A 72,089-nucleotide genomic window follows, 5' to 3' on the forward strand; every position below is an offset into this window, starting at 1 on the left:
TATGTGTATTTGGTTTCACATATATGTATATATATTGTTTTCAGTTAGAGGCCATATACTTTACATTGCCTAGACATTTCTCAGCCTTTGTAGTCCACTGAAAATTTTGTCTGAAATGCATAATTTGTCTGAGCCATATACATAAAGGAACAGAAAATCTAAATAGAATAATTGTCATGAAAGTATGAAAATGGTATTAAAGCATTGCCTCTGTCTTTCTTTCCTTACAAATAGAATGGAATGAGATAAATAAATCAGGCCCAGATGATTAAAAAGGGAATAATACTAGACTTCAAAAGTAATGCCAATGATATAAGAACAAATCCCAGACTTAAAGAGAGAAGGAAATCCTCTAAATTATTTTACGAATGCTATAATGGTTAAAAGTGAAGGCTTTGAAATAAGGCTGTATGCATGTGTATTCAGTCATGTCTGACTCTTTGCAACCCCATGAACTGTAGCTGGCTAGGCTCCTCTGTCCATGGGACTTCCCAGGCAAGAATTCTGGAGTGGGTTGCCATTCCTTTCTCCAGGAATTTCTCAAACCAGTGATGGAATCTGCGTCTCCTATGTCTCCTGCATTGGCACACAAATTCTTTACCACTGAGCCAATCAAGACACCTGGATTCAAATTCTGGCCTCATCATTTATTAGACCCACAATATTAAACAAGTTATTTAACCTCTTTGGCATCAGTTTCTTTCTATTACAAAAGGGATAAAGACAGTGCTTACGAGTTGTTGCTTTAAGGTATAAGTGAGCTCTTTGAATGCTTGGTATACAGTGTGTAAGAGATACATGCCATTGTTATTGTTGTTGCTATTATTATTATTACCATTACAATTACAAACTGAAAAAAATTAAAATAACTGTACATATTAATCTCACTTATAAATAATTGGATCAATATTCGAATTCCAGTTAGCAAATAGAATCCAGAAACGTTACAAAATAAGATACATAATACCAAGTAAGTCTTGTTCACTATTAGAAAATCTACTATCTTCTCCATGGATATAGAAAATGCATTTAATAAAAACATACACCCATTTATGGCTAAAATTTTTAATAAAGAAGGTATAGATAGATGCTTCTATTGTATAGTAAAAATACATCCCTCAAATAAGAAACCATGTCATTTTTAATGGCAAAAAAACAAAAATATTTTCACTAAAGCTCAGAAAAGATACTCACCACTTTACTATGATACTATATCCACTTTAATTCACATTTTTATATCTGTTCAAATTAATGAGATGTAATAAGAGCAAAAAGACTTTAACAAATTGAGAAAGTGGGTGCCAGCTTGTTTGCAAATGATAAAATATCAAACCTGAAAAGTCAATGTAATCAACTGAGAACCAGAAAGTAAAATTATTCCATTATTTGGTTATGAGATTAATATTAAAAGGTCAATGTTTTAAAAGCTTTTTATCAATATAAATGATTGAGATCAATATCAATTATCAATAAATTTTTATATGTACAATTTGGAGTTGGTTGGATAGTATCATCAACTCAATGGACACGAGTTTGAGCAAATTCCAGGAGATAGTGAAGGACAGGGAAGCCTGGCGTCCTGCAGTCCATGGGGTTGCAAAGAGTCAAACACAACTAAGTGACTGAACAACAACAACAATGTACAAATAGTATGTGGTCAGTAAATACAATAGAAAAGATGATTTCATATGCAGTGGCAACTAGAAAGAGGTAACAAATTGGATTAGATTTAAAAACCAATGTATACATGATCTCAAAAAAATTCTAAAGTCTTTGTGTGGTGCATAAAAGACTTGAAAAGCTGAGAGGATGCATTTTATTGAGGAAGCTTTATTTCTATAAAGAAATATATTGTTTATACATTTAAATATATTCAAGTCAATCTCAGTAAATATAACTTTCTGTTTAGAATTAGTCAAGGTGATATACTCAGAAAAATACATGTATGAATAGTCAAGATAATTTTAAAATAGAAGATATGAGCTTGTACTATTCTTTTAAGACACACAAAAATAAAAGGAACTTCATATTTAAAAAGATTTTCGTTCTGGTTTATAAATAGGAAGACTTAAAAGTCCATAAAAGGAAGTCATATTAACTCTGTCTATGATTAAAATGTTATTTAAATCAGTGACAAAAACATAGTAATAAAAACTACATAGCTGTAAGAAAATAATATTTTTTCTTTCCCTTATTTATTTTATGAAAATAATTTGTGGAAGGGTACAATTTCAAACAAGTAAAAAATTGATAAATGTACTAGAAGAAAATGAAATCTGTTATTATTACTCTTATTGATGGTATTATTACTGATATAGAGAATGCCGTTCTAAGCGAGAAACAGCCATACTCCAGAATGAAAAAATTCTGTACATGTGACTACATAAAATTCATTTCTTTAAGTTAATAAATGCTTTATACAAAGTCAAAAAAAATATATGAACTGTAAAATAAGTATCTGCAAACTTTATGTGAGACAGAGTTCTTAACATGTGAAAGGTCTTACAAATAAATAATTTTAAAAAACCAATTCAATAGAAAAAGAAACAAATGGCACCCACAGTCAGCAGAGAGATTGGTGGTGGTTGGTGGCTTAGTCACTCAGTTGTGTCCGACTCTTGCAACTGCATGGACTGCAGCACGCTGGGCTTCTCTGTCCATGAGATTTCCCAGACAAGAGTACTGGAGAGAGTTGCACTTTCCTACTTCCTGGATCTTCCTGACACAGGGGTCAAGGATGCATCTCCTGTGTCTCCTGCATTAGCAGGCAGATTCTTCACCACTGAGCTACCTGGGAAGCCCCATTTTTGCCATAAAAAAATTTTTAATTTATTTAAAATCAAATATGTCAATATTTTCCTTAATTATTGCCTAATTTAGGTTTTATTACAAGGTATTTCTCACTGAAATAGTATAAGCTACTGAAAATATTTGTCAATTCTACGGGATTTTTCTACATTTGGATTTTTATTTTATGCAAATTTCTAACAAATATTTTTCTAAATGATATATATCATTTTTTCCAGTCAGATTTGTTGAACATTGCTCCTTTCTGTACTTACCTAAAATTCTACTTTATATCAAATTTCTGTTTTTGTTCTTTTTTTAATTGAAGTTTTTGATTTTTCTAATTTTTGCTTAATAGCCTTTTAGTTGCAGGTGCTCTATAAATAAGTGTGAAAAGCAAAAGTATTAGTTGCTCAGGTTTGTCCAAGTCTTTGCAACACCATGGACAGTAGTCCACCAGTCTCCTTTGTCCATGGAATTCTCCAGGCAAGAATACTAGTGTGTGTAGCCATTCCCTTCTCCAGGAGATCTTCCTGAGCCCAGGATCAAACCCAGGTGCCTCATTGCAGATAGATTCTTTACCAGTCTGAGCCACAGGGAAGCCCCATAAACAATATAGCATAAAATGTGAGCAATCTTCTCAACATTTTTAACCTTTTGATCATCATTTAATGGATATTCTTATATAATTAAACTTTCAGATGATCATAATTATTTGGTCAAGTTCTCTTATGAATTCTGAATATAATTTTTAGCATCTTCTTCTAGCTGACCATGCACTTGTAGGAAACTACTTAAATATCTCTCTTTCTGTCTCTGATCTGAGCTCTCTTTTCGATGACTTTATATGCGGCTATGTGAATTTTTTTTTTTTTAGTAATTTTTGTTTGTCTGTCCTCCCTTTGTCACCCCTACTAAGGGTGCAATGCTCTTGTATTCATTTACATTCTGTTTGCAGTTGGCAGAACTCTTGGATTATAATTTGTGGTCAGGAGATAATTTCTGAATGAACTGATGATTTTTCTCTCTGTCCTTCACTAAACTGAAGTTTCTGCAACTGTACAGAGTGAGGGGTGGGATAACAGCAAGCAGTGTCTTCTTTAAAGGAAACAAATGGAATAACAAACTTAGTAGGCCTAGCAGAGGACTCTATGAAACAGAGTCCTTTTGCCTTTTGTTTTTTTGTTTTTGCCTTTTGTTTCTGTCTCCTTCCCTGTGACAGCATCATGGTAAGAAAAGAATGAGGATTTTTCAGCCAGACTTACTTAGCTTCGTTATTGAACCTCTCTGGTTAACCTCAATGGGTTAATGCAGATATATCCCTCATTTTATGGTCTATATCTTAGCCTATACTCAAACCAGGTTGTAATCCTGAAGATCAACTCTGGGCAGATAGGATCCCTTTTCTTCCATTTGTCATTTGAACTTCTCTGACCCTCTGGAAGGAAAAGAGCACTTAACTTGTTCTGTGCCTTTAAGGCTCTTCTTCACTAACTTGCACTTAATTTTGTTTCAGTTTGTGAATATGTCCTTGTTGTCCCTCTGTGCTGGGAGGATGCGGGAGTGGGACCAGACCAGATTTTGCCCTGCTTCTCATTTTCCCAAGTGAAACTATACCCTGACTTTGCAAGTAATGTTTTTTGTCTCAATCATTTAAATCATTTAATGGAGAAAATAACCATAGATTTGAAAAGAGTCTTACACAGATATTCACATTTCTGACTTGGCTTCTTATTTATTAATCATTGTAGATTTTCTGTTTTATTTTTCAATTTCTGGAAATAAGCTGACTTTTACTCTCAGTAGGACTTTTTGCTAGAGCAGAAAACACTTGTCTAAAATATAGCTTTAACTGAATAGATGTTTTACTCTGTTCTTTCCTTCCCAATTGAAAAAACCCAGACCATCTGTGAGAAGGAAACTTTGAAACATTGATTCAGTGACAGTTGCCTCCAAGTTAGAGTTTGGAAAGATAAAGGCTACAACATTTGAAAAGGTGAAGGTTACCTGTTTTATCTAAATATAAAATATAGAAACTGTGATATTTGAGTCACCAGTCTACTCATTTCCCTTTTGTAGTATTTGATGTCAGAAAGCTACAACAATGAGCTGTCTCCTGATTAAGTTCTCTGGATGTTCACCTGCCTCTCTTCCTCTATCGTCTCCTCCATCTTTTGCCAGGATATTGGGGAATAGGAGATTGTGTTGGGGAGAAGATAGAATTCACATTGCAGAATTCCAGGCTCCAGGCTTTTTGAGCAGGGGAGCACATTCTTCATTGTCTAGGTTGTCATCAAATTTCTGACTCAGCTGATTCTCTTGTGCAAGCTTGTGTAGGAGTAAATCTATTCATCTTCTATGAGCAGCTTGAGCCATGGCTCTTACCTTGCTCTGCTATTTCCATTATCAGTCTTCCAACCATTTTCAAAATCTCCTATCCCTTCACAGACCCTCTTCTGTTCTCACCATTATAAATTTACATTAAAGAGGTTTTTGTGTTTATTTTTTACTATCGTTTTAGCAGAAACTCGGAAGGGAAAGGGAATATGTATGTAAGTTCAATCTGCCATCTTTCCTTGGAACCCTATTGGCTATCAAACAACCTAACATCAGGAAGTCCCTGGCCATCCAGTGATTAGCATTTAGCACTTCCACTGCCAAGGGCCTGGGGTTCAATCCCTGGTTGGATATCTAAGGGAAGTAAGATCTCATAAGCCATACATCACAGCCTATATATATATATATATATATATATATATATATATATATAGTTGCTGTTGTTTAGTCACTAAGTCATGTCTGACTCTGTGTAACCCCATGAACTATAACCCACAAGACTCCTCTATCCTTGGGACTTCCCAAGCAAGAATACTGGAGTGGGTTGCTATTTCCTACTCCAGGGGATCTTCCCAACCCAGGGATCAAACCCATGTCTCCTGTTTTTCCTGCATTGGCAAGCAGATTCTTTACCACTGCCCCACCTGGAAAGCCCTATACATAAATATTCAGATATATGTATATATACATGCACACAGACACATGCACACACAGGCTAACATCTCTCTCTTTTTAAAAAATCTGTTCACCTGCCACTTCATATACTTTCATCTATTGCTCTGCCTTCATCCTTGACTTCTCAGAAACTTTGTGAAAGAATTATCTATGCTAATTATCTTTACTTTCTCACATTCTATTCTCTCCTTCCCACCCCTGGCTGATATGTGTCAGTGTACTTAAACAACTCTGGACAAGGCCATCAGTAGCTTTCATATTGCTCAAGAAAGCATTTTAAAAAAAGTTTTTGTAGTGTTCTCCTTATACTTAGGAACTGTTAAAAACAAAATTCAACCGAGTCGATTTTAAAGATCCCTTAGGTTTTATTCAGTGATTCATGTATGGATCAGAGTCTAATCTAGTAGACAAAAGGGATCTCTGAAGAGCTATACAGTGAAGTAATTTAAAGACAGAGGGGAAAAGAAACAAAGAAACTGAACTAGGCAAAAAAAAACAGATTGATTATTACAGTCACTTTCCTTGTACTGCTGCTACTGCTAAGTCACTTCAGTCGTGTCCAGCTCTGCGCGACCCCATAGATGGTAGCCCACCAGGCTCCCCCGTCCCTGGAATTCTCCAGGCAAGAACACTGGAGTGGGTTGCCATTTCCTTCTCCAATGCATGAAAGTGAAAAGTGAAAGTGAAGTCGTTCAGTCGTGTCTGACTCTTAGCGACCCCATGGACTGCAGCCTACCAGGCTCCTCCATCCATGGGATTTTCTAGGCAAGAGTATCGGAGTGGGGTACCATTGCCTTCTCCGCACTTTCCTTATAGGGAAAGGCAACGATTATCAGACAGATTGCCTAACCAATGCTGATCAGGCAATTCCTAATTGACTGGTATTAGACTAAGTTCTGGGAAAGCCAAAACTATAATTAAGCCTCAGTTTTCTATGTGAAGTTAACGTGACTGACTCAATTTGGGGCCTGTTGTTTGATTTCTAACAGAGCCTATGACGATGTTCCTGCTTCTTGAAAACATCACTGACTTTCATGACAGAGTACTTTTCTAGTTTTCCTCCTTTGCAAATCTGGCTGTACTTCTGTTGGTTTTGCAGACTCATCATACTCTGAATAGTTGCACGGCTATAATTCATTACTGTTTCTTTATAAGATCTTCCTCATCTACTCTGTACTCTCACTTTAAATGACCCCTTGGCTTCACTAGCCAAGCATGTGTAAATTATTTCGTGATTTATCCATCAAGTATTGTATCAGAGTTCTATACAAGAAACAGAACCGTTACGTTGATAATATGAAATGTAAGATTTGTTACACGGATTTGGTCTCATGTAATAATATGACTGTTCTGTGATTAGTTCTGGGCCTGAAGTCATCAGGACAGATATTTAGGGAGGCAAGAGGAACATGTATAGAGAAGCTCTACACAATCAGCAAAAACAAGACCAGGACCTGACTGTGGCTCAGATCATGAATTCCCTACTGCAAAATTCAGACTTAAATTGAAGAAAGTAGGGAAAACCAATAGATCATTCTGGTATGATCTAAATCAAATCCCTTATGATTATACAGTGGAAGTGACAAATAGTTTCAAGGGATTAGATCTGATAGATAGAGTGTCTGAAGAACTATGGACAGAGGTTTATGACATTGTATAGGAGGCAGGGATCAAGACCATGCCCAAGAAAAAGAAATGAAAAAGGCAAAATGGTTGTCTGAGGAGGCCTTACAAACAGCTGAAAAAGAAGAGAAGCTAAAGGCAAAGGAGAAAAGGAAAGATATACCCATTTGAATGCAGAATTCCAAAGAACAGCAAGGAGACAGAAGAAAGTCTTCCTCAGAGATCAATGCAAAGAAATAGAGGAAAACAATAGAATGGGAAAGACTAGAGATCTCTTCAAGAAAATTAAAGATATCAAGGGAACATTTCATGCAAAGATGGGCAAAATAAAGGACAGAAATGGTATGGGCCTAACAGAAGCAGGAGATACTAAGATGAGGTGGTAAGAATACACATAAGAACTATACAAAAAAGATCTTCATGACCCAGATAATCATGATGGTGTGATCACTCACCTAGAGCCAAGACATCCTGGAGTGCAAAGTCAAGTGGGCCTTAGGAAGCATCACTATGAACAAAGCTAGTAGAGGTGATGGAATTCCAGTTGAGCTCTTTCAAATCCTGAAAGATGATGCTGTGAAAGTGCTGCACTCAATATGCCAGAAAATTTGGAAAACTCAGCAGTGGCCACAAGGACTGGAAAAGGTCAATTTTCATTCCAATCCCAAAGAAAGGCAATGCCAAAGAATGTTCAAACTACCACACAATTGCACTCATCTCACACGCTAGCAAAGTAATGCTCAAAATTCTCCAAGTGAGGCTTCAAAAGTATGTGAATTGAGAACTTCCAGATGTTCAAGCTGGATTTAGAAAAGGGAGAGGAACAATAGATCAAATTTTCAACATCCACTGGATCATAAAAAAAGCAAAAGAATACCAGTAAAACATCTACTTCTGCTTTTTGATTACGCCAAAGCCTTTGACTATGTAGATCACAATAAACTGGAAAATTCTTCAAGAGATGGGAATACCAGACCACCTGACCTGCCTCCTGAGAAACCTGCATGCAGGTCAAGAAGCAACAGTTAGAACCAGACATGGAACAACAGACTAGTTCCAAATTGGGAAAAGGTATACATCAAGGCTGTATATTGTCACCCTGCTTATTTAACTTATATGCAGGCCACATCATGTGAGATGCTGGACTGGATGAAGCACAAGCTAGAATTAAGATTGCCTGGAGAAATATCAATAACCTCAGATATGCAGATGACACCACCCTTATGGAAGAAAGTGAAGATGAACTAAAGAGCCTCTTGATGAAAGTGAAAGAAGACAGTGAAAAAGCTGGTTTAAAACTCAACACTCAAAAAACTATCATGGCATCCAGTCCCATCACCTCATGGCAAATAGATGAGGAAACAATGGAAACAGTGAGAGACTTCATTTTCTTGGGCTCCAAAATCACTGCAGATGGTGACTTCAGCCATGAAATTAAAAGATACTTGCTCCTTGGAAGAAAAGCTAGGACCAACCTAGACAGCTTATTAAAAAGCAGAGACATTACTTTACTAACAAAGGTCCATCTAGGCAAAGCTATGGTTTTTCCAGTAGTCATGCATGGATGTGAGAGTTGGACCATAAAGAAAGCTGAGCACCGAAGAATTGATGCTTTTGACCTGTGGTGTTGGAGAAGACTCTTGAGAGTCCCTTGGACTGCAAGGAGATACAACCAGTCAATCCTAAAGGAAATCAGTTCTGAATATTCATTGGAAGGACTGATGCTGAAGCTGAAGCTCCAATACTTTGGTCACCTGATGCAAAGAACTGACTCATTTGAAAAGACTGAGATGCTGGGAAAGATTGAAGGCAGAGGAGAAGAGTCTAGACGACAGAGGATGAGATGGTTGGATGTCATCATGGATTTGATGGACATGAGATTGAGCAAGCTTCAGGAACTGGTGATGAACAGGGAAGCCTGGCGAGCTGCAGTCCATGGGGTCGCAAAGAGTTGGATACGACTGAGCAAATGAACTGAACTGAACTGAAGAGGAACATGACATGGAGGCGGATGATGATAAACTGGAATCCTCGAGGATGAGCTGAAGACTATGTTGGTCTCTCATGGCCTCTAATCATCCAATCATTTAACTTTGAAAATTTAAATGATATGCAAAAGAAGCTGATGTCTTTCATCATTAAACTCCCACCTAGTCCAATAATCAGAAAAGATGAAGGGGAGCTGATAGAGTTATTGATTCAACAGCTACACCACATCTACAAGGTCTGGGATCTATGTGCTTGTGGTCAGCATGCAGTTTACTTCTTCTACCTGGCGGTGGTTTCCATATCTGCAAAAGAGCTTAAGGTTATGTCTCAGAATATTATATATAAGTTTTGAAAGAATATTATATTTATAGGCTGTATAATATTATGGTCCAATTCTCACATCATACATGACTACTGGAAAAACCATAGCTTTGACTATGCAGATCTTTATTGGCAAGATGATGTCTCTGCTTTTGAATATATTGTCTTGGTTTGTCATAACTTTTCTTCCAAGAAGCAAGCGTCTTTTTTTAATATTTATTTTTATTGATTTGTTTGGCTGTGTCGGGTCTTAGTTGCAGCACGTAGGACCTTTTACTAGTGACATGTGGGATCTAGTTCCCTGACCAGGGTTGGTACCTGGGCCTCCTGCATTGGAAGCACAGAGTCTCAGCCACTGGACCACCAGGGAAGTACCAAAGGAGCACTCATCTTTTAATTTTGTGGCTGTAGTCACTGTCTGCAGTGATTTTGGAGCCTAAGAAAATAAAATTTGTCACTGCTGGTATATGATGCTTTTAATGAGTTGTTGGATTCTGTTTGCTAGCATTTTGTTGAGGATTTTTCTTTCTATGTACATCAGGAATATTGCCTTGTAATTTTCTTTTTTGTGATATCTTTGTCTGGTTTTGGTATCAGCATGATGGTGGCCTTGTAAAAGGAGTTTGGGAGTATGCTTCCCTCCGCAATTTTTTGGGAAGATTTTCAGAATGATAGGTGTTAGCTCTCCTATAAATGTTTGATAAAATTCAACTGTGAAGCCAACTGGTCCTAAACTTATGTTTGTTGGAAGAGTTTTAATTTCCATACTAGTGGTTTCAATTTCCATACTAATGAACAGTCTGTTCATATTTTCTACTTCTTCCTTGTTCATTCTTCAAAGGTTGTACCTTCTACAAATTTGTCCATTTCTTCCAGGTTGTCCATTTTATTGGTATATAGTTGACTGAAGTAGTCTTTTATGATCCTTTGTATTTTGTGGGTGTTAGTTGTAATTTATTGTTTTTTATTTCTAATTTTATTGATTTTAGTCCTCTCCACCTTTTTTCATGATGAGTCTGGCTAAAGGTTTATTAATTTTGCTTATCTTCTCGAAGAACCATCTTTTAGTTTTATTGATCTTTGCTATTGTTTTGTTTTTATTTTGCTTATTTCTGCTCTGATTTTTATGATTTCTTTCATGATTTCTTTCCTTCAATTTCTGATAGCTCAGTTGGTAGAGAATCAGCCTGCAATGCAGGAGACCCTGGTTTGATTCCTGGGTCTGGATGATCCACTGCGGAAGGGATAGACTAGTACTCTATTATTATTGGGCTTCCCTTTTGGCTCAGCTGGTAAAGAATCTGCCTACAATGCAGGAAACCTGGGTTCAATTCCTGGGTTGGGAAGATCCCTTGGAGAAGGGAAAGGCTACCCACTCCAGTATTCTGGCCTAGAGAATTCCACAGACTGTATAGTCCATGGGGTCACAAAGAGTTGGACATGACTGAGCAACTTTCACTTTTCTTCAACTAACTTTAGGGTTTCTTTTGTTTATTTTTCTCTCTGTAGTTGCTTTAGGTGTAAGGTTAATGTTTATTTGAGATTTTTCTTGTTTCTTGAAGTAGGATTGAATTGATATAAATTTCCCTCTTAGGACTGCTTTTACTGCATTTCATAGGTTTGGGGTCATTGTGTTTTCACTATCATTTGTTTCTAGGCATTTCTTTATTTCCTCCTTGATTTTTTCAGTGATCTCTTGCTTATTTAGTAGCATGTTGTTTAGTCTCCATGTATTTGTGCTTTTTATAATTTTTTTCCTCTGTAATTGATATCTTTCCTCATAGTGTTATGGTCAGAAAAGATGTTTGACATGATTTCAGTTTTCTTAACATTACCAAGACTTGATTTGTGACCCAAGATATGACCTATCCTGGAGAATGTTCCATGTGCACTTGAGAAGAAAATGTATTCTGCTGCTTTCAGATGGAACATCCTATCAATATCAATGACTTCTATCTAGTCTATTGTGACATTTAAAACTTTGATTTTGTTATTCATCTTTTCTCTGGATGATCTGTCCACTGGTGTAACTGGGATGTTGAAGTGCCTCACTACTATTGTGTTACTCTCAATTTCCCCTTTTATGAGTATTAACATTTGTCCCAACTCCACTTTTCTTCCCTCCCTCCCTCTCATGTCCTACATGTTCATGTGAGGTCTCCTCCCATCCCCTTAAGTGTCTGAGGACCCCCTCCAGCATCTAGTAGGCACGCTGAATGTGAGGAGATGTGAACTCTGCATCCTCTTCCTTTGCCATCTTGACCCCCACAAATCATTTTCATCAATCAGGCTGATAATTCTTACCTCCTTGGAGCACCATGAGTCTAATACTTAAATCTTTCCAAACTTTTTCTTAACAGTTTATTAGTAGACACTTAGTTCAGAGAGTTTTATTAGCAAAATGTAGATTGTTCCCACGTCCTTGTAGAAAGCACTAAAGGTAAATATTTCTAGCATTCTTTTTGGTTGGAAACTTTTTTTCCCTTTAATCACCATCATCATCTTTGTAATCACTATCATCATTGTCATTGCCGTCCTCCTCCTCATCATCACTTGATTTCTTCATCAGTTTCATCATCCTCATCCTCATCTTCATCTGTTTCATCATCATCCTCATCTGTTTCACCATCATCTTTCTTGTTCTTTCTATATTCACTTTTTTCTGGAAAATTAGACTTACAAAACATCTTATTTTATAACCCTTCTTAAATACTACCACTCTCATTGAGGAAGAAATAAGTTCAGGTGCAAAAGGGACATCTGTAATCCAAATACAGTAATCTCATAGCCTTGAACTTTGTGCCTGACCCTGATTCTTACCACCACTCTTAATGTAATCATAATCTATCACAAATTCATTCTTCTTTGGGCTCCTGTGTATGCCCTTCATTTTGTCTCTACATGTCTCTGCATGATACCACCACATTTCCCAAACCATTTTTTATTCTGTATTTTCTTAAAGAGATATTCCTTAATTACTCTGCTGCTAAGTTGCTTCAGTCATGTCCAACTCTGTGCAATCCATAGACGGAAGCCCACCAGGCTTCCCGTCCCTGGGATTCTCCAGGCAAGAACACTGGAGTGGGTTGCCATTTCCTTCTCCAATGCATGAAAAGTGAAAAGTGAAAGTGAAGTCGCTCATTCGTGTCCGACTCTAGCGACCCCGTGGACTGCAGCCCACCAGGCTCTTCCATCCATGGGATTTTCTAGGCAAAAGTACTGGAGTGGGGTGCCATTGCCTTCTCCGTTAATTACTCTATTACTGATTAAATTACTAACAATGTGTAAAATTATAAATTTATTTAGAAACAAATTGTAATTATAGATACAGCCTTGAGGACAATTTACCATTTAAAATGGATGATATTGAAAAGTCTAGGCTAATATAATAAACATTTAATCAAAGTTTTTTTGTTTTGTTTTGTTTTGTTTTAGGCAGTCTTTGTTCTATGTGGGCTTCCCTTGTGGCTCAGCTGGTAAAGAATCTGCCTGCAATGTGGGAGACCTGGGTTCGATCTCTGGGTTGGGAAGATCCCCTGGAGAAGGGAAAGGCTACCCACTCCAGTATTGTGGCCTGGAGAATTCCATGGACTATAAAGTCCATGGGGTCACAAAGAGTCAGACACGACTGGGTGACTTTCACTTTCACTTTTGTTCTATGTGATGAGATATAAAAAGCTACAGTGCTTTGGTGAGTAGATGAAACTAAGTTAGGGGCAATTTAATGAGACAATAGCAAGAGTTGCAGAAAATCTGGGGCTCTGACTCACCTTTGAGGAATTCCTCTAAAAGCATCTCAGTCGTACATCTGAAATGAATATTTTTCAGGATTTTTGTGGTAACTTTTACAACATAATCTGGCACATAATGTTGGACTAGGATTTAAGAAAGATCTTCAGTATCAGCTTCCATAATTTTCCCCCTGGGAATATTCTTAAATTTTTTTTTTTCAAACCAACATAGGTGAGTTTATTCTTAAACCTCTTCAACTCTTCATCAAGAAGTTCTTGCAGAGAATTTTTCACTTGCTCACATGTCAACTTCTTTGAAGACATTGGGCTGAATCTATTAGTGATTTAAAAGCCAAGTAGGATAGGAAAGATTAGTGGCTGAAAGTTAGAAAAAGCTAGAAATTTTGTCTCAAATAATATTGAGACAATATTATTATATAAAGCAATGTACATAATATATAAAATTAAAATTATATATAAAATTGCTTTATATAATAATGATCAGGTAAAAATAAGAAATATTTAATGATTAGAATAATCCAAGAAATGGAGGCAACCAAATAAGAAACAGACTAACATTAGAAGACCCATGATTGAATCAAAAATTGCATCTGTAGTCCATGAATGGAACCAACACACACAAGAAAATTTCCAATAAGTGATCTATTCTATAGTATGATTAAGAAACATGTTAGGAATAAGAAGTAATATCTTTACATAGCATTGAGAAGTAGGAAACTTAAATTATAATAAAATACCATTATGAGTTTTTAGAAGTAAAAATTATTAGAATGATAAATATTAAAATTAAAATGTACTTTAAACAACTGATATTCTGAAACCTAAAACTGGAGAGGTCTGATTCCTACCTCAGTGGTCAGGATCCCCAGAATAAACTTGGTCTCCACATACATGGAGTAGAACTTTCTATACTCCTGGCCTCCATGCCTTCCTTCAGCTACAGGAGTAAAGAAGGAATACCAGAGCACCGTGTTATCTTGGAACTCTCTCTTTACCTCTCCTTAGCTTCCCAAATTCACATTGCCATCATTATCTGCCTTAAACATGAAAAGATTAATCTCAGTGTTCTTTATCTCTGCTAATACTTGTTACAACAAGAAGCACCTGAGTGCAGTTGAACACAATACCTCTGCACATCAACTCTCATACAATTGAAAAGCCTCCTTTTGACTCTATCTCTTATTGCTCTCCAACTTTGAATCCTTTTTGTCTTGCCCTGTGGAACATTAAGTCAGACAATAAAGTGAAATCAGGTTCTTCCCTAAAATTATTGCTTCCTCTACAAACATTTGGCATCTCTCCCAAGGGATTTTAGACTTGCTGTTAACTTTGTCTAGAATGTCCTTTATTTAGACAACTGAAAGACTCCCTCTTTCAACTGCTTTAGGTATTTCTTCAAATATAGCTTTCTTAGCAAGGTCTTTTTAATCATCTCATTAAAATTGCCAACTCGTGTTTGATATTACCTTTTTTTGCTTCCCTTTCTTAATTTTTTACCTTAGCACTTTTTACTACGTAATGTGATAGATAACATATTTATTTTGTTTGGAAGAAAAGATTCAATAAAGTGTAGTGTAATTTACTCGATGTTTAAATGCTCTTTTGATGAATTTGTGGGGAAAGATGGTAACAATAACCCTGTGTACGAGACAGCAAAAGAGACACTGATGTATAGAACAATCTTATGGACTCTGTGGGAGAGGGAGAGGGTGGGAAGATTTGGGAGAATGGCATTGAAACATGTAAAATATCATGTATGAAACGAGTTGCCAGTCCAGGTTCGATGCACGATACTGGATGCTTGGGGCTGGTGCACTGGGACGACCCAGAGGGATGGAATGGGGAGGGAGGAGGGAGGAGGGTTCAGGATGGGGAACACATGTAAACCTGTGGCGGATTCATTTTGATATTTGGCAAATCTAATACAGTTATGTAAAGTTTAAAAATAAAATTAAATTAAAAAAAAAATAAAAATAAAATCAAAAAAAAAAAAAAAAATAAAGTGTAGTGTAAAAATGATGAAAATACCTAACAAATAGCACATGGATTAATAAAAATAATAATTTCTGAAATTAGAAAGAATTTACTAGAAAACTATGCTTTCCAAATTAATCTTTTATTTTTACAATGTGTTTGTTAACCATTATATCAGATCCATTATATTCGATAAAGGCAGACATATATAATAGGTAAAAAACTTGTTTTAATCAAAGAATTGAGTCTCTTCTGTTACACGTAGAGGTGGCAGAAGTGTAGAATTCATAACAACATAGTTATAATATGGCAGATTTATCAAACATTATTGACTATTTGATGTTGCTTCAAATTCAAGTATCTAATTACTTACCATATTATTTTTCTAAATCTTATCCAACCTGGTGTTTCTACAAATATATGAATCCAATAAAATGACATGCTATCCAATTTGACAAATGAACCAAATCTAGGAAAGAAAGCTAAAACTGGATCACAAGATAAGATTTGAAGGAAAAGTTCCCTTTTTGGTAACGATGAGCAAAGACTAAAAGTATAAATTGAACCAATGTTTATTAAAATATCAAGTATATGATATATAGTAGATTACAGCTTTTTTGGTGTGATAGAATTTCTTTGTAAATATCCAGAGACATATAGGAACCACAATATGGATTTACACCCTGAAGCGTATGGCTAAAGAGATCTCTGGAATGCGTGTGTGTGTGTGTGTTCATATTGTGGTAAGAAAACATGAGATCTACTCTCTAACAAATTTTTATGTATATTGTGCAGCACTGTGAACTTCAGGCACAATGTTGAATGGCAGGTCTCTAGGACTTATTCATCTTGCCTAAGTGAAATCTTAAACTTGAACAGTAATTCTCCATTTTCTCTTCTCTTTCCCCTGAAAATCATTATTCTATTCTCTGTTTCTATGAGTTTGTCTATTTTAATTACATCATATATATGGGATCGTGCAACATTATTTGCAGTAGCAAAGATATGGAAGCAACCTAAATGTCCATCAACAGATAAATGGATAAAGAAGATATGGTATATGTATACAGTGGAATATTATTCAGCCTTAAAAATGTAGGAAACCTGCCAGAGGTGACAGCATGGATATTATGCTGAGTGAAAGAAGCCAGTCACAAAAGGACAAATGCTGTATGATCCCACTTTTGAGGTATTTAAAATGGAATGTGTTTTATAGGCAAAAGAAGAACACAGAGATGGAGGATATTAGGACAAGAACAAGGATGTTACTCACCAAAGAATGAGTCCTGGGAATTTATTTAGGTAGGAAAGTATTTCAGGTTAGGTGTTTATGATCAGAATTATTCTCAGAAAGCCAGATTTGGAGCAGCTCTCCAAATTACCTGTGGAGTTTGGGGCTGTTTATATAGCCACTTAAAAAAAATAGCTTGAACTCATATAACCTGTTAAATGCTGATGCTGAAAATTTGAGGTTCTGTATCCCAAAGAAATTAGATTAACAAATGTAATCAGAAGAAATAGAATAAAATGGAGTCAGTTTTGTCTAGAGGCTATAGAGATAACGAAGAAATCTAGCAACTGATACTCCTGATGGTAGAAAGATAAAGGTGGGTAAGAGCCATAATTTAGTTACTTAGATACACACCTTTGAGAAAGAGAGAGATACTAGATTTGTTTGATATGAACATATACCAGTAAGTGGATAATAGTGAAAAGATTATGATTTTTTTTAAATCATTGAACACTTACTATTAGACATAGGAAAAAAATTGTGAACAGAAAAGACTTGTTCCAGCGTTTGTGAAACTTAATCTAATGGAAAAACTGACATTAAACAAAATAAATTTCATAAGTAATTGCAACTGAGATAACAGGAATCGAGTCAAACACAGGGAGTGCTATAATAGCATACACCAAAAATAGTCAGAAAATATGAATTTAATTGGATTTATATTGCTTACAAACTGGCAGACATTGAACAAAATACCCATGGTTACATGCATGAATAACAGAGTGTCTCAAAATCTTAATTTTACTTATTCTTGGTCATATGCATACTCCCCTATATAATCAATCACTATCCCTTGAACTTTCACACAAAATGAAAAACAATAATATTCAAACTGTCACAGATTATGGTGTGATGAAATTCCCTTTCTCTAATAAACATTTTGCTCAGTAATTATAGTCAAGTATATTGATTATCTACTTCTACTATACGCCAAGTGTAGGTACTGGGACAGATAAAAAGAACTACAAAATACAGTGCTTCTCCTGAGCTGCTTACAGTCCAGAGAAAAACATAATAGTAACTAAAATATCATAATGTAATGTGTGAGTGCTATTCTTAAGCCAACTATAAAATGTTAAGGTGCTATTGTGGCACAGAGAAAATTGTGCACTTCTCCTGGTGTTTCAGTATGGTTTGGCTGTGTCAATGAAACATGTAGAAAGAAGAAGGGCTGGAGTTGCACTGATTCCTGTTAGGATTAGATGGATTTGGAGGTTAGGATACTTAGAGAAGGAGATCAGGGGCTACAAAGGCCTTTTTGAGAGTTCGGGAAATCAGAAGGTAGCTGATAGCTGAGTTTCCCTCACAGCATTTGATTTTTTGTTTTTGTTTTTCGGATGTGCTGGGTCTTCACTGCTGTGCCAGCTTTTGTCTAGTTACGGAGAGTGGGTGCCGCTCTTTAGCTGCAGCGCAGTGGCTTCTCATTGTGCTGGCTTCCCTTATCTCACTGCGGGGCGTGGCCTCTAGGGTGCAGGGCCTCCAGCAGTTGTGGCGCAGGGGCTCAGCAGCTGTGGCTCCCGGGCTCCAGAGCACATCTCAGGAGCTGTAGCCCTCAGTCTTAGTTGCTCTGTGGTTTGTGGGATCTTCCCTGACCAGGTATTGAACCTGTGTCTTCCTCATTGGCAGGCAGATTCTTTACCACTAAGCGACCAAAGACGCCCTCTCATTAGCATTTTAAAATTTCCATCAGACATATCTTTTCCATGGTTTGTTAGATTAATATGTATTTTGTTTTCCTTTGGGACAATTGCAAATGACGTTTTATTTTAGATTTCAGATTATACTTGTTTCTTATACTTATATGGAAGTAAAATTAATTTCTACTTGATGATTTCCTATAACCGACTGAACTCATTTATCCCAAGAGGATTTTCTTTTTGTAGATTCTTTCAGATTTCTTGTGTAGATAATCATGTTATCTACAATAGACACAGTTTTATTTTTCCTTTATAGTTAATATGTCTTTTCTTTCTTCTTTTTTGTTTTGCCTTGTTCCAGTGGCTAGAACTTCTAGTAAAAGTTGAATAAAAGTGGTTGGAGTGAACATCCTGATCTTGTTTCTGATGTTGGAAGGAATATAATCAGTTTTTTACCGTTGGTCATGAGGTTAGCTGTAGATTTTTTGTAGACGCTTTTTATGAGTTTGAGGACTTCCCCTCTTTTTTTAGAATATCGATTTTTTTTTTAATGAATGAGGATTGAATTTGTCAAATGCTTTTTCTGTATCAACTGATAAGATCATATAATTTTTCTTTATTGACTTATTCATATGGTGGATTACATTATGGTATGTTACTCTTTTATATGCATTATTGGATTTGATTTGCTAAAACTTTGTGGAGTTTTTTTTCATCTAAGCTAATAGAAGATATTGGTATGAAGTTTCCTTTTTATGTGTATGTTTCTGGTTTTATCAGGGTAATATTAACTTCATAAAATGAGAAGTATTCCTTCATCTTCTATTTTCTAAAGACAGTTTCTGAAATTGTTGTTAATTCTTCACTGAATGGTTCTTATTTGTCATATTTTGCTTTATAAATTCATTTAAAACTTATTAGACTATTCAGATTTTCTAGTTCATCTTTTTAGAGCTTTAGTAGTTTTTAATTTTGAAAGAATTGGTCCATTTCTTCTAAGTTGTCAAATTCATGACAATAAAGCCTTTTCTGTGCTACAAGATCTATTGTGATATCCTATTTCATTCCTGATATTAGTGATTTGTGTCTTCTGTTTTCTATCCTTGTCAATCTTGTTAAATTTTATCAATTTTATTGATTTTTCAAAGAGCCAAATTTTGTTTTATTAATGTAATTTTCTATTGTTTCACTCTTTTACATGCCATTGTTTTTTGCTCTTATTTTATTTCTTCCTTCCTTGTGCTTGGCTTAAGTTTATTTTGAAGTGAAGTGAAGCGAAGTCGCTCAGTCATGTCCGACTCTTTGCAACCCCATGGACTGTAACCTACCAGGCTCCTCCGTCCATGGGATTTTCCGGGCAAGAGAACTGGAGTGGGTTGCCATTTCCTTCTCCAGGGGATCTTCCCGACCCAGGGATCGAACCAGGTCTCCCGCATTGTAGGCAGACACTTTACTGTCTGAGCCACCATTTACTTTACTTTTTCTAGTTTCTTAAGAAAGGAAGTTAGATAAATTTGAATTTCCCTCTGAGAACTGCTTTAGTTGTATCTTACAAATTTGTATGCATTCTGTTTTCAGTTTTATTCTATTATTTTTAAATTTTCTCTGAGACTTCCTCTGCATTCATGCTGTGCATGCTAAGTTGCTTCAGTCATGTCCAACTCGTTGTAATCCTATGGACTGTAGCCAGCCAGGCTCTTCAGTCATGGGATTCTCCATGCAAGAATACTGGAGTGGGTTGCCATGCCCTTCTCCAGGGGATCTTCCTGATGCACGGATCGAGCCTGGGTCTCTTTATGTCCCCTGCATAGGCAGGTGGGTTCTTTACCACTAGCGCCATCAGGGAAGCCCTCTGATCCATGAGTAATTGCAAAGTGTGCTGTTTAATTTCAAAAGGTTTTGATATTTTTCTGATTTCTTTCTATCATAGATTTTTTAGTTTGATTCATTTTGTACTGTATGACTTGAATTATTATAAATGTTTTAAAGCTTGCTTTATGACATGGGATATGGTCTATCTAAATGTTCTATTGGCGCCTGAAAACTTAATGTATTCTACTGTTGTTTGGTCTTCTATAAATGTCTATAAGATAGTGTTGGTTAAATTATTCTATTTTATTGTAGAATTATTCTATATTATTGATGATTTTCTATCTAGTTATTTCATATAGTATCTTCCAGTTAAGAGAGAACCATTGAAAATTTTCAACCTAAATTGTATATTTGTCTACTGATCCTTTCAACTCTACTACTTTTTCTAAAATGATGCTCTGTTTTGAGCATACACATTTAGAATTGCTGTTATCTTCTTGGTTGGCCTTTAGTTCTTATATAATTTCTTTGTTGCATAGTAAATTTTATTATAAATTCAAGTTTCAGTCAGTTCAGCCGCTTAGTTGTGTCTGACTCTTTGAAACCCCATGGACTGCAGCACGCCGGGCTTCCTTGTCCATCACCAGCTCCCAGAACTTGCCCAAATTCATGTCCATTGAGTCAGTGATGCCATCCAACCATCTCAGCCTCTGTCATCCCTCTTCTCCTCCTGCCTTCAATCTTCATCAATCTTCTTCAACCTTCAGTCAAGCATCAGGGTCTTTTCCAATGAGTCAGTTCTTTGCATCTGGTGGCCAAAGTATTGGAGCTTCAGCTTTAGCATCAGTCCTTCCAATGAATATTCAGGACTGATTTCCTTTAGGAGGGACTGGTTGGACCTCCTTTCAGTCCAAGGGACTCTCAAGAGCCTTCTCCAACACCACAGTACAAAACATCAGTTCTTCGGCACTCAGCTTTCTTTATAGTCCAACTCTGACATCCATACATGACTACTGGAAAAGCCATAGCTTTGACTAGATGGACCTTTGTCAGCAAAGTAATGTCTCTGCTTTTTACATTATTTTAATATAGACATTCCTACTTTAAAAAAATTTAATTCTTACATAATTTATTTTTTTCATCTTTTCTATTTTCAAATTACCTCTGCTGTTATGTTGGGATGAGTTTCTTGTAAACAATATAGTTCTTGCTGTTGTTTTAACTCACATTGCTAATCTCTTTTTTTTTCTTTTCTCTATTTTCTATATTTATATGAAAATAATTCATGCTAAATACATTATTTACCTTACAAGAACTTTGTTATTTTTGAATAAAAAAAAGTTTGTGTTTTTGTGATTTTTTTTTTTCTTTTTCTTTTTTCAAAGGAATTCTATGCATTGTGGATCAGAAATTTCTGCTGGCTACACGGCTGAATGTGGAAATCACTTTGAAAGATGAATACTGACTGACGTTAATTGCAAACTCCATTTTGAGGGCAGTCTAGGAGTTTTGTTTTTCTTTTTTTGCCATGTTTTACTTTAGTTTGTCCATCAATGTGCCTTTCATCTTTTAAAAATACACCACAATACTAATGGCAGGTCCGCAACTTTTTGTTTTCACTTGGATCAAGTGATTTTGACAGACAGAAAAAGTTTTGTACCATTATTTCCTTAACAGCTATGGTAATTTCTTGGAACTTGATTTTCACTTGGGCAGTTAAGAAGACATAGCTTGTTTTTTGCATCAGTTTCCCCCCCCACCCCCACCCCCGCCCCTCTTTCGTGTGTGTGGTGTGTATGTGTGTGCACAGGCGCATATTAGAGGACCAACCTTCAGGCTTATGGCTTGTGTAACCTGCTTTTCATTTAATACAGAACAGGATCCAATGATCAGCAACATCATTAAAAACTGTCCCAGTTTCTTCTCATGAGTCACTGAGACCCGGTGAACAAGAGCGGTCCAGTGTTCGCCTGCAGAGATACTACTGGGCTTCTGGTTAAAAAGCACAGAGGACTGGTGACCGCCCTGCTCCCACCTCACACTGCATGCGTGGAGCCACGCCAAGGCTTCTCCTGGCATCATCTGATGCCACAGTGCCACTAGCCTGGGTCTGCTCCTAGGGGGACCAGGGGTCCTTCTGTCTCCTCAGTTGCCTTACGTGGGCTCACTCATTGACCCCAGCTGGGTGCACACCCTGCCCTCTTAAACCTAAAGGTTGGGCCTGATCGATGGTGACCTTGCACATGGGCCTTAGTGCTGGGTGTGTGTGCCCGTGGCATTACCGCTGAGTCCCTGTGGATTCAGCCCCGGGATTCTGAGACAAGCTGGAGGAAGCAATGTCATTTTGGCTTTTTCGGTTTTGACTTCAGGTAATGAAAAGCTTTTGTAAAACGGCTGAGTGTCAATATGAGTTCTATGGCTTCAATCTCCTTTAAACATAAAATTCTTAAGGGTCCAAAACTGGGGTGGGGGACAAATTAAAAAAAAAAAGCAAAGAAAAGAAAGAAAACCAAACCAAAGGAAAAAGAAAACAATAAATTGCTGATATTGCCACAAATCATTAGAAATCTCCTGACATGCTGAAACCAAATGGCTGTAAGTTCAAAATAAATCAGTGACTTTTTGTTAATTTTTCGCTGTTTCCTTTTGCTCCTTCTGCTCCTTTGCCGTCCGATTGGTGATGTTGTTCAGGCAGGACCGGATGCCCGCCAGGTGCAGGAGCGAGCCCGCCGCCTCCTTCATCTCCTCGTCGTCGCTCTCGGGGGGCTTCTCCGTGCGTCTGTTTTTGAGGGTCAGCGTGTCGCTGGGCACCTTCCGCGCCTTGGCCGCGGGCGGCCGCTTCTTGTGCGCGGGGCCGCAGTCGCCCGGGGCCTCCCGGGGGCCGCGCGGCCGGCCGTCCTCCTCCGGCTCGCTGTGGCTCTCGCGGCTAGGGAAGCTGCCCTCTCTGCCCTCCGGGCCCCCCTTGGCGGCGACCTCGTCGGGCTCGTCGGCAGAGGAGGACAAGGCGCAGTCGCTGGCGGGCGAGGCGCTGCGGGCGGCGGCGGCCTTGGCGCTGCTGTAGGTGTGGTCCTCCTTGGGGTCCCCACTGACCACCGGGGAGCCGCACGCCGGCTCGCTCTCAGTCCGCAGGCGGCAGCCGGGGAGGCAGTTCCTCACAGCCGCTGTCATCCCAATGGGCGCGACTGGCAACGGCCGGACCCCGGAGAACAGGCCTCGGCTCAGAACCCGCGTTCCGTTCTGTATCACTCCCGGAGGAAAACCTGCTTGTATCTCAGGGGGAGTGTTCAAAAGCATCATGGCAGTGGCAGCGTCAATGTCAAGTTCTTGCAGGAGGGCTCCGTTCCTCTTGAAGAAGGTGCTGCCTGGCCAGAGGGGTGGACCTGATGTGCTTTGATATGCCTGAGAAGAGGCGGGGGGTGTACTGAACACATTCGAGTGTGGGTGATAAGGTGTCTTTTTCAAAGCCTGAAGTAGATTTTGTCTATACTCTGGGTCTATGCACCACAATGACCCTTTCCCGATACTCTGACTCCTCTCTTTGTCCACTTTCTTAAAACACTTATTCAAGGACAAGTTGTGTCTCACTGAGTTTTTCCACCCAGTAGGTGCCTTTGCAAAATACGGAAAGTGTTCCAAGATCCAGTTGTGGATATACTTGACGGGCAGGCGCTTGGTGGGCGAGTCCTCGATGGCCATGAATATGTGGCAGCTGAAGGAGTAGGGGGGCTTGCAGTTGGGGTTCTAGATGGCGTCGTAGGGCACGTCGGAGTGGGCGGGCGACGGCGGCGGGTCGTCGTCCAGGTCCTGGACCGGGCTGACGCTGCGCAGGACCGAGTCCCCGAAGCTCTTCAGCAGGTTCTTGCTCTCGTGCAGCCAGTTCAGGTTGGTCAGCTCCTCATCTTCCATGGCCTCCTCCTCTAGTCGGATGTCGGGCAAGGGGAAGTCGAGGTCATCGTCTTCCTGCAGGGCCTTGGAGAAACCGCTGCCCCGGTAACACTGACTCAGCCCTCTGGAGACGCTAATTCCTGAGCTTTCCGGTTTCTTGCTGGGAGGCATGACTGGACCCATTTACGTGAAGGCTCCTGGCCGGAGCGGGGCGCGGGGGCGCCGCGGCCCTTCAGCGAGAGCCCACAAACTTTGGCGGGAGCGCGGCGGGCATGGCTCGGGAGCCCACCGAGGGCGCGCGGGCGCGGCGCTGCGAGCACTGGCCAGCGGGCGGCGGGGGGCGGCCGTGGGCGCGGACGGCAGGGGCGCGGGGGTCGCGGCGCGGCACGAGACCTGCGGTTTCCGCCGTACGCGCCGCGCGTCCTCCCGCCGACCCGCCGCTCTCCCCGCCCCGTCCGGCCTCCCGCTCTCCTCCGCCGCTGCTAATCTCTTTTAATTGGTTTATTTAGACTATTCACATTTAATGCAGCTATCGATATGTAGAGCATAAGTTTGCCATTTTATTTTTTGTTTTCTATTTGTGCCCTCTCTTTTTTAATCCTGGTTATCTTCTGTTAGAACTGGACATGGAACAACAAACTGGAATCAAGATTGCCGGGAGAAATATCAATAACCTCAGATATGCAGATGACACCACCCTTATGGCAGAAACTGAAGAGGAACTAAAAAGCTTCTTGATGAAAGTGAAAGTGGAGAGTGAAAAAGTTGGCTTAAAGCTCAACATTCAGAAAACGAAGATCATGGCATCTGGTCCCATCACTTCATGGGAAATAGATGGGGAAACAGTGGAAACAGTGTCAGACTTTATTTTTCTGGGCTCCAAAATCACTGCAGATGGTGACTGCAGCCATGAAATTAAAAGACACTTCCTCCTTGGAAGGAAAGTTATGACCAACCTAGATAGCATCTTCAAAAGCAGAGACATTACTTTGCCAACAAAGGTCTGTCTAGTCAAGGCTATGGTTTTTCCTGTGGTCATGTATGGATGTGAGAGTTGGACTGTGAAGAAGGCTGAGCGCCAAAGAATTGATGCTTTTGAACTATGGTGTTGGAGAAGACTCTTGTGAGTCACTTGGGCTGCAAGGAGATCCAATCAGTCCATTCTGAAGGAGATCAGCCCTGGGATTTCTTTGGAAGGAATGAATGATGCTAAAGCTGAAACTCCAGTACTTTGGCCACCTCGTGCGAAGAGTTGACTCATTGGAAAAGACTGTGATGCTGGGAGGGATTGGGGGCAGGAGGAGAAGGGGACGCCAGAGGATGAGATGGCTGGATGGCATCACTGACTCAATGGACGTGAGTCTCAGTGAACTCCGGGAGTTGGTGATGGACAGGGAGGCCTGGCGTGCTGCGATTCATGGGGTTGCAAAGAGTCGGACACGACTGAGCGACTGATCTGATTTGATCTGATTATGATTCATGTACAAGTTGCTATGTTAAACTTTTGCTAAGTCCTTTATTCCTGGAAAGCAGGGGTTGTTGAAGAAATCCATTCATACTTTTGTATTCTGAGAAAAAACTTGCCTCAAAGAACCACCATAACTTAGATAAGGCTCACCTTAGATAAGTCTCCCTTTTTTACTTAAAATGGGGCAGACACAGACCCTTTAAATTCCCATTCATTGCCTCACAAAACATTATCTGAGATGTTTTCCCCACTGACCAATTAAAAAGTGCTTGAAACTAAACATGTGTTAAGCTTCTCTCCTTTCTACAGTCCCTGGAACTTTGACCCACCCACTTCCTGACCCAGCATAAAACTCTTCCTTAATGATCCCTCCTAAGAATAAAACATTCCCTGAGTATCCCACTTCCACAATATTAAGTTCTTGTTGACCCTTTCCCATAAAAGAAAATTTTTTTCTGCCTGACCTTTGAGATGCTTGCAGTTCAGAGTTTGGATTGTTTTCTCTATTTACAATAGTCTGTTTCCCCTTATTGCAATAATTCTTTCAAATAAAGTTTCTTTTTACTTAAGTCTAGATTTACTTTTTTTTGTCAACAGAAATTGCCAAATTGTTGAATTGTTTCGATAATGTACTACCTTTCTCCCATTTGGGGAGCTGTTTATTGTAGCAATGAGAATGTTAGATTCGTATTTGTGTTCTTAGCATACCTTAACCTGCTTGTGTCTCTAGTTCTTCCCATGCTTCTTTTCATCAATTTTTGTTTCTATTTTAGAGTCTGAGTATGTTGTTATTTCTCTCTGTGTACCCCATTTCTCTCCTGTCTCCTTGAAGTCAAGCTCCTGTCTTTGGTTTGCTCCAATGATATTAAGGAGAAAGTAGAGAAGATTTCTTCCCTAAGTCTGGTAGTTTGCTGTCTGAATCTTCAGCCTAGACTTCAGCCGCCTCTGTGGTAAAAGACCTGATTTTATACTTCAAACAGAAAGTAAAACACTGGTTTCACTTCTATATTGGCTTTTATCTTTAGAAAATTTCTGCTGATTCAAAGAAATACTGCTTGCTTGCTTATTTATTGATATTGCATTTCCTGGGTGTTAAAATTACTGAGATGGAAGACATGTTCATGGGTGTGTGTTAGGAATGAGATGCCATGTAGTTGTTTAGTCACTGAGTTGAGTCTGACCCTTTGGGACCCCATGGCCTGTAGCCCTCCAAGCTCCTCTGTCCATGGGATTTCCTAGGCAAGAATACTGGAATGGGTTGCCATTTTCTTCTCCAAGGGATCTTCCAGACCCAGGGATCGAATCTGTGTCTCCTGAATTGGCAGGCAGTTTCTTTACCACTGAGCCACCAGGGAAGAGTGCTAGGAAGTGAACAGAACAGAACAGGAAAGGGAAAGAAATCGGGAGGCGACAAGGGCACAGTAGAGTATTTGTTCAACTGCTTTCTTTCTCTAGTTCCTAAGTCACTCAAGGACAAAAGAGAGAAGCATCTTCCGAGTGCTAATTAAACTTGTTATTTTAATTTCCCATAAAAGACCTTTTTTCCCCTGAATTAGCTGTTTTTGACTGAGAAAAAAAAATTACAACCTAAATGTTGGGAGTTATGTTTTATTTGGTGGCTAAAACTGAGGACTTAAGCTTAGGACACAGCCTCTCAGATAACTCTAAGAGACTGCTCTGGAGAGGTAAGGATGGAGCCAGAATTATACAGGAATTTTTTCCACAGAGACCATGTAGTCAAAACATCAAAAGATTACTGTTAATTCAAAAAAAACCCAGACATCCCAAGTTAGTGAATTTTGTGCTTTTCTTTATATAAAAAGCCCAAGAGTCTACACTCATTGAAATAATTCCTTTAATAAGCACCTCAGTGACTGAGGGCCAGTATGCTGCTTTTCTCCATCCTGAATCCATTCAGGGTGCACAGTTGGGGGTTACTGCAATGACTGCTGGCTGGATGGCCACAACATTTGTTTCCTGTCGCAACATTGTTCCTTCACGGACCTATACTGAGCTGTCTGTGCTGGTGTCTCAGGGAACTTGCTCCACTCTGACGATGCTCCTGTCGCAATCTGCTGCAATGGTAGCTGTTGCTTGTCTACCTCATTTCTCCCATCCCCCAAACCTCACACATCCCACCTCTCTGTGTTCCTTCCAGTTGTGGGAGATTTGTCTTATTCATCTTCATATCTCAGACATAGTTCATGAAGCATATAGATGAACAAAATGTGCGATGCTTGAATAAGGAAATTACCTATCTATCTGAGTTTGTTTTCCCAGTTGTATGTGAGAATATTAGTAGCTATATCAGTGAGTTGACATGAGACACAAAGGAGATATAAGAGGTGCTGTCATGATGTACTTCTAATAAGACATCTTTCCTTAGTTTTAGAAGAAAACTGTAGGTGTTTTCTAGTAAGCAAAATTTAAATGTCAGTCATTAGTTTCAGTCCAGGATCCAACAGTTTCTAGCTGTACTTGCTTATATCTTGAGCGTGGAGAGGGTGACCTACGTGGAGAGAAGCAGGTGAGTGGTGGAATGAATTTGTGCCAGTAGCACCATCCACTCACACAACATGGATGAGGGTAAAATAAGGTAGGTTAGGGATTTCCCTAGTGGTTCAGTGCCTGGGACTCTGGGCTCCCAAAGCAGGAGGCCCAGGTTCAATCCCTGATCAGGGAACTAGACCCCATATGCTGCAGCTAAGGATCCCTCGTGCTGTAACTAAGACCCAGTGCAACCAAATAAATAAACAAAAATATTTAAAAGAAAAATAAGGTAGGTTAATCTCACCCAGTGCTTGGCCTGAAGCAGACATTCACATGTGAATTCATTTCCCCAGCACATAATTTGTTTGAAAATCAAATCTGTCAGAATAAGAAATATCAAGTGGAGTGGCTTCAGCAGCAGAGTTCCTTCTAGTGTCTAATCTGTACCTCTGAGTATTTCTATGTAAGTGTGTGTTTTTGCATTCCTATACTGGGCCTTGTAGGAGTGCCTGCATCTTCTCTATTGTCATACTCTGAGTCTACAGATTAGATAGAGTCTATGTCTGTTCCACTACATCTTCTCTACTGTCATGCTCTGAGTCTACAGATTAGACAGAGTCTGTGACTGTTCCACCTTAGAATCTCTCAGTGTAACCGCATTTTCTATGTATGTTAAGATTTCAGTAAACGCATAAACTAATGAAGGCATTTAAGCAATCCCATCAAATCAAAATCAGATTCACAAACAAGTTCATCCCCCCCACCCCCCACAGCTACGTCCTGTTACTCCAGGTCAACCCCCACTATAGAGAATAGACTTTTGGTTTCATTCATCAGTTTTCTTTCAATTCCAAGAAATGTTTGTTTTTAACATGAACATCAGTTAAATGATTACTGAATGTTCTTTGTAACGTTTTCTGCAGACTGTTTTATTTTTTTAGTACTGCCAGTTTTTAACTTATGTTCTCTTTGAAAAATTCTAGCCTTATTCAGAATAAATTGAGGGAAAAAGAATTTAGCCAGACCTCCGCAGTGATAGTAGAGAGAGCCAATAACCCATCAGGGGCCCATCCAGGGCTGGAAAGGGATTCAACTGAATTCTGGTATCACTAGTGAATACTAGAGCATTAGAAGTGATTTACTAACTGTTAAAGGTACTCTTTGCTTTTGGGTTCATATTTGAGGAGCAAGCTGATCCAAGATATTTGTTAGTTTGGTCAAGTAGTGACTTGGAATTGATGTAATTTGGGATACCATTTTAAGGGAATGTTTTTGAACTTTCAAACTGATTATCCCAGACAACTAGTTTACATATCCAGGGCAAGCAAGTCTTATTGGTTCTGCCATCAAAATACATCCTGAATCAGGTCACAGACCATGTGTAGCATTAAGTACCATCCTAATACAAGCTGCTATTATCTCTTTCCTGGATTGTTGCAATCGTCTTCTAACTTATTCCCCTGTATTGTCATCATATTCTACCCCATCGTCTCTCAGTCTCTTCTCCACACAGTGTGGGGAGTGACCATTTTAAATTCAGAGTAAATTGTCACTCCTCTGCTTAAAAATTTTCAAGAGTTTCCCATCTCACTATTAGCAAAACTATTTGGTGCTATAGTGTCTCACAAGGCCTTATATCAGTTTCCTCTCTGGCCCTCTCTCCCTTGTTTCTCTGCTTTCCAACTATACTTGCTTCCTTGTTGGTCCTCAGTCCCCTCAGCCATGCTTCCATCTTGGGGTCTTTGCTCATGCTCTGTTTGAAAAAAAAAAAAAGTTGTTTGTTTTTTTTTTCTGTCATATACCTTCAGTTTCTTCAGAATTCTGCTGATATTGTACTGAACCTGGAAAAGTCTTTCCTGATGACTCTACATTAAATAGCAATTGTTTCTGCTCAGCACTCTTTAACCTCTACTTTGCTGTATTGTTTTCTTCTTAACACTTGCCATCATCTAACATACTATTTAGTTAGAACTGGACATGGAACAATGGAGTGGTTCCAAATTGGGAAAGGAGTATGTCAAAGCTGTATAGTGTCACTCTGCTTATTTAACTTATATGCAGAGTACATCATGTGAAATGCCAGGCAGGATGAAGCACAAGCTAGAATCAAGATTCCCAGGAGAAATATCAATAACCTCAGATATGCAGATGACATCACCCTCATGGCAGAACATGAAGAGGAACTAAAGAGCCTCTTGATGAAAATGAAAGAGGAGAGTGAAAAAGCTGGCTTAAAACTCAACATTCAAAAAATGAAAATCATGGCATCTGGTCCCATCACTCTTGGCAAATAGATGGGGAAACAATGGAAGCAGTGAGAGACTTTATTTTGGGGGGGGCTCCAAAGTCACTGCAGATGGTGACTGTGGCCATGAAATTAAAAGACGCTTGTTCCTTGGAAGAAAAGCTATGACCAACCTGTGAACCTGCTCAGTCGTGTCCAACTCTTTGCGACCCCGTGGACTGTAGCCCACCAGGCTCCTCTATCTATGGGATTCTCCAGGCAAGAATACTGGAGTGGGTTGCCATTTCTTTCCCAGGGGATCTTCCCAACCCAGGGATCAAACCCCTGGATCAAACCCGAGTCTCCCACATGGCAGGATGATGCTTTATCCTCTGAGCCACCAGGGAACACTGACCAACCTAGACAGCTTATTAAAAAGCAGAGACATTACTTTGCCAATAAAGGTCTGTCTAGTCAAAGCTATGGTTTTTCCAGTAGTCATGTATGGATGTGAGTGTTGGACCATAGAGAAAGCTGAATGTCAAAGAATTGATGCTTTTGAACTGTGGTGTAGGGGAAGACTCTTCAGAGTCCCTTGGACTGCAAGGAGATCCAACCAGCCCCTCCTAAAGGAAATCAGTCCTGAATATTCATTGAAAGGACTGATGCTGAAATTGAAGCTGCAATACTTTGGTCACCTGATGCAAAGAACTGAATCATTTGAAAAGACCCTGATGCTGGGAAAGATTGAAGGAAGTAGGAGAAGGGGACAACAGAAGATGAGATGGTTGGATGCATCACCAACTCAGTGGACAATGAGTTTGAGCAAGCTCCAGGAGTTGGTGAAGGACAGGGAAGCCTGGCATGCTGCAGTCCATGGGGTCGCAAAGAGTCAGACACGACTAAGTGACTGAACTGAACTGAACATACTATTTATTTGCTTGTTTATTTATTGTCTCTTTTCACTAGAATGTAAGTTTTCTAAAAATAAGAACTTGATCTCTTTTACTCTTGAGTCACTACCTTTTAAAACAGTAGCTAGAACAGAGAATGTGGTTCAATGACTATTGAACATATAAAATAGTAATAGTTTATATTACATACAAATGGATCCTATTATATACATCTATTTGCAACTTCCTTTGTTTTTTCAATATGTTTTCATGTTTTTCTATGTACATGTGCAAGGAATTTGCCTCTTTTTTCTTAACTTCTGTATTAAGTTCTATTGAAGAGACAGACCACTTTTCTTAGCATCCTCAAATTTACAGATTTTTAAATGGTTTTCACACTTTGTTTATATGTGCAATTCTATGACAAGCACTTTTCCATAACTATGTTATGTTTATATATTTGCTTAAAATAAATTCCTAGAACTAAAATTATTAGTTCATGTCCTTTATTAAGGCTTTTGATACATGTTATGAAACAGTTCTCCAGTGTACTAGTTTATATTTCTACCCGCACTACCTAGACTTTTCCATTTCCACACATGCTGGTTAACAGTGGCATACTTATTTATTTATTTTAACCTTTGTTAACTTTGTTTTTATTTTGTTTCACTTTAAAGTTACTTGAATATTATGATATCTAAGATTTATTTATACATTTATTTGTATTTTTTGCTTCAGCTGCTTGCATATGCATTTTAATCATCTACCCATTTTCCTTTTGTTGTGCTTATTTTTTACATTTGCTTACATGTTTTTAAATAAACTCATTATGTAAAAGGGATGGCCAATGTTTGTCTTTTATATATTGCAGATATTATTTCTTTTCTGTCATATCTTTAAATGGAAGGGTTTGTTTTCCTTTATTTTTGCTGTATAAGAGTTTGAAATTTATATGAAATCAGATCTGTCAATATTTGCCTTAGTAGTGTCTTATTTTGGTTGTATTACAAGGTCTTTCTCACTAAAATAGTATAAGTTACTCAAAATATTTGCACTTCTATGGGATTTTTATACATTTCAATTTTTATTTTATGTAAAGTATATGTGTTTAACAAATATTTTCTAAATGCATTACCATTTTTCCAGCATGTTTGTTGAACATGCCTCCATTCTTACTTACATGAAGTGCTACCTTTGTCTTATATCAAATGCCTGTTTTTATTTTTTTCATTGAATTCTTTGTTCTTTAAATTTTTGCTTAATAGCATACCATTTTAGTTGCTGGTACTCTATAAGTAAGTGTAATATAGCACAAAATGTGAGCAATTTTCTCATTATTTTTAATCTTTTAATTGCTATTTAACTCATATTCTTATAAAATTATTCTTTCAGGTGATCATTATAATTATTTGGTCAAATGCTCTTATGAATTCTGAATATAATTTTTAGTATCTTCTTCTAGCCAACAAGCCACCTGTAGGAAACTGCTGAAGATCCCTCTCTTTCTGCCTGTGATCTGAGCTCATCTTTTTGATAAGTTTATAGGTGGCTGTGTGATTCTTTTAATAATTTTTATTTATCTGTCTTCACTTTGTCATTCCTACTAAGTGTGTGATGCTCTTCGATTAATTTTTATTCTGCTTGCAGTTGTAGAACTCTTGGATTATAATATGTGGTCAGGAGATAATTTCTGAATGAATTGATTTTTCTCTCTGTCTTTTTCTAAACTGAAGTATGTACAGCTATACAGGGGCAGAGTGGAGAGGTGACTAATAACAGACTGTGGCTTCACTAAAGAACACAAGTAGAGTAACAAGCTTATTGGGCCTAGCACAGAGCCCTAACAAACATTTAAGCTTTGCTTTTTGTTTCCCTCTCCTTCTGTGTGACAGATTCATGGTAAGAAAAAAATGAGGATTTTTTCCAGCCAGACTTATTTAGATTCATTATTGAACCTCTCTGGCTCAGTACTATATTGGTTAATGCATATATATCCTTTATTTTATGGTCTATTTTTTATTCTATACTCAAACCAGATTGTAATCTTGAAGATAAAATCTGGGCAAATAGGATCCCTTTTCTTCTATTTGTAATTTGAACTTGTATGACCCTCCAGAAGGAAAAGACCACATAACATGTTCTGTGCCTTTCAGGCTTTCCTTCACTATCTTGTGCTTAACATTGCTCCAATTTGTGAATATGTCTTTGTTGTCCCTCTGTGCTGCAGGAGTGGGACCAGACTAGATTTTGCCCTCCTTCTCATTTCCCCAAAATGAATCTATACCATGACTTTGCAAGTAATGTTTTTTGTCTCAATCATTTAAATGGAGTATGCAAAAAGAGTCTTACACAGATATTCACATTTCTTACTTGGCTTCTTCTTTATTAATCATTGCAGGTTTTCTGTTTCATTTTTCAATTTCCAGAAATAGGCCAATTGTTACTGTTAGTAGGAATTTTGGCTAGAGCAGAAAACATTTGCCTAGTGGCTTTGAGTGAATGTGAATAGATGTACTGTTCTTTCCTTCGCAACTGATCAACCTCAGAACATCTCTGTGAAGGAGACAAACTTTCAAACACCGATCCAGTGACAGCTGTCTTTCAATCAAGTTAGAATTGGGGAAGATAAAGGCTATAGCATTTGAACAGATAAAAGTTACCTGTTTTATCTTAATAAAAATAAAGAAACTATGATATGTAAGTCACAATAGTCTACATTTCCCATTTGTAGTATTTGGTGATGTTAAGGCTGCAACAGTGAGCTGTCCCCTGATTAGGTTCCCTGGATTTTCTCCTCTCTCTCTTCCTCTGTCATCCCTCCCACTCTCAGCCATCCCCAGGGTTTTGGAGATTAGAAGACTGTGTTGGGGAGGAGATAGAATTCCCATTGCAGGATTCCTGGATCCAGGCTTTCTGAGTAGGGGAGCACATTCTTCTTTGTATAGGTTGTCATGGAGCCTCTGACTCATTGAGAATAGTTGATTCTCTTGTGCATATTTGTGTAGAGGTTAATCTGCTCACCTTCCATGAGCAACTTGGGCTGTGGCTTACCGTATCTGTTCTATCCATTATTCATCTTCCATCCATTTTCAAAATCTCCCATCTTCTCACAGAACTTCTGTTCTTACCATTATAAATTTACATTAAAAATGCTTTTGTGTTCTTTTACTATTATTTTAGCAGACTCTCTGAAGGGAAAGGGAATAATATGTGAGTTCAGTCGCCATCTTTCTTTGGAACGCTATTGGCTTACATCAGGAATTCCCTGGTGGTTCAGTGGTTACCACTCGGTACTTTCATTGCCACTGGGAGGGGTTCACATACACACACACACACACACACACACACACACACAGAGGCTAACATCTCTCTCTTTCAAAACTATGCTCATCTGCTACCTTATACAGCTTCATCTATTGCTCTCCCTTCGTCTTTGGCTTCCCAGACACTTTGTGAAGGAATTATCCATGCTCATTCCCTTTACTTCATTCAGTTCAGTTCAGTTCAGTTCAGTCGCTCAGTCATGTCCAACTCTTTGTGACCCCATGAATCGCAGCATGCCAGGCCTCCCTGTCCATCACCAACTCCAGGAGTTCACTCAAACTCACGTCCATCGAGTCGGTGATGCCATCCAGCCATCTCATCCTCTGTTGTCCCCTTTTCCTCCTGCCCCCAATCCCTCCCAGCATCACAGTCTTTTCCAATGAGTCAACTCTTCGCATGAGGTGGCCAAAGTACTGGAGTTTCAGCTTTGGCATCATTCCCTCCAAAGAAATCCCAGGGCTGATCTCCTTCAGAATGGACTGGTAGGATCTCCTTTCAGTCCAAGGGACTCTCAAGAGTCTTCTGCAACACCACAGTTCAAAAGCATCAATTTTTCAGTGCTCAGCTTTCTTCACAGTCCAAATCTCACATCCATACATGACCACAGGAAAAACCATAGCCTTGACTAGACAGACCTTTGTTGGCAAAGTAATGTCTCTGCTTTTGAAGATGCTATCTAGGTTGGTCATAACTTTCCTTCCAAGGAGGAAGCGTCTTTTAATTTCATGGCTGCAGTCACCATCTGTAGTGATTTTGGAGCCCAGAAAAATAAAGTCTGACACTGTTCCCACTGTTTCCCCATCTATTTCCCATGAAGTGATGGAATCAGATGCCATGATCTTCATTTTCTGAATGTTGAGCTTTAAGCCAACTTTTTCACTCTCTTCTTTCACTTTCATCAAGAGGCTCTTTTAGTCCTCTTCACTTTCTGTCATAAGGGTAGTGAACAAAGCTAGTGAAGGTGATGGAATTCCAGTTGAGCTATTCCAAATCCTGGAAGATGATGCTGTGAAAGTGCTGCACTCAATATGCCCACAAATTTGGAAAACTCAGCCATGGCCACAGGACTGGAAAAGGTCAGTTTTCAGTCAAATCCCAAAGAAAGGCAATGCCAAAGAATGCTCAAACTATCACACAATTGCACTCATCTCACACGCTAGTAAAGTAATGCTCAAAATTCTCTAAGCCAGGCTTCAGCAATACATGAACCGTGAACTTCCAGATGTTCAAGCTGGTTTTAGAAAATACAGAGGAACCAGAGATCAAATTGCCAACATCCACTGGATCATCAAAAAAGCAAGAGAGTTCCAGAAAAACATCTATTTCTGCTTTATTGACTATGCCAAAGCCTTTGACTGTGTGGATCACAATAAACTGTGGAAAATTCTGAAAAAGATGGGAATACCAGACTACCTGACTGCCTCTTGAGAAACCTATATGCAAGTCAGGAAGCAGAAGTTAGAATTGGACATGGAATAACAGACTGGTTCCAAATAGGAAAAGGAGTACGTTAAGGCTATACACTGTCACCCTGCTTATTTAACTTATACGCAGAGTACATCATGAGAAACGCTGGGCTGGATGAAGCACAAGCTGGAATCAAGATTGCCGGGAGAAATATCAATAACCTCCTTACACTTAGGAATTTTTAAAAACAAAACTCAACTGAGTAAATTTTAAAGATCCCTTAGGTTTTATTCAGTGATTCATGTATGGTTCAGAGTCCAATCTAGTAGACAGAAGGTATCTCTGAAGAGCTATACAGTGAAGTAATTTTATAGACAGAAAGGAAAAGGAACAAGGAAGCTGAACTAGGCCAAAAAGCAGATAATGTTATTACAGGTCACTTTCCTTATAGGGAATGGCAAAAATTATCAGGCAGATTGCTTAACCAGTGCTGATCAGGCAATTCCTGATTGACTGGTATTAAACTCATTTCTGTGAAAGCCAAAACTATAATTAAGTCTCAGTTTGCTGTGTAGGATTAGCATGAATGAATCAATCTTGGGTCTATTGTCTTGTTTTTAACTGAGCCTGTGATAATATTCCTGCTTCTTCAAAATACCATTGACTTTCATAAGAGAGCAGTTTTCTAGTTTCCCTTCTATGCAAACCTGTGTGCACTCCTCTTCTGCTGGCTTTGCATGCTCATCCAACCTTATGCATACATGCATACTGTAATTCATTATGGCATTGTTGTACAACCTTCCTCATCTACTTTGTTCTCTTACTCTAAATGACCTTTTGGTTTCACTGGTCAACCGTATGTGAATTATTGTCTTGTCTATCAAGCATTGTATCAGAGTTCTATCTAAGAAACAGAACTGTTATTTTGTTATGGAATATGGAATTTATTATTTTATAGGCATTTGATCTCATGAAGCGATGTGACTATTTCCTCTATGATTAGCAATGGATCTAAGTCATGGGGACAGGCACTTGGGGAGGTAAGAGGAACATGACATGGGGGAGGATAATAATAAACTGAAATCCATCAGGATGAGCTAAAGACTGTTTTGGTCTTTTACAGCCTCCAATCATCCAATTACCTGACTTTGATAATTCAAATAATCTGCAAAGGAAGCTAGTGCCCTTGGTTATAATAAAAAAAACTCCTTCCTGGCCCATGAGCTAGAGAAGATGAAGGAAGGGAGCTGGATGGGAGCTGATGGAGTTGTCAACTGAACCACTGCCCCACATCTACAAGGTGAGTCAGTGGTAACATCTATAAGTTGTAATAGTGTCCCTAATCAACTTCCTACATGGAAGAATAATACAAGGGATATAGCTACTGCTTCCACTCTGCCTTCTAAATCTCACACAAAATATCTCTGTGGTCTACACTAAACTTGAACTATTAATACACAGGGAAGGAAGTTCTAGAAAATGTAGTTTCAATTTAACTAAGTAGACACAGGACACCCCCATTACAAATCTTGAGTTCCAGATCCATAAAACTAAGGTGACCGCATAATTTGCTTTCAAAATATGGCACTGTAGAGAGTGAAAGGTGATGGGGCAAATGCTAAAACCCTCATGCAATCCAGGCCATCTATTTCAGAACATATACTCGAAACCTGCAAATTACCTACTTTAGACTGGACCCCTTGAAGTATTTCCTCCAAGTTCAGTTTCTGATGTTAGTCGAGTTTACTCTTAGCATCGTGCTAAATTGTATTAGCATGAGAGGCACATTTCTGTATCAACCAAAATTTCTTTCCTGGCCTTTAGAATTTTTGGTCATGATCAGTTCAGTCAGTTGTGTCCGAATCTTTGTGACTCCATGGACTGCAGCATGCCAGGCCTCCCTGTCCATCACCAACTTCCGGAGTTTACTCAAACTCATGTCCATTGAGTCAGTGATGCCATCCAACCATCTCATCCTCTGTCATCCCCTTCTCCTCTTACCTTCAATCTTTCCCAGCATCAGGGCCTTTTCAAATGAGTCAATTCTTCGCATCAGGTGGCCAAGTGTTGGAGTTTCAGTTTCAGCTTCAGTCCTTCCAATGAACATTCAGGACTGATTTCTTTTAGGATGAACTGGTTGGATCTCCTTGCAGTCCAAGGGACTCTCAAGAGTCTTCTCTAATATCACAGTTCAAAAGCATCAATTCAAAAGCATCAGTTTGTCAAGATGGTCTCTACAACAATGAGCTTTAAATATATTGTTTTCCTATTATCCTGTTTTCCATTTATTTCTATTTTTCCCCCCATGGAATTGTCTCAGTTTAAGTGAGTCTTTGTCTTTAAATCAATATATGGGCTTAGTGTATCTACAAATGGCCTTGTAGTTTAATTTGGAGGCACCATAATTTCTGGAGTTTATCTAAATTGCATCAATTCATTTGGTGATTAAAAGCCTATTTTTTTTCAAATTCACATTTGAAAGTTTTTAATTATATTTTGATCTCAGAGTAGCATCCAGCTCTAAAAAATTTTTCAGAACAGAGATCAAGGATTGGAAATCCTTAAGTTCAGTAGATCTTTCCTTTGCTAAACAAGATTGTCCTCTCTTTCTCTTCAAAATTTCTAATTGATGAGTCAATATTCTATTGAATATTGACTTTTCACTCATATTCAATTTCCATTCTCAGGAAAATGGGAGAAACTTTAAAAGGAAATAAAAGCCAGATAGGAAAGCATAAATTCATGGTTGAATGCTAGAAAGTTTATCTCAAATGACTGTTTTATGTTTATAGTGATCATTTAAGAAATATAGATACCTAAAAACTTGGATAAAAATTCAAAAAGAGAAGGAAACCAGATCAGGAAAAGACTGATGTAAGATGAGCCATGGTCTGAAATAGAAAACAGTTGAATCTGTGTCTCATGCATGTGTTAAAAGAAATGCTTAATAGTCGTGATACACAGGCTTAGTCGCTCCGCGCATGTGGGATCTTGCTGGATGAGGGAAAAATGCCTGTACCCTTAACTGGCAAGCCGATTCTTTACCACTGACCATCAGTGAAGCCCAACGAGGCAAATTTTATTTGGGCAAAATGAGGTCTGCAGCTGGGAGACAGCATTTCAGATAGCTCTGAGATAGTGCTCTGAGGAGATGAGGGGTAGAGCTAGGATATACAGGAGTTTTGCAGCAAAGGGCAGGCAGTGGGACACATCAAGGGGTTACTGTTAATTAAAGAAACGGATCACGGAAATCATTCCTCTAATATGCACCTCCTGTCAGATCAGCAGCGGCATAAGATTCTTGCAGGAGTGCAAGCTCTACTGTGAACCATGCATGTGAGGAATCAAGGTCAAGTGCTCCTTGTGAGAATCAAACGTCTGAGAAGCTGAGGCGGAGCCGAGGCAGGAAGCTAGGTCTGGAGAGTGGTGGAAAGCACAGATAATCATCAGCAGTGAGGTTTGACTGCACAGAGATGATAATAAATCAATCATTTGCAGACTCAAATCAAAACCCTCTCAGTGAGTGACACGTGACAATTAAGCTGCATCTGGTGGTAGGTTCTACAGTGGCAAGTGAGTTGACATACTTCAATTGTACAGCTGTATCCAGTGGCAGGCTTTAAGTCAGAATCCAGAATAATTGTTCAAAGTATACATTTCAAATATGTGGTTTCTACTTTTAAGACTTTTTGAAACGTTTGCCTTGCTGCAATTTGTTTTCTTAAAGATTTCTGATCTATAGAGCAAGCTAAAAACACAGAACGATAAGTGTCATGGGAACGACCTCCTGTCTGGAACAGTCTCCTCCTCAAGGCAGCAGGCCTCAGCTGAGTAGGAAGCACTGGCCAACACCCACTGTCTTTTTGATAGCATTCTTGACTTCCTGGTTCCTCAGACAGTAGATGAATGGATTTAGCATGGGCGTGAGGACTGCATACACAGCCGAGATTAGTTTGTTGGAGTTAAATGAAGCAATAGCTCTGGGCCGAACATACATGAAAATCATGGCTGTGTAATAAATTATGACTACCGTGAGGTGGGATGCACAGGTGGAGAAGGCCTTCTTCCTTCCCTGGGTGGAGGGTATATGCAGAATGGTGGAGACAATGTAGACATAGGAGAGGATGGTAGTGGTGAGAGGGAAGACAAGAATGACAATAGCCAAAGCAAAGTCCACTAGCTCAGCTGTGGACATGTCTTTGCAGGCCAGTTTGAGGATTGGTGAGATGTCACAGAAAAAGTGGTTCATGACATTGGAGCCACAGAAAGTGACATGTGAAATAAAATAGACCTTGATCACAGTGATCATGAAACCAGTCATATAGGAAAAAGCCACCAGCTGCACACAATGACCTGTGGTCATGATGACCGGGTATCTGAGAGGGTGGCAGATGGCCACATAGCGGTCATAGGCCATGGCTGCCAGAAGTACACACTCCGTGCAGGCGAGCGAGATAAAGAAGTACAGCTGGGTCATGCAGCCTGTGAAGGAGATGCGCCGTCTCTGCAGGAGGAATCCATCCAGCATCTTGGGGACGGTAACAGAGACATACCAGACCTCCAGGAAGGACAGGCTACTCAGGAAATAGTACATGGGCTTATGGAGGGAGCCAGTGACCCAGACAGTGAGCATGATGGCAAGATTCTCTACTACCACCAGCAAGTAGACCACCAGGAAGAGGGAGAAGAGCAGGACCTGCAGCCAGGGGGCGGTGGGGAAGCCCACCAGGATGAACTCACTCACCAGAGTGCTGTTTCTCCCCAGCATGACTAAGAGCTCTGAGAGGCAGGAAGTCATCACAAATAATGAAGGTGACTATGACATTGGAGAGACCAGTATGTTAGCAAATCAGTCTTTCCTGAGAATGAGACTCATAAAATAACCTCTGTCAGTATGAAGTAATCCTCCAATGGGAAGCATACATTTCCATCAAAAAAATGTGGTGTCTTTGTTATGAAAAACTCCTGGAATCAAAGTGCACTCCCATCCCTTACTCTCACTCACCTGATGAAATATTTGAATGTCACTCTCCATGTCATTCCTTACTCCTTTGTCCATGAACATTGTCTCTCACTTGCTGGTTTCAAATCTCAAGTTAATTACAAAGCCACAGCACAAAGACATTTTTACTGCCTGAAAAAAATGTTTAGGATAACGTCAGAAAAAGCTCCAGGGTTTAATATTGGGGTGATCTATTGCCTGTAGTCCTTTGATCCACCACCGTTTCTTCGGATTAGAGTCTGTGGAAAATTTTAAAAAATGATAACTCTTGGACAATCCATTAATGACTCTCCATTGCTCTTAGATACAAGTTCTTCGTATTTTGACCCCTACATATTTCTCCAGCCTCTCTCTTGGCACCCTCTAAATTGTTTCCATGCTTGAGATATACTCAAATAGTTCTGCTCCTCAAGCACACTGTAATCACTCTTGCATTTTACATGCACTCATCCCTCTTCCTTTTATGCCTTTTCCCCATTTTTATCTGTTGATTTAAGATTCCATCTAGGAGATAACCCCACCAAAGCAGGGTGAAATACTTCAGTAACATTTTCTTCCAATGCACAACCTTCTCATGCATTGAGATTTCTCTCCTTTACACTGTTTCTTTCAAAACTCAGGGAGATATTGGTCAAAGGGTTTAATATTCTGGTTATATAATGAATAAGCTCTGGGATTCTATTGTACAGCCTGGTAACTACTGTTACTAATGCTGTATTATATACTTGCAAGTTGCTAAAAGAATAGATCTTATATGTTCTCATCACACACAAAGAAATCAAAATTATGTTACATAATAGAGGTGTTAACTAACCTTATTGTGGAAAGTTTTTCATAATATATATGTGTATGAAGTCATCATATTATACTGTTTAATCTTACACAATGTTATAAGTTGATTATATCTCAAAAAAACTGGGAAAAAAAAGACTGTCCTTCAAGACTATGAACCCAATACCTAAAATAGTGACTGGAAAACATAAATATTATCAAATATGTATTAACAAGAATTAATCCCTTTAAGCTGGTGGCAAGAGGCACGTACCTATCAGGCTACATGTCTTTGGACATATGTCCATCTTGCATACTGAGGGTGTGTGCTGTGCTTAGTCATTCAGCTGTGTCCAGCTCATTGTGACCCCATGGACTGTAGCCCACCAGGCTCCTCTGTCCATGGGGATTCTCCAGGCAAAAATACGGGAGTGGGTTGCCATGCCTTCTTCCAAGGGATCTTCCCAATCCAGGGAACAAACCCAGGTCTCCCACCTTGCAGGCAGATTCTTTACCATCTGAGCCACCAGGGAAGCCCACATACCCAGGGTACTTTCATGATAAATACATCCACCCTATCTGAGAACACTGGATATGATCCTTTGCCTCAGGTCACCTGGTAGGTCAGAGTCTCTGTCAGCCATTGTACCAAGCTCTACCTAGAGGGGTAGGGAAAAGGGAGGCCAGAGCATACATGAACACAATACAAGGATAGGCCACCTTGCAAGGCTGGAAGGAAGGTTCATTTGTGAAGTAGCCCAATTACTTTAATCTGTGGCTAAGGAAAGAGGTCATCACAAGTTTATCTCTTGAAAAGTATGTAAATGAATATACATCTCCACTAAATATCACATTCATCCATAAAGACTGAGTTTAGGTCCCACCTTCAGAATATTGTTCACTCTTTTGGCCAAACAATTTGTCCACCCTACTGTCCACTTCACACACAGAGGGTGGGAGATCAATCAAGGATCATCTTGATAACCTTTTGGATAGAGATCTTCTGGCCATGGCTCATGGCAAGGGACAGAAAGATGAGAGGCCAAAGCACATATTATTTTTGCCACTGCATCCTTTCCACAGCAGCACATGTCAGCAGACCTCTGCACTGCTCGATGGATAGAAAGGGATTATGTCTCATCCCAGGGCCTCCAGTCAACACCTTTCACAGGATGTAGTTCATTTGTAAGCAGTTCTCAGCCTGTCTCTCAATGCCTTTGACCTAGTGTTTTTCTTTGGGAAAAACAACCAGATCTGATAGCAGAAAGGAGTGATATTTCCCACATTCTTCAGTATGTAGAGACTTTCCTTCAGGGCGTGTGTTAGTGTAACCGTCTGCATTTTCACTATATGCCACATAATTTCCCACACTTCCCTTTGCAGATGAGTTATCAGCACTGACTTTAGAGTCAGAATAAGGCTACCAGCTATGTCATTCTAAACAGAATATTTAACAGTCAGGTACTTTAACACCCACTGTTGTAAAAGAATGTAATGTTAATAATGCCTACCTTACTGGTTTGTTGTGAGGATAAATGTGATAATGCATGGATAAGGCACTAGACTCATACATGCTACTCACGTGTGTTTGTTTAAACATGCAGCCTTTTTCATTTTCACTTTCATTCTTACTTGCTTTTTTTATGTTTTATTCTGGGGGAATGAGGTAAGCCAATTTCCTGGGGAATAGGATTATAGCATCTTTGAAAAGCTCTGAGTTGCTGATCACTCATGCCTCCTTTCTTATCTTCTTATCCTATGTTGCTTTCATGTATTTAATCATATCGCTGTTACTTCATATTCTCCTCCATGTATTTGCCACAAATACACCTCTCAGCAGACTTTACTTTGTATCATAGAGAAATGCAGAATTCTATTTTCCTTGTTTTCAGAACTAATAGCCCTGAGCTCTAGAATCTCTGTGGTACCTGAGGAAAAAAATCCTTTCATTAAAGTATAGAATTTGTTTTCAGTCTTTTGTATGCTCACTCTCAAGAGAAAACACAGACACCAACAGACTTTTTCCTGGAACAGGAAACATATCTTTTTTGCCCTGGTCCAACATCCAAACAATCTCTCAGCTGCCCAAATTTCCCCAACCTTGGGTACATGTGTACTGGATCTTCATCTCCCCACTCATTCCCCCATAATACCTTTTCTGCCATCCAAAAATGATGCCTGCAGTCATTTCCCTAAACCTCTCCTCATCTTCCCTGGAACTTTCTTCAGGGATCAACAAATCTCACCTGGTACCTTCAACTTCTCACCAGGATCCACCTTCCCTATCTTCAAGAGTGAAAAATTCTGCAGACATTTGCACTAATCTTGAGAAAGCAGGCTGGCTTGCATGTTTTTGTACTCCTGGATATCCATGTTTGGTCTCTGCTTCGACTGCCTGATCAGTATTGCAGCACTGAGACCAGAAGACTAGAGCTGAGGCAGAATATATTTAACACTCAGCCTCTCTTCTTCCCACAGGACTCACCCACATAGTCTCTCTTGGCTCCAGGGAAACTCTGTGTGCTGCCAAGATTATGTCCAGGGAACCTGGACAGGGAGGTGGACTCTCCATCCACCTATCTATTCCTCTTCATACTCGAATATATTTAACTATACCTGTAGAGAGAGTGTGGCCCTTTTTTCTTACTACTATATGCAAAGTAGTGCAGCACCAAATTACTCAAAAATCAGGATAAGAACTCTGAGTCAGTTAATAAGGTAATTAATACATTCATTTGTTTATTCATTACAAAAATCACATCCTGCTTTTATTGTGCTGTTTTTATGTACAAGTCAATGTGCTATACATTTTTTGGAGTAAAATTATGTAGATCATGGCTTCTGCCCTCTAGTAACTTCTAATATTCTAATTGAAGTTAGAAGTACATACTGTAATGAGTGTAGTATGTGATGTGTGACAAAAGAGAGGTGCAAACAAAGTGTTCTAGGTAAACCAATGAGAGAGAAATGGTTTCCAACATAGGAATCTAGAAAAGGTTTCATCAAAGAGGTGTCATTCCAGACTCATCGCAGGAAGGTAGCATGAAAATAATGCAATGAGAAATAATTTTGGTCCATCAGTCAGAAGATCTGGTTTTAACGTAGATTCCATCATTTTAAAGATATTTGACCTTAAAAAATTATCTTTATTCCTCAGAATCTTATCCCACAAAACATGGTAATAATAATTTCCTTGTCACTATCATATTATTAATGTTAGTTTCAGAAGTAATACTAATATGAGTATGTATATGAAACAGAGAAGGCAATGGCACCCTACTCCAGTACTCTTGCCTGGAAAATCCCATGGATGGAGGAGCCTGGTTGGCTGCAGTCCATGGGGTCGCTAAGAGTTGGACACAACTGAGTGACTTCACTTTCACTTTTCACTTTCATGCATTGGAGAAGGAAATGGCAACCCACTCCAGTGTTCTTGCCTGGAGAATCCCAGGGACGGGGGAGCCTGGTGGGCTGCCATCTATGGGGTCGCACAGAGTCAGACACGACTGAAGTGACTTAGCAGCAGCAGCAGCATGTATATGAAAACAGCTCTAAAACTGCTTTGTGAGAAGTATACAAAAGTAAATATTACCTATGTTGGAATATGAACCACAGCCATGATTTGATCAGAGCAAATGATGTGAGAAGGCTTTCAGTGTAGAGAGATAAGCACAAGAGAATGCAGAGTGATGATGGCAGAAGGTAGACAGATGGCTATAGAGTCCTCTGCCTTGGATTGCAGGAAGCACTCAGTCATTTGATGAGCATTTGAAAAGTATATACTGTGTGTTAGTTCAGTTCAGTTCAGTTCAGTCGCTCAGTCGTGTCCAACTCTTTGCAACCCCATGAATTGCAGCATGCAACTCCCTGTCCATCACCAACTCCTGGAGTTCACTCAAACTCACGTCCATCGAGTTGGTGATGCTATCCAGCCATCTCATCCTCTGTTGTCCCCTTCTCCTCCTGCCCCCAATCCCTCCCAGCATCAGAGTCTTTTCCAATGAGTCAGCTCTTCAAGAACAGTGCAAAATGACAATTCCTTTTGTCTGTCAGGGCTTCCCTTGTGGCTCAGCTGGTGAAGAGTCCACAGCAATGAGCGAGACCTGGGTTCGATCCCTGGGTTGGGAATATCCCTGGAGAAGGAAAAGGCTACCCACTCCAGTATTCTGGCCTGGGGAATTCCATGGACTATATAGCCCAAGAGGTCGTGAAGAATTAGACATGACTGAGTGACTTTCACTTTCACTTTTGTCTGCCAAGTTATCCACAGAAGAGTGAGCCCACAGAATCTCTGCTCTTAATTGTGCCTCAGTAGTGGAGAAGATACCCTGGCGAAGGAAATAGCAACCCACTCCAGTATTCTTGCTTGGGAAACCCTATGAATGGAGAAGCCTGGAAGACTACAGTTCATGGGGTCACAAAGAGTTGGACACAACTGAGTAACTTCACTTTAACTGTAAAGTTGAAAATCAAGTGCCAGAAGCTTTGCAAGAACAAAGGCCCAGGAGATACATTTGTATGTCTGTGAATAGGTGGATGAAGGGAGTGAAACAATGACCTGAAAAAATGAGAAGTTCTAGAGAAATAAACTCCTAAAGATCCTAGAGGATAACATCTAGGCAGCATCTGTCTATTGTAACTTATTGTCTTTTAAGGTAATACTAGTGACTTGTTCTAAATAGGAAATATAACTTGTTCCAAATTACTCTTTTCCATCCTGCCTGAGAAGAATTCAAATGAATCTGTGATATAGCAACCCTTCCTAGGTATATTGGCAGGTACATGTGTGATCTCAGAATACACGGATAACATAGATACGATGTGACAACTAGCAGTGGTGGGTCCATTTACACTGTTTACACTTCTTCGACTAGGCCTTAAGGGGAAATCAGTTTCCTTACGTACAAACCAAGTACAGTGGTGTCTTCCTGTGCCCAGTCGCTCAGTCATGTCTGACTCTTTGCAACCCCACGGGCCACAGGCTGCCAGACTCTTCCATCCATGGGATTTTCCAGACAAGAATACTGGAGTCAGTTGCCATTTCCTACTCCAGAGTGTTTTCCCACCTATCTCCAAATACAAGTCAAAAATGATGGATGTTTGTAGTTTAACTTTGTTTTTGCCCCGTAACACAGTCAGACAAGAGTTTGTTTCCAAACGACTCACTGAGCAGTGTCAGCATTTTATTTCAAATAAAAATTATTTTTATTAGTTATCATTTATTCTATCTACTCATAACACACTACCTTCTATATCAGGAAGTCCAATAGAAACATACCTGTTTTGTTCTTTAAAAAAACTAAGGCTGGGCCTAGCCCTTCCCATACTCCATCCATTCATATTCTTTGTCTAAAGGCATGTGGTGAGTTGGCACTATTCTAGAAATCTCGATCACTGGTGTTCAAGAAATGAGACTATGCAACATGAAAGTCAGGAAGGCATTATCCCCTAAGGAATGACTGTAAGAGAAAATGAGAACGTCTGTGCTGTGAGCCCTCACTCGTCTCTGCCTGCCTGCCGCAAACAGTGGCAACTAAAAGAGCCAGTGTCATTCGTTAGAGCTGCTAAATATGTAAAGCAAAAACAGTGTCGTTTATACTTTATTTTAACTCTCCCTTATCAATCAGCTAAATTAAAACAGCATCAATGCATGAATTTCATGAGAATTAAAAATCCAGAATATTGTGAAAAGGTTAATATGGAGTCACTGAAATCAACTGAATCCTATTCAATTATTTAGTATAAAAAGACTGATAATGTATTCCTTTTTAAGTAAAGGTTTTACTTTGGAATAATGTTGGATTTGCAGAAAAGTTTTAAAGAGACTTCTCATATTTTACTAGTTTGTTTCTCCTAATATTATCACCTGACCTTACAGTGTACACTTTCGAAACTAAGAAAGCAAGACTTGTACATTTTTTTGGTTACTAAACTCCAGGTTTTATTCATACTTTACCAGGTTTTCCATATTTTTTTACATTCCAGGATCCAATCCAGGATCCAATGAGATATCACATTCCTTTTAGGTGTCCTGTCTCTTAGTCCCCAGGATTTGATAGTTTTAGTCTTTACTTGAATTTCACAACTGTAAGGGATTCTTAATGTAGCAGGATAGGGTATTTAGTACTATAGAAGGAGTTTATTCAAAATTGATGGGAACCAGGAGACATTTTTGAGGACAAAAGCTGTCTACGTTGATCCTCACGTGCTGTGTAGATATTTGTTGCCTCTGGCCACTCTCAATATCTCTCCTATCTGAAAGATCCTGTCTGGATCCAGTACTCCTATTTCCTATAATGATGAAGGAGACTGGAGACTTCCCCCAGACAATACCCTGGCCAAAGGAAATTACAAAAGAGCCATATCATTTATCTATATTTTGAAAAATTTGCAATTATAAAGATGATTTGAAATAAATAGGATCAAATGTAATAAGAATTTTTTTAAAGTCCTCTATCTAGGTTGATGGACAAATAATTACATCAATGGATGATGAAGAATATTTATCTGATAATTAATGTTCATTTGAAAATCTTAGGTTTGGAATATCAAATTCAATATCAATCATGAAGATAATATGACTGTGAACATATAGTCCAAGTCAGGAGACGTGTCAATCCCACCAGAGTTAACATTGACTCACTCAAACATCTCAGTTTTGTAATCAAAAGATAAATAAGTGCAGGAGATTGTGCTCAACTTGTTTCCTACATCTGAAGTATTTGGTTTCAAATTTTGAAGTCAGAATTAGAGGTATTTTTTAAAACTAAAAAATTTAAACACACACACACTTTATTGTAAAAAGGTTGGAAGAGAAAGAAAAGCACAATAAAGGAAATCAACATCACAGGTGTTTCAGTTCAGTTCAGTCGCTCAGTTGTGTCCGACTCTTTGCAACCCCATGAACTGCAGCACGCCAGGCCTCCCTGTGCATCACCAACTCCCAGAGTTCACTCAAACTCACGTCCATTGAGTCGGTGATGCCATCCAGCCATCTCATCCTCTGTCGTCCCCTTCTCATCCTGCTCCCAATCCCTCCCAGCATCAGAGTCTTTTCCAATGAGTCAACTCTTCTCATGAGGTGGCCAAAGTACTGGAGTTTTCAGCTTTAGCATCATTCCTTCCAAAGAAATCCCAGGGCTGATCTCCTTTAGAATGGACTGGTTGGATCTCCTTGCAGTCCAAGGGACTCTCAAGAGTCTTCTCCAACACCACAGTTCAAAAGCATCAATTCTTTGGTGCTCAGCTTTCTTCACAGTCCAATTCTACATCCATACATGACCACTGGAAAAACCATAGCCTTGACTAGACGGACCTTTGTTGGCAAAGTAATGTCTCTGCTTTTGAATATGCTATCTAGGTTGATCATAACTTTTCTTTCAAGGAGTAAGCGTGTATTAATTTCATGGCTGCAGTCACCATCTGCAGTGATTCTGGAGCCCCCCAAAATAAAATCTGACACTGTTTCCACTGTTTCCCCATCTATTTCCCATGAAGTAATGGGACCGGATGCCATGATCTTCGTTTTCTGAATGTTGAGCTTTAAGCCAACTTTTTCACTCTCCTCTTTCACTTTCATCAAGAGGCTTTTTAGTCACAGGTGTTTACTTTCTGCTAATTGGAATTCACTGATACGGAGGCTCATAAAATAGCTATACTACTGATGTCCAGAAGAGGACATTCCCTTCCCAGACCACTACCCAATTTCAGATACTTATTCGACTGCAGAGGCAGAAGATAGATTTTTGGTGAACTGCATATACAGTCATTTATCAATTGTCATAGAAAGACACTTATAAGTTTATGTAACTGTTTTGGCACAAATAGGTATGAATATTAAAATTTTTAATAAGTAGAGACTAGCTAATAATGCCTAATAATAACATTGCTAGTAGCTTTTCATATACTTTTTAAAATCAAAGTATAGTTGATTTACAATATTTTATTCGTTTCAGGTATACAATATAGTGATTCAATATTTTTATATAGATTATAGCTTTTAATATGCTTTATTAAGCTGTAGACAAATATAGGAAAGTAAATTGCAACAACACAAGGCCCCTACACTTGCAGAGAGAAGTAGCCTATTGTTCTGAGTCTTGGGTGATTGTAAGGAGTTCCATTTCCAAAAATAACACACTGACATACCCTCTAACCCTCTCTCTGTCCAGATGAATAAAGTTGCATATTTCATTGGCCAAGAAATGTTTATTTAAATAAATATGCTGGTAATAATACCTTTGCCCAGAATGCAGTTTATAAGAACAAGGGGTTCATTACATAATACTGCTAAGATTTCAGTCAAATTCCTTCTAGTCATATTTAAACAAATGAACAAGTAAGACTGATTCTATTTGGTACAGTGTAGTATTTTTATACTATTCATAACCTAATATTTGCATTTATTATATTAAGAATATTTTTCTGTCATTACCTCTATTTAGATTATAGTATTTTAATGTCCGCATGATATTTCACTCAATGTATAGACTAAAAATTGATTAATCAGTCTTCTGTGGAAGTTTAATATATTTCCATATTTTTCTTATAGTAAATACAAATGTCTGTATTTGCTATTAAGAAATTTGATATTTCTTAATCAAATATTTGTGTTTCAAATGTTTTCAATATTGTTAGCATTTATGATACATACTGCCAACTTTTCTTCCAGCAAGGCTGTGTCACTTTGTACCGACTTGTATCCTAGCAAGATGTGCAAGGTTTAGTTTCTGAAACCTGCGAAAACTGCCTATAGATGTTACACACATGCTTTGCCTACATGGCTCCAAATTATATTCCTTTACTACACTTCTTTATAGCTATCATGTGCTAAACACTCTTCTGAACCCTGCTAATAAAACGATGAACAAACAAATGTGATCTCTGGTTCCTTGGAGCTTATAGTCTAATTAGGGAGACTGAGTATTAAATAAACAACTGCACCCAGTCAGTAGTTCAGTGTGGGCACTGACCTTGATAAATCAGGGAATGAAGCTCTGAACCCCTGTAGGCCAAGGGGTGATATATTGCCAATGCAAAAATTCACAGTTTTCTGTCTCCCTGCCTTGTAATTCACACTAGCATGATCAGTTATGGTCCCACTACTTCATGCGCTACAATCGGTATCCTCCAACTAGAAGAGGTCTCATCCAGAAGTCTCCTGATGCTTTTCCATAATGAAGCCTATGCTTCCTTGAATGGCTTTTCTGCTTCCCTTTTTTGTATCTTCTGTCTCAGAACTAAAATTCAGTAACAAACCCAGGAAGAGCCAGTTAGATTCTAGTTCTGCATTTTTTTTTTTTGCCTTAAATATTGGAGTTCAGTCTTGTTTTATGCTCATAGCCATCCCTTTCCACCCCACCAGGATACATCTTCACGGACGTGTTCTATGTAAATTACAGTAGAGCAGACAACATGAGATCAAGTTCTAGCCTGTATGCTAAGACCTTGTCTTGAAGAAATCCAACTTCTAGCTTGTAATTCACCTCTCTTCCTTGTCCTGAATTAGTTCCTTGGTGGTGCCTTGGAAACTCTAGTCCCTAATTTAGGCTCTAAGAGCTCCTCTGCACTTCTTAGAAGACACAGATCCTAAGTTTAAGAGCACTGGTGGTGGTGGTTTAGTCACTAAGTCTTGTCTCACTCTTGTACCCCATGGACTGTAGCCCCCCAGTCTTCTCTGTCCATGGGATTCTCCAGGCAGAATACTGGAAAGGTTGCCATTTCCTCCTCCAGGGGATCTTCCCAACCCAGGGATCAAACCACTTCTCCTGCTCTGCAGGTGGTCTCCTGCACTGTAGGTGGAATGTTTACCGCTGAACCACCAGGGAAACCCAGTTATTTATCTAAGATTTAATACCTCCCTTCTACTTGTGCTAGCTCTCCCAGGCTTAGTTAGCGTCATGACCCTGGTGCAGGTGTAGAGTATGGCGTAAGGCTCTCTTTACTTCTTGGTTGCGCAGGCAGTAAATGATGGGGTTGAGCAGTGGTACAATGACAGCATAAAGTACAGACACCAGCTTGTTGGTGTCAAAAGCTGAGAGTGCCTTTGGGCGGGCATAGATGAAGATACTGGCTGCATAGAAGATGACCACCACAGTAAGGTGAGAGGCACAGGTGGAAAAGGCTTTATGGCGCCCAGCAGCTGAGGGAATGCGCATCACAGCACTGGTGATGGCCATGTAGGAGGCTCCAGTGACAGAGAGTGGCCCCAGTAGGATAAAAATGGCCAGGACAAAGTCTGTAAGCTCTGCCGTGGACATGTCAGCGCACGAAAGGTTGAGCAATGGAGAGACATCACAGAAAAAGTGGTTGATGATGTTGGGGCCACAGTAAGAGAGGCGAGAAATGAGAAAAACTTTGACCATGGAAATGCCAAAACCTCCAGCCCAGGAGCCAGCTGCCAGCTGCACACACAGCTGGCCACTGACAATGACAGGGTAGTGGAGAGGATGGCAGATGGCCACATAGCGATCGTAAGCCATAACTGCGAGGAGCACACACTCAGTGCAGCCCAGGCCCAGGAAAAAGCAGAGCTGCGTCATGCAGCCCTCAAAGGAGATTAGCTGTCCATGGCCCTGTTTGGACCCAACAAAGCCAGCTAGCATCTTGGGAATAGTGACTGTCACGTACCAAATCTCTAGGAAGGACATATTAGCCAGAAAGAAATACATGGGTTTGTGGAGGCTGGGGTGGCTCCTGATTGCCACAATGATGAGTATGTTCTCAGTCAGCACCAACACATAGGCTAACAGAGAAAGGGCAAATAATAGTGCCCGCAGCGGTACTGGAGCTGGGAAGCCCAGCAACACAAACTCACTCACTCTCCCACTCTGGTTCTTCCTCTCCGTGGTGTCGGTCATGCCCATTGCTGTTCAGGGGAGAATAAAGTGTGTTCAGGAGGCAGCAGCAGAAACTCAGTCTTTCTCTTGCTGGGTTTATAGTGGCAGAAGGCAATGTGAGTAGTGCATGTAATTCATCACTGAACTGAAGCCATTGTTTTCTTCTGTAATCTGGAAATGAGCTAAGACAAAAGTAGACAAAAATAAACTACCTTGTATTGGAATAGGATGAGAGTGTATTCTGGCCCTTGGAGAAGCATGGATTGATAATCACCAGTTGGTCCCTGAAAAACATAGATCAAAACCAAAAATATTAAGAGTCTTAGCTGCTCTGAAGTGAGAGTTTGTCTATGAGCTGCATCATGACTCCATTTTGAAGACATAATTTATATCTTAAAGGCATTATGATAAGTAAAATAAACCAGAGAGAGAAAGACAAATACTCTGTGTCTCTGTTTTATATGGAATCTGAAAACATCAAAACTGCTAATAAGTTTATACCCGAGTTTCTCTTTTCTTTATGCTTTGTGAGCAGTACTTGAGCATTTCTCAATATTTGAGCCACTTGTCAGGCTCCTCTGTCCATGGAGTTTTCCAGGCAAGAATACTGGGATGGGTGCTTTAATGCAATTACAAAATGTCATATCCCTGGCTTACATTTCCCATCACTCCCATTCTTACCATCCACTCCCACCATTTATTTATTTCAAAAGTATTGGTGGATCAAATACAGTATACTAACACATAAATATGGAATTTAGAAAGATGGTAACGATAACCCTGTATGAGAGATGGCAAAAGATACACAGATGTATAGAACAGACTTTTGGACTCTGTGGGAGAGGGAGAGGTGGGGATGATTTGGGAGAATGGCATTGAAACATATATAATATCATATAAGAAACTAATCGCCAGTCCAGGTTCGATGCAGGATACAGGAAGCTTGGGGCTGGTGCACTGGGAAGACCCAGAGGGATGGGAGGGAGATGGGAGGGAGGTTCAGGATGGGGAGCATGTGTACACCCGTGGCGGATTCATGTTGATGTATGGCAAAACCAATACAATATTGTAAAGTAATCAGCCTCCAATTAAAATAAATAAATTTAAATTTAAAAAAAAGTATTGGTGGATCAGATACATTCCAGACTATAGGCTGAGGTGAGGTAGAGAAAAGGTAAGTAAGACATGTGCCTAGTCTGCAGGGAGCTCATAATCTGGTGGTGGAGACATGTCTTCATCTTCTCATTCCTGAAAGTTTAATCTGCCACACCTATTCTCGTACTATATACTAGTTTCATAAATGGGAACTTCTAAATTATAATTGTCATCAGAACCTTAACTTTGATCCTTTATTCTCAATACCCACCTCACATGCAATTAACTGTGCATTTGACCCTTTGGGCCTTAGATATTCCTGTGTATCTGTTAATCTCTTCTGCCTTCACCTTTGATGCTCTGCACATTTGAAAATAAGCAAATAAATTAAAAAGATTAGGCTCCTAATTGACCTTACTGCCTATAGTCTCTCCCCTAAAGCTTAAATCTGAGCATTTCATCCCCCTGCTTAAAACCTTGCCCGGTACCACACTGTCTACACAATCGAGTTCAAGCTATTTAACAAGGTGTCACCAAACAAGGTGTTATCTCTTGTCAGGCCTGCACTATTGTTTATACCCTGCAGCTCTTGGCATCCAGCACCTAATGTATCACCTAATTCCTACTTAACTTTCAAATATTGACTCATGTGGCATCTCCTCATAGAACCGTTAGTTGTCCTTTCTTTTCTTTTTCACTGATTTGTTAAGGTTCCTCTCATTACTCTTCCTCTAATAGTAGAGCCTGGGAAAGCCCATATGTCACTTTTACTAGTGGTGTCAGTGCTGCTACTGCTTAGGTAGATATAAAATAAAAGAGGAACCACATGCCAAAGTGGCCATATATATCCTTATGGTATAGCAAAGAGTGGGTATAATTCCCTTGATGTCACATAGGCCCCTCAAGCATAACATGTCTGGAAAATTTTTCCTAAGTCTATTCTTCCTCTATCACAATGAATGATATTAGTTTCCCTGCAATATGTACCATACCAGAGATCTGGAAGTTTCTTATATCTTCTATACCTATTCTACCCACCCCAACCCCACAACTAATCCAAGTTTTATCTAAACTTCCTCTTTAATTAATCTCCTAAATTTGTCCCATTTCTACTGTCTTCTCCTTAGTCCTTTATACCAATCAGGTCCTTGTTATTTCTTGACTTATTTTTCAATAGCCTATTACCTGGTCTTTTTTCCTCCAACCTCAGCTCTTATCAGTCTAATTTCTACTTGTTTCTGCAGCTGCTGCTAAGTCGCTTCAGTCGTGTCCGACTCTGTGCAACCCCATAGATGGCAGCCCACCAGGCTCCCCCATCCCTGGGATTCTCCAGGCAAGAACACTGGAGTGGGTTGCCATTTCCTTCTCCAATGCATGAAAGTGAAAGGTGAAAGTGAAGTCGCTCAGTCGTGTCCAACTCTCAGCGAGCCCATGGACTGCAGCCCACCAGGCTCCTCCGCCCATGGGATTTTCCAGGCAAGAGTACTGGAGTGGGTTGCCATTGCCTTCTCCGTACTTGTTTCTAGAGTGAAACTTTATATAGACATCTCATTCCAAGAGCATATGATTTGGGAGAAAACATACAAAATCCCTCAACAGTGTGTCAAAATGTATTTCCTTTAACTGTCCTGCAGTAGTCACTGAACACTATTTTTCTTTTTCTAAATATATTGTGCTATTCTAATTCTGTGATTTGCATATATTCTTCTCTGTCAAAATTGCTCCCAGGAACAAAAAAAGAAAGAAAGAAAGAAAAAAAAAACTGTTCTTAGGCATTATTTACTTGTCACGTTTTAGTTTCTCAATTGTCATCTTCCAAAACTGCCCATATTCCTACAAATAAAGATAATTCACAGGTATTTTTGTCTCTTCCTTTGACAGTGATTCTCATTTTAGGGTCTGCTTAAGAACTAAATAGTAAAGGTATTATAATGGTTGTATGGACACATGGATGGAGGGGAAAATGAAGAAAGGAAAGATATGGATGGAACAGATGAATTGGAAATGATAGGAATCAAATATAAAGAAACAAAATGGATGGAAATGGTTGAATAGAGAATTTAAATGAATTACCAGAAAATTTGACAGAATTGGAATAACATGTAATGAAAACAGACATTGAATATAGAAGAGTGAGTAGATCTACAGGGACAAGATAGAATATAAGGAAGTTAGATTAGAAGCAGAGAACTTGGACCTTCTGTTGATAAAAAGGATGGTATTTAGGTAAAATAAATGTGCTATATAGATAATAGATCCAATGAGAGAAGATTAGGTGAAGATAAGTATAATATAGAAAGAATTGGGAATGAGAGATCATAAAAGTTATAGGGAGGCTAGGCAGAGTGTGGATAAATACAAAGACAGCCTATGTGTGGAAAAGATAAAGAGAATTACATTGGTCTAAGTATCAGAATGGACCAGATGTGAGAAATGCTGATAAGGGTTTGGGTTTTATTAGATGTAGAGCCAACTAGGAAGATGGATGTATTGAGTAGAAAGAAAACATGGGAGACTTACTTACCACTAAAGAGGAATCAGGAGATAACAAAATCCACTTACTCTATTCAGATGTCTTTGACTCAGTGTCTTCCCAAGATGACCAGCTGGCTAGGAAACCACTTAAAGAGCACATATGAAGGAAAATTAAAGCATCAGGACAAAGAAAGATGCTACAGAGACTCCACCTTCTCTTCCTCCCATGGTCAGAGAGCACTGCCACACCAGGAAAGGTTCTTTTATCTTGCACCTCCCTCCTGTAGTCTCCATTTGCCCTCCTCCTTCTGATGTTTGTGATGACTTTAAAGCCAGACCCCAAGAGACCAGTAGAGATACAAGGGGGGAAAAAAGTGAAAGAGAGAGAGACTGGGATAGAAGACAGGAAAAGGGTGTGTTTAAGAAACAAGAAATAGAAGTTTATCAGAAAAGTTTATCAGAATAGCAGACAGTGTTCGCAATACTCCTACAACCTCGAAGCTTCTCCCCTTGCCCTCCCCTTCCTTCTTGCTATCCTGCCACCTTCCTGCTTTGGCTTTAGGCCAGGCCAGTCTGGGCTTATATCCTAGCTCAAGTATGTAATCTTGGGCAATTTACTTAAACTTTGTGAGCCTTAGATTCCTAACCTAAAAAATGAGAATAATACACCTCACAAAGTTGTTAAGAGAAATAAAGGTCATGATATACAGACAATGCTTGGAACATGATAGGGTCTCAACAATGTTACAAAATTTCTTCTTTTATCTTCTGAACTCATATGGGTGACATCTCTTATTAATAATTCCATGATGTCATAGAACAAGCACTGAATTAAGAGTTTCTGGGTTTTAGTTCAATGTTTGTAATTTATATTCTGTTTAATAAGGATTTTTTTATATATCAGTTGATTTGCCATAAAATGATAATATATTTTACAGATGTTTTGAGGATTAAATAAAAGAAAATTTGTGAAAAGCTTTGTCATAATCTCAGTCCCTAGGAAACAGTGTAAGTAGAGATTAATAATGTGGTCTCCATCATCACACTGCTTGTTTTCAACTATGTGACTTGAAAAAATTATTTAACATCTCTCTGGGAAGCTGTGTGAAACCGGCGTTGTGTATAGAGCTTTTCCAGAAGTGAGCAGGCATGGCGGCGGCATTTCGGAAGGCGGCTAAGTCCCGGCAGCGGGAACACCGAGAGCGAAGCCAGCCCGGCTTTCGAAAATATCTGGGCCTGCTGGAGAAAAAGAAAGATTACAAGCTTCGTGCAGATGACTACCGGAAAAAGCAAGAATACCTCAGAGCTCTCCGGAAAAAGGCTCTGGAAAAAAATCCAGATGAATTCTACTATAAAATGACCCGGGTTAAACTCCAGGATGCAGTTCATGTTATTAAGGAGACGAAGGAAGAAGTAACTCCAGAACAGCTGAAGCTAATGAGAACTCAGGATATCAAATATATAGAAATGAAAAGTTGCAGAAGCAAAGAAAATTGAAAGACTAAAAGCATTGCTCCATCTGCTGGATATCCAGGGGAAGCAAAAGAATAAACTTTTTTTTTTGACACCAAAAAGGAAGTTGAACAGTTTGATATTGCCACTCACCTGCGAACAGCCCCAGAACTAGTTGACAGGGTCTTTAACAGACCCACGATAGAGACTTACAGAAGGAGAAAGTGGAAGGAGCTAACAATCAGGCTCGACTTAAGCGGATAACGAAAAAGAGGCAGAAGCAGTATGACTGCCTGACACAGCGGATTGAGCGAGAGAAGAAATTGTTCGTTATTGAACAGAAAATTCAGACTCGTAAAGATCTTCTGGATAAAACCCGTAAGGTGAAAGTGAAGAAAGAAACAGTGAACTCCCCAGCTATTTACAAATTTGAGAGTCGTCGAAAACGTTGAAGTGTTATAGATAAGCCTTCTCATTCCACATGGAACAGAATTTCCATTTTCTTTTCCCAGTAACTTCAAATTCCATTGGTCGAAGTGACTTGGTTTTCCTGTTTGTAACCATAATTTTTTTGTAGATTTGACATTTGATACGAACAACATTAAAGCCCCTTTCCCCCATCTGAAAAAAAAAATCTCTCTGCCTCTTTTTTCTTACCTGTAAAATGGAAATGATTCCAATATCCATCTCACAGAACTGTGAAGATTAAATATATGGATGGGAGTTTCTTAGAACACCTGGAACATAGTTTTTCTCAAAAAAATGTTAGCTAGGGTTCAAGAAATATTTGTTGAATTTCAGCCTGTTGAAACTAGAGAAGAATTATTAGTGGGAACATTTGAGATTAAGAGAAGAGTCTTTGAGATTCTGAGTTTGAGAAATTCTTTTAAGTAATTGAGAGGAAGCAGTTCCCAATGTTTGAATAATCAGGACAAAATAAGTATGATTGGACAGTTATCATTTTCTAGTTTAGTGTGCCATCCATAAGCCTGACTAAGTCCATGATAGGAACAAGACTCGTTCTCCAGGAACAGAAAAAATGCTGAGAAAGTCAAGAGGAAGTTATCACAAGAACATGATGCAGCAGTGAGGAGAGAAAGAACGTCTACAAATACTCTTAAAATGAAAACCTACTTTTGAGTGCCATAGACATTGTATTAAACCCCATTTTGAATAAAGGAAAATATATATGCACATAAATATTATTGCCATGCTTATTGCCACGCTGTTAGTTGAAAAACTGTCAAAACCAGCAGCTGCTTGAATTAGCATTGATTTGGTAGATATGGTAGTATTATTTAAATGAGGAAGGTTTGCAAACCTCATAAAGACTTAGAAGTTGATGTCAGTTTGCCTTTGGTGATTATTATCAGCCAACAGACCACACCAACAGATTAAATAAAACAGCCATAATCATTTCAATATATGTACTGTTTTTAAACATGCTTTTATTTATTGATTTATTTTTGACTGTGTTGGGTCTTCGTTGCTGCGTGGACTTCTAGTTGCGGTGAGCGGGAGCTACTCTCCAGTTGCAGTGCGCAGGCTTTCACTGCAGTGGCTTCTCTCCTAGCGCATGGGCTCCATAGTCGTGGTGCAGGGGCTTAGTTGCTCTGTGGCCAGTGGAATCTTCCTGGATCAGGGATCAAACTCATGTCTCCTGCACTGGCAAGTATATTCTTTACCTCTAAGCCACCAGGGAAGTCCCAATATATATTTACTATGAAATCCATTTGATAAACACTCATGAGGATAAAGGGGATACATCTTTAAGATTAAAAAAAAAAAGTACAGGTTTAAAATTCTTAATTCAAAACAAATGGGGCTCTTGAACTTTTCAGGTTTTAGAAAAATAATATGCTGCATACACCATATGTTTCCTATCACTTCCAAAGAGTTCTATAATCAAATGCATCAACATATCTACACTTCCCTGGTGGACACGACTGAGCGACTTCACTTTCGCTTTTCACTTTTATGCATTGGAGAGGGAAATGGCAACCCACTCCAGTGTTCTTGCCTGGAGAATCCCAGGGATGGAGGAGCCTGGTGGGCTGCCGTCTATGGGGTGGCACAGAGTTGGACACGACTGAAGCAGCAGCAGCAGCTGGTGGATCAGCTGGTAGAGAGTCTGCCTGCAATGCGGGAGACCTGCATTCGATCCCTGGGTTGGGAAGATCCCCTAGAGAAGAGAACAGCTACCCACTCCAGTATTCTGGCCTGGAGAATTCCATGGATTATACAGTCCATGGGGTCACAAAGAGTCAGACATGACTGAGTGACTTTCACTTCACTTTAATATATCTACAGCAAAATATATGACTATACAATGTGAATTACATAAATAAATAATCAGTTTATAACAGATTTTTTAATCCAATGTCTTAAGACCCCAAACTTAGGAAAAACTGCTCAGTTTCAAAGCTGCTTGGATTTTTGAATTGCAGATAAAGGCTTATGGAATCTATCCCTATTTATAACCAAATGTATGTACCAAGTGGAAAAATGCCAGGTATGTTCTTATGAAAAAATAAGATGGCAAAAATATTCTTATTGCCCATTATTTCATGTTGTTTTGGCAATTTTTGTAATAAAATATAACCTGAAAAAAGTGAATAATAAATATTGAAAAGAGAGATATAAAATATTATTTGCATGTATGATTATACTTAAGAAACATAAGAGTACTTAATGAAAAACTATTAAATAATTGTAAGAAATACTACAGAAAGATTCCATGTACCCTTTGCCTGTTTTCTCATTTGAAACTATAGTACATTATCACAAACAGGGTATCCACGTGGTAGTATGTAGGGTTGTTGTCGTTGTTCAATCATTCAGTCATGTCCAACTCTATGCGACCCCATGGACTGCAGTATGCCAGGCTTCCCTGTCCTTCACTAACTCCCGGAACTTGCTCAAACTCATGCTCATTGAGTCAGGGATGTCGTCCAGTCATTTTGACCTCATCGGCCCCTTCTCCTCCTGCCTTCAATCTTTCCCAGCATCAGGGTCTTTTCCAATGAGTTGGATCTTCACATCAGGTAGCCAGACTATTGGAGCTTCAGCTTCAGCGTCACTCCTTCCAGTGAATAATTAGGATTAATTTCCCTTAAGATTGACTGGTTTGATCTCCTTGCACTCCAAGGGACTCTCAAGAGTCTTCTCCAGCACCACAATTTGAAAGCATCAATTCTTTGGCATTCAGCCTTCTTTACGGTCCAACTCTCACACCCACACATGACTACTGGAAAAACCCTAGCTTTGACTGTAAGTAGGATACAGAATATCTTCATCACAAGAGTCTTCCTATTGCCCTTTGCAGGCAGTCCCATTTCTCTTCTGACCTCTACTCCTTCCTTAAGCCCTGGTAACTGCTATCTGTTCTCCATTTCTATAATTTATCATTTCATAAATATTATATAAATGGATTCATGTATTATATAATTATTTGAAATGAACTTTTTTCCTTAGCATAATTCTCTGGAGATTCATTCAGATTGTGTGTATTCATAGTTCATTCTTTTTTTTTTTTAATTGCTGAGTAGTGCTACATGCTGTATATACTTCAGTTTGTTTAAACATGCAGAAGTTGAAGACATCTGGGTTGTTTCCAATTTATGTTATTATGAATAAGGCTGCTAAAAACATTTATGTAGAAGTTTTTATGGGACAAAAATTTTACTCTGATTTTGAGATAAATAGCATTAAACTTGTATATCAATTTGGGGAGAATTGAGCATCATACTACTTCAATATTCCAGTCCATGAACACAGTATGTTTTTCCTTTTATTTAGATCTTCATTCATTTCCTCATCAGTATTTTATACTTTTCAGCACAAAAGTCTTGTAAATATGTTTTTATATTTATATAACTTAAATATTTATAAATATTATTATTAATTTCAATGTCTGTGTGTTCATGCAATTGCATAGAAATACACTTGATTTTTTTAAATGTTTTATTTTATTTATTTATTGGATCCCACACAGCATGTGGGATCTTAGTTCCCCAACCAGGGCTTGAATACATGCTCTCTCCACTGGGGGCTCAGAGTCTTAACACTGAACCACCAGGGAAGTCCCCACACCTAATTTTTATATGTTTATTTTGTATCCTGTGGTCTTTTTGAACCCACTTCTAGGTCTAAGCTTTTTTGTTGATTCTTATTTCCAAGTCTTGATTCTCTGCATTTTCTGACACAAAGTTAGTGTAGGATTTCCCAAGCAAGATTAGTGGAGTGGGTTGCCATTTCCTTCTTCAGGGGATCTTCCCAACCCAGGGCTGGAACCCTCATCTCCTGCATTGGGAGGTGGATTCTTTGCTATTAAGCCACTAGGGAAGCCCATTAAAGAGAAAGGGCATCTTGTCACTGCTCAATGGGTATGGAAGTCTGGGCTCTCCACTGACACCTGGTGGCAGGGGGATGAAATTCCTGGCTCCTACCCACCATGGTGAGGACAAGAGGGGTCTCCCTCACCTTTGACCACAGTTTTTCCTATTGCGTTTGGAATGAGTAGAGTAGTTAGCATCTAAAACATTTCTGTCTTACTAAGTTGCTGGGTCGTTTTGGCTGGGGCTTTTGTGTGTGAAAAAAGGGGTAAAGTGAAAGTCCCTCAGTAGTGTCCAACTCTTTGGGACCCCACAGACTGTAGCCTGCCAGGTTCCCCTGCGCATGGAATTCTTTAGGCATGAACACTGGAGTGGGTAGCCGTTCCCTCTTCTGGGGATCTTCCGACCCAGGGATCTAACCAGGGTTCGATTGCAGGCAGATTCTTTACCGTCAGAGCCACCAGTAAAGCCCTGATTACATTGACACAGCAACCATTATGGTAGAAGGCAAAGAGGAACTAAAGAGCCTCTTGATGAAAGTGAAAGAAAAAAATGAAAAAGCTGGCTTAAATCAACATTCAAAAAACTAAGATCATGGCATCTGGTCCCATCAGTTCAGTTCAGTTGCTCAGTCATGTCCGACTCTTTGCGACCCCATGAATCGCAGCACGCCAGGCCTCCCTGTCCATCACCAACTCCCAGAGTTCACTCAAACTTATGTCCATCGAGTCGGTGATGACATCCAGCCATCTCATCCTCTGTTGTCCCCTTTTCCTCTGTCCTCAATCCCTCCCAGCATCAGAGTCTTTTCCAATGAGTCAACTCTTTGCATGAGGTGGCCAAAGTACTGGAGTTTCAACTTTAGCATCATTCCTTCCAAAGAAATCCCAGGGCTGATCTCCTTTAGAATGAACTTGTTGGTTCTCCTTGCAGTCCAAGGGATTCTCAGGAGTCTTCTGCAATACCACTGTTCAAAAGCATCAATTCTTCGGCACTCAGCTTTCTTCACAGTCCAACTCTCACATCCATACATGACCACTGGAAAAACCATAGCCTTGACTAGATGAACCTTTGTTGGCAAAGTAATGTCTCTGCTTTCGAATATGCTATCTAGGTTGGTCATAACTTTTCTTCCAAGGAGTAAGCGTCTTTTAATTTCATGGCTGCAGTCACCATCTGCAGTGATTTTGGAGCCCAGAAAAATAAAGTCTGACACTGTTTCCACTGTTTCCCCATCTATTTCCCATGAAATGATGGGACCGGATGCCATGATCTTCATTTTCTGAATGTTGAGCTTTAAGCCAACTTTTTCACTCTCCTCTTTCACTTTCATCAAGAGGCTTTTTAGTCCCTCTTCACTTTCTGCCATAAGGGTGGTGTCATCTGCATATCTGAGGTTATCAGTTCATGGCAAATAGATGGGGAAACAATGGCAACAGTGACAGAATTTATTTTCTTGGGCTCCAAAATCACAGCAGATGGTGACTGCAGCCCTGAAATTAAAAGACGCTTGTTTGCTCCTCGGAAGAAAATCTATAACTAACCTAGACAGCATATTAAAAAGCAGAGACATTACTTTACCCACAAAGGTCCATATAGTCAAAGATATGGTTTTTCTGGCTCTATGGTGGGTTAATGGCGGCCTCCTCCAAGAGGGCTTATGCCATACCCAGGTCTGCTGCACCCAGAGCCCCTGCCCCCACAGCGGCCCACTGCTGACCAATACCTTCTCAGGAGACACCCAAACACAGTTCTGTCTCAGTCTCTGTGGGATCTCTGAGTCCTGGAGCACATAAGGTATGTTTGAGCCCTCTGGGCATCTCTGGAGGGTATGGGGTTTGATTCTAAATGAGATTTTACCTACTGTCTTCCTGGGGCTTCTCCTTTGCCCTTGGACGTGGGGTATCTCCTCAAAGTCACTCCAGTGGCACGCAGCCACCACTCCAGCTGGAACTGGAGCAGACTGGAAACTGACTGTGGTTCAGATCATGAACTTCTTACTGCCAAATTCAGACTTAAATTGAAGAAAGTAGGGGAAACCACTAGACCATTCAGGTATGACCTAAATCAAATCCCTTACAACTATACAGTGCAAGGGAAAAATAGATTCAAGGGATTAGATCTGAAAGACAGAGTACCTGAAGAACTATGGATGGAGGTTCATGACATTGTACAGGAGGCAGGGATCAAGACCATTCCCAAGAAAAAGAAATGCAAAAAGACAAAATGGTTGTCTGAGGAGGCCTTACAAACAGTTATGAGAAAGAAGAAAAGAGAAAGGCAAAGGAAAAAAGGAAAGATATACCCATTTGAATGCAGAGTTCCTAAGAATAGCAAGGAGAGAGAAGAAAGTCTTCCTCAGTGATCAGTGAAAAGAAATAGAGGAAAACAATAGAATGGGAAAGACTAGAGATCTCTTCAAGAAAATTAGAGATACCAAAGGAAATTTTCATGTAAAGATAGGCACAATAAAGGATAGAAATAGGATGGACCTAACAGAAGCAGAAGATATTAAAAAGAGGTGGCAAAAATACACAGAAGAACTATACAGAAAAGATCTTCATGACCCAGATAATCATGATGCTGTGATCATTCACCTAGAGCCAGGCATTCTGGATTGGAAAGTCAAGTGGGCCTTAGGAACCATCACTATGAACAAAGCTGGTGGAGGTAATGGAATTCCAGTTGAGCTATTTCAAATCCTGAAAGATGATGCTGTGAAAGTACTTCACTCAATATGCCAGCAAATGTGAAATACTCAGCAGTGGCCACAGGACTGGAAAAGGTCAGTTTTCATTCCAATCCCAAAGAAAGGCAATGCCAAAGAATGCTCAAACTACCACACAATTGCACACATCTCACATGCTAGCAAAGTAATGCTAAAAATTCTCCAAGCCAGGCTTCAACAGTATGTGAACTGTGAACTTCCAGATGTCCAAACTGTGTTTACAAAAGCAGAGGAATCAGAGATCAAATTGCCAACATCCGTTGGATCCTCGAAAAAGCAAGAGAGATCCAGAAAATCATCTATTTCTGCTTTATTGACTATGCAAAAGCCTTTGACTGTGTGGGTCACAAAAAACTCTGGAAAATTCCTAAAGAGATGGGAATACCAGACCACCTGACCTGCCTCTTGAGAAATCTGTATGCAGGTCAAGAAGCAACAGTTAGAACTGGACATAAAACAACACACTGGTTGCAAATTGGGAAAGGAGTAAGTCAAGGTTGCATATTGTTTTCCTGCTTATTTAACTTATACTCAGAGTACATCAGAGAAGGCAATGGCACCCCACTCCAGTACTCTTGCCTGGAAAATCCCATGGGCGGAGGAGCCTGGTAGGATGCAGTCCATGGGGTCGCACAGAGTCGGACACGACTGAGCAACTTCACTTTCACTTTTCACTTTCATGCATTGGAGAAGGAAATAGCAACCCACTCCAGTGTTCTTGCCTGGAGAATTCCAGGGACGGGGGAGCCTGGTGGGCTGCTGTCTATGGGGTTGCACAGAATCGGACAGGACTAAAGCGACTTAGCAGCAGCAGCAGAGTACATCATGAGAAATGCTGTACTGGATGAAGCACAAGCTGGAATCAGGATTGCCAGGAGAAATATCAATAACCTCAGATATGAGGATGACACCCTTATGGCAGGAAGTGAAGAAGAACTAAAGAGCCTCTTGATGAAAGTGAAAGAGGAGAGTGAATGAGTTGGCTTAAATTTCAGCATTCAGAAAACTAAGATCATGGCATCTGGTCCTATCACTTCATGGCAAATAGATGGGGAAACAGTGGAAACAGTGACAGACTCTATTTTCTTGGGCTCCTAAATCATTGCAGATGGTGACTGCAGCCATGAAATTAAAAGGGGTTTGCTCTTTGGAATAAAAGTTATGACCAACCTAGACAGCTTATTAAAAAGGAGAGACATCACTTTGCCAACAGAGTACCATCTAGTCAAAGCTATGGTTTTTCCAGTAGTCATGTATGGATGTGAGAGTTGGGTTATAAAGAAAGTTGAGTGCTGAAAAATTGATGCTTTTGAACTGTGGTTTTGGAGACAACTCTTGAGAGTTCTTGGACAGCAAGGAGATCAAACCAGTCCATCCTAAAGGAAATTAGTCCTGAATATTAACTGGAAGGACTGATGCTGAAGCTGAAGCTCCAGTACTTTGGCCACCTGATGGGAAGAACTGACTCATTAGAAATGATTCTGATTGTGGGAAAGATTGAAAGCAGTAGGAGAAGGGGACAACAGAGGATAAGATGGTTGGATGGCATCACTGACTCAATGGACATGAGTTTGAGCAAGCTTGGGGAGTTGGTGATGGACAGGGAAGCCTGGCGTGCTGCAGTCCATGGGGTTGCAAAGAGTGGGACACGATTGAGCAACTCAACTGACTGACGAACAACCCTAAATTCAAGTGCCTCTAATATCACAGCTTCAGGATACATGAATCCAAAATGACAGAATTTAAAAGATAAATAGAAAACTCTTAGAATCCTAAGAGGAAATTTTTCTAATTCTCTCTCAGTAATTGTTATAGTAGCTTGAAAAATTCAGTAAGGACACAAAAGATTTGAGCATAATGTGCATTTTTTCTATATAGAGATAAGTGAGTATGTTAAAATAAAAAATCTAAATCTCTATCATCATTGCCTGGCCAGTCAAATTTAACATTTCATGTTATAGTTCATATTATTTTCCTTTTGTTTAAGAATAGAATTTCTGAGTTCCCAATTTTAATCTACAAGTATTTCTATCTTGATAGGCATCATAATATCATACTATTCATTCATTTATCATCAATAATCCACAGAGCAAATTTTGTAGACATGAAGATATTACACAATTATTCCCTAATTATGAGATAATAATTATTTATTTTTGTGAAATTATGTAAGTAAAAAAACCAACTTTTGTTACAATTTGTGATTTGTTACATACACATTATTTGAACGTGTTGTAACTTCAGATATAAAATATTAAGAGGTTAAATTTATTTCCAGATGTTAGATATAAACTTTAGTAAAGTATCAATATTTGAATAAAAAGAAATATTTACAGGAGAAAATGAAAAGCTATTGGCTTATCAAATATATTTTTAGAGAAAATAGATGCAGTGTTTAAAAAAAGAAAAGAAAAACAGAGCTCTTAATTTCAATGAACGTAGCACAAATATATCATTGATGTAATAGTACTTCCTACCTCTCAGTAAAATCATACTGATGCAACAACAAAGATAAGTGAAACAAACTCAGAAATCTATTACAAATGAACGTACTTTCTGCCAAACTAGTTACATGACTATATTGTCCATATACTAAACAACAGGACATTTGTTGAAAAATACCATTTCAATCAAGAAATTTTAACTTTCTAGAAGACAATACAGAGAGTAGGACACATTACATTACAATGTACAGTTCTTTTCTCTGTGGACCATTTATATATTCCTGCACTGCAAGGGTCCAACTTGACCATGTGACTTGCTGTACCTCCCCTCTGTGCAAGAATTCTACATCTCTCTCTGCTAAATTTTGCCCATGTGACCTCCTTTGTTTTGTGAATGTGGGTTTGAATTGTGTGTCCTTTCAGAGCTGAAACTTTTAACAGTTATTTTGTGGTTTACCAACTCTGTATTCTTTTGAAACAATATTTGAGATAGAGAATGCTCCATTCACACAGGTCCTCCTGTGAAAAGAACATGGAGTAAGACTGCAGTAAACCCACACTGAAAATGTAGCATAAGTAAAATATAAGTTAATGTTGATGAAAGTCACTGAGATTTTAAAGGATGAAGTACATCACCACCTACACTATCACTACTATCCTGACTTACAGCTAGATGACAGATACTCCTATGGACAAACGTGTTGCCTGCCACTTCAGTAAACAAAAGACGTTGCCTGCTATCAAGCCACCAGCCACTCCAGCCAAACCTGACAGTGAGGAGAGTTCAGGGTAGAGAAAAGCAGGATATTGGCCTTCGATGAGCTCCCCTCATAGCTCAGCTGGTAAATGCATATCAAAGGAATAATTTCAATGAGCCCAGACACTTGCATCTTCTCATACATAGAAAAACACTAAAATCATTAACTTGAAATGTCTATTTCTTATGATTAGTAATAATGTTTATCTTCAACCACATGGTGGGGTTTTTGTTATTGTTTGTTTTTTATTTTTTTTTTTTCCCCCATGAAAAACTCCTGTATTTCCTAGCTCCTCCCTTACCTCTTTGGAACAGTTCCTCAGCGGTATCCTTGAGGCTGCATCCTGAGCTATAGTCCTCAGTAATGTACTGAACAAAGCATAATTCTAAACTTTTAGGTTGTGCATTTTCTTTTCAGTTGATGCTTCTATAAGAAATACTCTGAAAATTCTCTCCTTTGGGACAAAATGTCTCCAGAAAGATAACATAGATGCAGGTCTTCAATAGGTGACCATGAGCAATACTTCCAGTTGAATCTAAAGAAAGAGACTTATGGGAGCTCTGGTTCAAGATGGCCATATAGACAGGATCCTGAACTCACGTCCTCCCACAGATGCACTAACTCTACAGCCACATATGGAAGTTTCCTTTGAAAGAAACCCCAAAATTAGATGAGTGATCCCCATACATTGGAATAATGAGGTAAAAACAAAAAACCAGCTAGGAGAGACTGAGACACAATCTTATCATAACCCAACCCCAGCACTATGGACACAGTTGGGAGGGAACTCACAATCCTTCACTTCCCTGAGGAGTGAAGAGTTTAAACGCTATACATGGTACCCCAATTTTAAGATTTGCACCTAAGAGACAAGCCCTCAAAACATATAGCTGCAAATGTCAACAGAACTTGTGTCCATGAGGCCCACAAGGCTATAGCAACCTGAGAAACAGTTCTTAAATGGCTCACACAGAACCTCCCACCCCAGGGCCCCAGGGCTCAGCAGAGGCAGCCAACTGAAGAGTGCTCAGACTTTCCAAGAGGCAGACCTATTTGCTTATCTTAAAACATCAGCCTGAGGGGCAAGCATCTAATTTAACACACATCTAGAGACTTCCTGAAATACTCTCCAAAGATGGAGGCCAGTGGGCACTGTCTTTGCACTCTCACTCTGCCTCACTCCAGCTCCTACGTATCTCTTGAGAAGGAGCTTGTGCGTTTTTCTGGTACCCTGATTTTTGTGGGTGTCACCCTGGGGGCACCTCTTGGTCACCTGGTTCTGGTGGCCAGCTAGGTTTATATTCTCAGGTCCCTTAAGACTGTAATAAGCAGAGAAAGAGTGCTTCACTGGCCACATCCCAAGGCACAGCAGAAAGGCAATAGAATAAGGTGCCCAGTCTTTCTGTAAAAGAAGCCTGTTAGCTTATCTTCATAGGTGCAGCCTTGGGGGCAGGCTTTATATTAAACACACATCTAAAGGCCCCCTGTGACCCTCTCCAGAGACCTCAGAGAGTAGGCACTATCTTCAAGCTCTCCCTCTGCTGCACTGCAGATTTCCAGTATCTCCCAGGAAGGAGTGCACATGTCCAGTGCCCTGGTTTTTGTGACTAATGCCCAGTGGATGCCCCTTGATTACACAGTGACCAGTGGGGTTAGGTTGATGGACCCCATAGGACCATAATAAACAGAGAAATACTTCTTAACCAGCTGTACCTTAGGGCACAGCATAAAAAAGTCAACAGACTACGACATCCAGCCTTTCTGTGAAAGAAGCCTATTAGCTTATCTTTAAGGATGGTAAAGAATCTGCCTGCAATGCGGGTGAACCTGGGTCTGATCCCTGGAGGAGGGCATGGCAACCCTCTCCAGTATTCTTTTCTGGAGAAAGAGAATCACTATGGACAGAGGAGACTGGCAGGCTACAGTCCATGGGGTCACAGAGTCAGATACAACTGAGAGACTAAGCACAGCATAGCACAAAGCTTTGACCTAAAAGGCAGGTTTCTAATGAAATACAAATTTAAGGGCCAACTGTGATCCTCTTCAGAGACCTTCAAGGGCAGGCACTATCTTCACACTCTCCATCCACCACACTCCAGATCACCAGTATCTCTCAGAAAGGATTGAGAAATGGACTACTTCCTGCCTTATCAGCAAACAAGGATGTCACAGTCATCAGGGATTGCAGCCTTCCAATGTGAGCTCCAGAACCCTCAGGGCACTCAAGAAGGAGAAGAATACCTGCTATCTGATAGCCATTAGACTGTCATACTAGTCACTCCCTAGGATGAGCTCCAAGGAAGCTCAGAATGTGAAAAAAACACAGGATACTGGCCCAGGATAGCTGAGATGCATATGTAAGGAATGATTTCACTAAGCCCAGACTCTCATATCTTTCCATACACAGAAAAGTGCTAAATTCCATAGCTTGGGATATCTGGTTTTCTTTCATTAACAATAATCTTTTGATGTTCAGACAACCTGCCATTTTTGCAAAACTTCTATATAACCTGACTCCTCCCTTACCCTCCCCTCCTCTCAGGGTCATTTGAGATGCTGTCTCCTGGGTTGAAGTCCCACCAAATAAAACATAGCTCTCAAATTCAGTGTTTTTTTTTAAGTTGACAGGAGTCTGTGTGAAAGTCTTGTGTCCCACACAGTTGCTGTGGCTGCCACCCAGGTAATGCCCCTGGATTGCCTGGCTCTGGTGGCCGATAGTTCTTATATTCATGAGTCCCCTCAGTTCAGTTCAGTTCAGTTGCTCAGTCGCGTCCGACTCTTTGCAACGCCATGAATCAAAGCACGCCAGGCCTCCCTGTCCATCACCAGCTCCTGGAGTTCACTCAGACTCACGTCCATCGAGTCAGTGATGCCATCCAGCCATCTCATCCTCTGTTGTCCCCTTCTCCTCCTGCCTCCAATCCCTCCCAGCATCAGAGTCTTTTCCAATGAGTCAACTCTTCGCATGAGGTGGCCAAAGTACTGGAGTTTCAGCTTTAGCATCATTCCTTCCAAAGAAATCCCAGGGCTGATCTCCTTCAGAATGGACTGGTTGGATCTCCTTGCAGTCCAAGGGACTCTCAAGAGTCTTCTCCTAGGACTATACAAATAAAGAAACATTATTTAACTAGATATTGCCCCCAGAACATAGCATAAAGATAGCAGGCTGAAATATACCTCTGTCTTTCTGGGAAAGAGACCAATAAACTTATTTTCATAGCTGTGGCTTAAGGGACAAGATTCTAAGTAAATATATATTGAAATGTATATAATTCTCTCCAGAGATTAAGGGAGCTAGTGGGTGCCATCTTTGCCTTCTCCCTTTGTCCCTCCCCCAGGTATCAGAGTCTCCGAGAAAAGAACTCGTACATAAAGCTCATACATTGACATTGTGACTGCCACCCTTGATAACGTTGCTCTGGTGGCCAATGAGATTTATATACATGGGTTCATGGGATGATATAAACAAAAGCACCTCTGAATTGGTCATAGCCCTAAACAGTGCAGAAGGAACAAATAGAAATGTTCATTCCCAGTAGTCTCCTGAAAGAGCTATATTTGAATACTTCAGTCCTTGCTGCCTATGGGTCTGACTTCCAATTAACCCAAATCTAGGTGCTAACAGGGATTTTCCCCTTTGGGACACAGATAACTTGGCATAGCCTCAACTACTGGGAGCCCACTAACAATAAAGCAGGTTACTTGGACAATCACAAGAGTCTGAGAGACAACCAAGGGCTAGGGCAACATTGAACAAGAAGTTTTATCTCATATATGGGGCCACTCCCTGAAGACTGAGCAAGGTGGCTGTTTTATCTAGTGTTAAAAAACCCACACAGAGTCAAGGAAAATGAAACAGAGGGATATGTTCCAAATGAAGAGCAAGCTAAAACCTCAGGAAAAAAATAAATAAATAAAACTTATGAAATGAGATGATATTTACCTAATGAAGTTAAAAATAATAGTCATAAAGATGCTCACTAAGTTCAGGAGAACAATGGATGAACAAAGTTAGAATTTTAATAAAGAGACAATATAAGAAAGTAGCAAACAAAAGTCACAGAACTGAAGAATACAATAACTGAAGTGAAAAATATACTGCGGCTGCTACTGCTGCTAAGTCACTTCAGTCAGTGTCCGACTCTGTGCGGCCCCATAGACGGCAGCACACCAGGCTCTCCTGTCCCTGGGATTCTCCAGGCAAGAACACTGGAGTGGGTTGCCACGTCCTTCTCCAATACATGAAAGTGAAAGTGAAGTCTCTCAGTCGGGTCCGACTCTTAGCGACCCCATGGACTGCAGC

The 72,089-nt window shown here is 39.6% G+C and overlaps 4 protein-coding genes and 1 pseudogene across 4 annotated transcripts; 1 reads left to right on the forward strand and 4 right to left on the reverse strand.

Annotated features, from left to right (window-relative positions):
- Window positions 1-22,823: 22,823 nt before the first annotated feature.
- On the reverse strand, window positions 22,824-24,287 carry LOC123464984 (forkhead box protein N3-like). The gene has a single exon (XM_045162883.1). The coding sequence runs from the start codon at window positions 23,892-23,894 to the stop codon at window positions 22,824-22,826; it is 1,071 nt and encodes a 356-aa protein (XP_045018818.1). The 5' UTR covers window positions 23,895-24,287.
- LOC123464985 (forkhead box protein N3-like) lies at window positions 23,940-24,266 on the reverse strand. Its single transcript, XM_045162884.1, has one exon. It carries the CDS (start codon window positions 24,264-24,266, stop codon window positions 23,940-23,942), a length of 327 nt encoding a protein of 108 aa, XP_045018819.1.
- A 15,425-nt stretch (window positions 24,288-39,712) lies between the features above and the next one.
- LOC123464986 (olfactory receptor 6-like) lies at window positions 39,713-40,890 on the reverse strand. Its single transcript, XM_045162885.1, has one exon. It carries the CDS (start codon window positions 40,685-40,687, stop codon window positions 39,713-39,715), a length of 975 nt encoding a protein of 324 aa, XP_045018820.1. The 5' UTR covers window positions 40,688-40,890.
- A 10,659-nt stretch (window positions 40,891-51,549) lies between these two features.
- On the reverse strand, window positions 51,550-52,527 carry LOC102411333 (olfactory receptor 226). Its single transcript, XM_006049739.3, has one exon. It carries the CDS (start codon window positions 52,525-52,527, stop codon window positions 51,550-51,552), a length of 978 nt encoding a protein of 325 aa, XP_006049801.1.
- A 4,615-nt stretch (window positions 52,528-57,142) lies between these two features.
- LOC102408047 lies at window positions 57,143-58,156 on the forward strand (annotated as a pseudogene).
- The last annotated feature ends 13,933 nt before the right edge of the window (window positions 58,157-72,089 follow it).

This window comes from Bubalus bubalis, chromosome 16 (assembly GCF_019923935.1).
Source record: "Bubalus bubalis isolate 160015118507 breed Murrah chromosome 16, NDDB_SH_1, whole genome shotgun sequence".
Classification (NCBI taxonomy): domain Eukaryota; kingdom Metazoa; phylum Chordata; class Mammalia; order Artiodactyla; family Bovidae; genus Bubalus; species Bubalus bubalis.

Excerpts from the sequence above, each read along its gene's own strand:
- LOC123464985 (XM_045162884.1), bottom strand. The coding sequence starts at position 24,266 with ATGGGTCCAGTCATGCCTCCCAGCAAGAAACCGGAAAGCTCAGGAATT.
- LOC123464984 (XM_045162883.1), bottom strand. The coding sequence starts at position 23,894 with ATGGCCATCGAGGACTCGCCCACCAAGCGCCTGCCCGTCAAGTATATC.
- LOC123464986 (XM_045162885.1), bottom strand. The coding sequence starts at position 40,687 with ATGACTTCCTGCCTCTCAGAGCTCTTAGTCATGCTGGGGAGAAACAGC.
- LOC102411333 (XM_006049739.3), bottom strand. The coding sequence starts at position 52,527 with ATGGGCATGACCGACACCACGGAGAGGAAGAACCAGAGTGGGAGAGTG.